A 72,089-nucleotide genomic window follows, 5' to 3' on the forward strand; every position below is an offset into this window, starting at 1 on the left:
AGTGACATGGAGGATCGACAGTGAGCAGTGACATGGAGGAGTGACATGGAAGACAGGGAGGAGTGACATGGAGGAGCGACATGGAGGTGTTAAATAGCGGATCGACATGGAGGAGTGACATGGAAGATCGACATGGAGGATCATCATGGAGGGGTAACATGGATGAGTGACAAGAGGAGCGTCATGGAGGAGCAACATGGAGGATCGACATGGAGGAGCAACGTGGAGGAACAACATTGAGGAGCCACATGGAGGACTGACATGGAGGATCGACATGGATGGCTGACATTGAGTATTGACATTGAGAGAGGACATGGAGGAGTGACATTATTGAATGACATGGAGGAGGGACATGGAGGAGTGACATTCTGGAGTTAAATTTTGGAGGGACATGGAGGAGTGACATGTAGGAGCGACATTCTGGAGTGAAATCTGGATTGACATTTTGGAGTGACATTTTTGAGTGACATGGAGGAGTGACATGGTGGAGTGATATGGATGAGCAAGCAGGAGCAATATGGAGGATCGAGATGTGTCAACATGGAAGACATGGAGAAGTGACATGGAAGAGTCACATTCTGGAGTTAAATTCTGGAGTGACATTCTGGAGTGACATGGAGGAGCAACATTTTGGAGTGACATGGAAGAACGACATGGAGGAGTGATATAGAGGAGCAAGGAGGAGCGACATGGAGGAGTGACTAGGAGGAGAAACATAGAAGAGTTACATGGAGGAGCTACATGAGGAGCATCATCACGGAGCGACTTGGTGGACTGAAATGGAGTAATGACATTCTGGAGGGACATGGAGTAGCGACATTCTGGAGTGACATGGAGGAGCAACATTCTGGAGTGACATGGATGAGTGACATGGAAGATCGACATGTAGGGTTGACATGGAGGAGTGATATTAAGGAGTGACACGGAGGAGAGACATGGAGGAGTGACATTAGGAGCTACATAGAGGATTGACATGGAGGAGCAACAAGGTGGATCGACATGGAAGATCGACATGGAGGAGTGACATTGTAGAGTTGGAGGAGTGACATGGAGGAGAGACATGGAAGATTGACATGGAGGATCGACATGGAGGAGTGACATGTTGGATAGACATTCTAGAGTGACATGGAGGAGCGACATGGAAGATCGACATGGAGGAGTACCATGTAGGATCTACATGGAGGAATGACATGGAGGATCGACATGGAGGATCGACATTGAGGAGCGACACGGAGGAGCGACAAGGAGGAGTGACTAGGAGGAGTGACATGGAGGAGAGACATGGAAGATCGACATGGAGGACTGACATGGAGGATCAACATGGAGGAGTCGACATGGAGTATAGACAAGGAGTACTGACATGGAGGAGTGACATTCTACCGTTAAATTCTGGAGTGACTTTTAGGTTCTACATGGAGGATCGACATGGAGGATCGATATGGAGGAGCGACATTGAGCAGTGACATTCCGGAGTAAAATTCTGGAGTGATATTCTGGAGTGATATGGAGGAATGACATGAAGGATTGACATGGAGGAGTTACATGGAGGAGTGACGTGGACGACAGGAAGGAGTGACATTGTGGAGCAACATGGAGGATTGAAATGGAGTAATTATATGGAGCACCGACATGGCGGAGTGACATGGAGGAGTGACATGTACGATTGACATGGAGGAGTTACATGGAGGAGTGATGTGGAAGACAGGGAGGAGTGACATGGAGGAGCGAAATATAGGATCGACATGGAGGAGTGACATTCTGGAGTGGCATTCTGGAGGGACATTCTGGTGTGACATGGAGGAGCGACATGGAGGGGTAACAATCTGGAATTAAATTCCGGATTGACATTCTGGAGTGACATGGAGGAGCGACACGGTGGAGTGACATGGAAGACATGGAGGAGTGACATGGTGGATCAACATTGAGTAGTGACATGGAGGAGTGACAAGGAGGAGCAGCATGGAGGATCGACATGGAAGATCGACATGGAGCAGTGACATGGAGGAGTGACAAGGTGGAGTGACAAGGAGGAGAAGCATGGTGGATCGAAATGGAGGATTGACATGGAGCAGTGACATGGAAGTGTGACATGAAGGAGCGACATGGAGGATCGACATGGAGGAGTGAGATGGAGGAACGACATGGAGGAGTGACATGGAGGAGTGACAAGAAAGACATGGAGGAATGACATGTAGGAGCGACATGGAGGTGTGAAATAGAGCATCGACTTGGAGGAGTGACATGGAGGAGGGACATGGAGGAATGACATTCTGGAGTGACATTCTGGAGGAACATTCTGGAGTGATATTCTGGAGGGAAATTCTGGACTGACATGGAGGAGTGACTTGGAGGATGGACAGAGAGGATTGACATGGAGGAGGGACATGGAAGAGCGACATGGAGGAGCTAAATGGAGGAGCGACATTGCAGAGCGACATGGAGGACTGACAACGAGGAGGTACATTCTGGAGGGACATGGTGGAGCGACATTCTGGAGTAACATGTTGGATCTACATGGAGGAATGACATGGAGGATCGACATTAAAGAGTGACATGGAGGATCGACATGGAGGAGTGCCATGGAGGATCTACATGGAGGAGCGACATGGAGGAGTGAGATGGGGGAGTTTACATGGAGGAGTCACATGGAAGACATGGAGGAGTAACATTGAGGATCGACATTGAGTAGTGACATGGAAGAACGACATGAAGGAGTGATATGGAGGAGCAAGGTGGAGCGACATGGACGATAAACATGGAGAAGTGACATGGAGGAGTAACTAGAAGGATTGACATAGAGGACTTACATGGAGGAGTGACATGGAGGATTGACATGGAGGATCAACATGGAGGAGTGACTTGGAAGAGCGACATTCTGGAGTGACATGGAGAAGTGAAATGGAGGAGAGAAATGGAGGATTGACATGGAGGCATGACATGGAGGAGCGACATGGAAGAGCAACATGGAGTAGTGATATGGAGGAGAGACCTGGAGGAGTGACAATCTGGAGTGACATTATGGAGGGACATTCTGGAGTGACATTCTGGAGTGAAATGGAGGAGTGACATGGAAGTTGGAAATAGAGGATTGACATGGAGGAGGGACATGGAGGAGTGACATTCTGGAGTTAAATTCTGGAGTGACATTCTGGAGTGACATTGAGGAGCGACATTCTAGAGTGACTTGGAGGAGGAACATGGAGGAGCAGCATGGAGGATCGACATGGAAGATCGACATGGAAGATCGACATGGAGCAGTGACATGGAGGAGTGACAAAGTGGAGTGACATGGAGGAGAACCATGGTGGATCGAAATGGTGGATTGACATGGAGCAGTGACATGGAGGAGAGACATGGAGGAGTGACATTCTGGAGTTAAATTCTGGAGGGACATGGAGGAGTGACATTCTGGAGTGACATGGAGGAGCGACATTCTAGAGTGAAATTTAGGAGTTACATGGGGGAGTGATTTGGAAGACATGGAGGAGTGACATGGAGGAGCTACATGGAGGATCGACGTGGAGGATAGCAGTGACATGAAGGAGTGACAAGGAAGAGTGACAAGGAGTTGAAACATGAAGGAGTAACACGGAGGAGCTACATGGAGGATTTACATGGAGGAGCAACATGGAAAAGTGACATGGAAATGTGACATGTAGGAGCGACATGGAGGATCGACATGGAGGAGTGACATGGAGGAATGACATGGTGGAGTGACATGGAGGATCGACATGGAGGAGTGACATGGAGGATTGACAAAGAAGACAGGGAGGAGTGACATGGAGGAGCTACATGGAGGTGTTAAATAGCGGATTGACATGGAGGAGCGACATGGAGGATGGATATGATGGAGAGATGTTTTGGAGTTACATTCTGGAGGGAAATTCTGGAGTGACATGGAGAAGCGTCATTCTGGAATGACATGGAGGAGCGACAGGGAGGAGTTATATGGATGATCAAGGAGGAGCGACATGGACGATCGACATGGAGTAGTCACATAAAGGAATGACAAGGAGGAGCGACATGGAGGATCGACATGGAGCATCGACATGGAGGAGTGACAAGGAGGAGTAACATACTGTAATTAAATTCTGGAGTGACATTCTGGAGTGACATGGAGGAGCGACATTCTGGGGTTACATGGAGGAGCAACAAGAAGGAGTGATATGGAGGAGCAGGGACGAGCGACATGGAGGATCAACATGGAATAGTCACATGGAGGAGCGACACGGAGGAGTGACATGGAAGACATGCAGGAGTGACATTGAAGATCGACATTGAGTAGTGACATTGAGGAGTGACAATGAGGAGTGACATGGAGGATTGACATAGAGGAGTAACATGAAGGATCTACATGGAGGAGTGACATGGAGGAGTTACATGGGGGAGTGACATGGAAGACATGGTGGAGTGACATGGTGGCGCAACATGGAGGATCGAAATGGACGATCGGCATGGAGCAGTGACATGAAGGAGTGACATGGAAGTGTGACATGGAGGAGTGACATGGAGGAGCGACATGGAGGAGTGACATGGAGGAGTGACATATAGCATTGACATGGATGAGTAAAATGGAGGAGTGACGTGGATGACAGGGAGGAGTGACATGGAGGAGTGAAATAGAGGATCGACATGGAGGAGTGACATGGGGGAGTTACATGGAAGACATAGAGGAGTGACATGGAGGAGCATCATGGAGTATCGACATGGAAGATCAACATGTAGGAGTGACTTGGAGGAGCGACATGTTGGAGCGACATTCTGGAGTGACATGGAGGAAGGACATTCTTGAGTGACATGGAGGAGCGACATGGAAGATCGACATGGAGGAGTAACATGTAGTATCTACATGGAGAAATGACATGTAGGATCGACATGGAGGAGTGACATTGAAGAACGACATGGAGTAGCGACAAGGAGGAGCTACACGGAGGAGCGACATCGCGGAGCAACATGGAGGACTGACAACGAGGAGGAACATTCTGGAGGGACATGGTGGAGCGACATTCTGGAGTAACATGTTGGATCGAAATGGAGGATCGACATGGAGCAGTGACATGGAGGAGTGACAAGGAGGAGCGATAAGGTGGAGCAACATGGTGGAGCAACATGGATGAGTGACCGGAAGGAGAAACATGGTGAAGTGACATGGAGTTGTGACATTGAGGAGCGACATGGAGGACTGACATGGACGAGTGACATGGAGGAGCTACATGGAGGAATGACATGGAGGATCGACATGGAGGAGTGACATGGAGGAGTGACATGGAAGACAGGGAGTAGTGACATGGAGGAGCGACATGGCGGAGTGACATGTAGGAGGTATATGGAGGATTAACATTCTGGAGTGACATTCTGGAGGGACATTCTGGAGTGACATGGAGGAGCGACATGGAGGAGGGACTTGGAGGAGTAACATTCTGGAGTTAAATTCTGGAGTTACATTCTGGAGTGACATGGAGGAGGGACATTCTGGAGTGACATGGAAGAACGACATGGAGGAGTGATATGGAGGAGCAAGGAGGAGCAACATGGAGGATCGACATGAAAAAGTGACATTGAGGAGCGACACGGTCGAGTGACATGGAAGACATGGAGGAGTGACATGGTGGATCGACATTGAGTAGTGACATGGAGGAGTGACAAGGAGGAGTGACATTTAGGAGTAACATGAAGGATCTACATGGAGGAGCGACATGGAGGAGTGAGATGGGGGATTGACATGGAGGAGTGACATGGAAGACAGGGAGGAGTGACATGGAGGAGCGACATGGAGGAGGGACATGGTGGACTGATATTCTGGAGGGAATTGGAGGTGTTAAATTGAGGATGGACATGGAGAAGTGATATGGAGGAGGGACATGGAGGAGTGACATTCTGGAGGGGCATTCTGGATTGACATGGAGGAGTGACATGGAGGATGGACATAGAGGATTGACATGGAGGAAGGACATGGAGGAGTGACATTCTGTAGTTAAATTCTAGATTGACATTCTGGATTGACATGGAGGAGCAACATTCCAGATTGACATGGAGGAGTTTTATGGATGAGCAATTAGGAGCGACATGGAGGATCGAACCGGAGGAGTGACATGGAAGACATGGAGGTGTGACATGGAGGATCGACATTGAGTAGTGACTTGGAGTAGTGACAAGGAGGGTTGACATGGAGGAGCGACATGTAGGATCGACACGGAGGGTTGACATGGAGGAATGACATGGAAGACAGGGAGGAGTGACATGGAGGGTAGATATGGAGGTGTGAAATAGATGATTGACATGGAGGAGTGACATGGAGGAGGTTTATGGAGGAGTGACATTCTGGAGTGACTTTCTGGAGGGACATTCTGTAGTGACATGGAGGTATCGACATGGAGGAGTGACGAGGAGTGATATGGAGGATCTACATAGAGGATTGACATGGAGGAGGGACGTGGAGGAGTGACATTCTGGAGTCAAATTCTGGAGTGACATTCTGGAGTGACATGGAGGAGCAACATTCAGTGGTGACATGGAGGAGTGACATGGAGGAGTGACATGAAGGAGTGATATGGACGAGCAGGGACGAGCAACATGGAGGATCGACATGGAATAGTCACATGGAGGACCGACACGGATGAGGTACATGGGGGAGTGATATTGGAAGACATGTAGGAGTGACATGGTGGAGCAACATGGAGGATCAAAATGGAGGATCGACATGGCGAAGTGACATGAGGAGTGACATGTAGGATAGACATGTAGGAGTTACATGGAGGTTTGACGTGGAAGACAGGGAGAAGTGACATGGAGTAGCGAAATAGAGGATCGATATGGAGGAGTGACATGGATGAGGGACATGGAGGAGTGACATTCTGGAGGGACATTCTGGAGTGACATGGAGGAGCAACATTCTGGAGTGACATTGATGAGACATATGGAGGATTGACATAGAGGAGTAACATGAAGGATCTACATGGAGGAGCTACATGGAGGAGGTATATGGGGGAGTGACATGGAAGACATGGAGGAGTGACATGAGTGACATTTCGAGGATCGAAATGGAGGATCGACGTGGAGGACTAACAAGGAGGAGCGACATGGAGGATCAACATGGAGGAGTGACAAGGAGGAGCAACATGAAGGAGTAAAAAGGAGGAGCGACATTGAGGATCGACATGGAGGATCGACATGGAGGAGCGACATGGAGCAGTGACATGGAAGTGTGACATGGAGGAGTGACATGGAAGACAGGTAGGAGTGACTTGGAGGAGCAACATTCTGGACTGACATTCTGGAGTGACATTGATGAGAGATATGGAGGCTTGACATAGAGGAGTAACATGGAAGACATGGATGAGTGAAATGGAGGTGCAACATGGAGGATCGACATGGAGGATCGACATGGAGCAGTTACATGGAGGATCGACATGGAGGGTTGACATGGAGGAGTGACATGGAAGACAGGGAGGAGTGACATGGAGGGGCGACATGGAGTATTGACAAGGTGGATCGACATGGAGAAGTGACATGGAGGAGTGACATGGTAGATATGGAGGAGTGACATGGAGGAGAGACATGGAAGATCAACATGGAGAATCGACATAGAGGAGTGACATGGTAGAGATGGAGGAGTGACATGGAGGAGAGACATGGAAGATCGACATTGAGGATCGACATGGAGGAGTGATTCTGGAGTTAAATCTGGATGACATTTTGGAGCGACATTTTGGAGTGACATGGAGGAGTGACATGGAGGAGTTACAGTTTGGAGGGACATTCTGGAGGGACATTCTGGAGTGACATGGAGGAGTGAAATTGATGAGAGATATGGAAGATTGACATAGAGGATCAACATGGAGGAGTGACATGGAGGAGCGACATGGAGGAGTGACATGGACGAGTGACATGTAGTATTGACATGGAGGAGTTACATAGAGGAGTGACGTGGAAGAAAGGGAGGAGTGACATGGAGGAGCGACACGGAGGAGCGAAATAGAGGATCGACATGTAGGATCGACATGGAGGAGTGACATTCTAGAGTGACATTCTGGAGGGACATTCAGGAGTGACATGGAGGAGCGACATGGAGGAGGGACATGGAGGAGTAACATTTTGGAGTTAAATTCTGGAGTGACATTCTGGAGTGTCATGGAGGAGCAACATTCTGGAGTGACATGGAAGAACGACATGGAGGAGTGATAAAGAGGAGCTAGGAGGAGTGACATGGAGGAGGGACATGGAGGAGTGACATTCTGGAGTGACATTCTGGAGGGACATTCAGGAGTGACATGGAGGAGCGACTTGGAAGAGGGACATGGAGGAGTAACATTCTGGAGTTAAATTCTGGAGTAACATTCTGGAGTGTCATGGAGGAGCAACATTCTGGAGTGACATAGAAGAACGACATGGAGGAGTGATATAGAGGCGCAAGGAGGAGCGACATGGAGGATGGAAGAGTGACTAGGAGGAGAAATATAGAAGAGTTACATGGAGGAGCTACATGAGGAGCAACATCTCGGAGCGACTTGGAGGACTGACATGGAGGAATGACATTCTGGAGGGACATGAAGTAGCGACATTCTGGAGTGACATGGAGGAGCAACATTCTGGAGTGACATGGAGGAGCGACATGGAAGATCGACATGTAGGAGTGACATGGAGGAGTGATATGGAGGAGTGACACGGAGGAGAGACATGGAGGAGTGACATGATAGAGTGATATGGATGAGCAAGGAGGAGCGACATGGAGGATCGAGATGTGTCGACATGGAAGACATGGAGGAGTGACATGGAAGAGTTACATTTTGGAAGGACATTCTGGAGGGACATTCTGGAGTGACATGGAGGAGCGACATTCTGGAGTGACATTTTGCAGTGACATTGATGAGAGATACGGAGGATTGACATAGAGGATCAACATGGAGGAGTGACATGGAGGAGCGACATGGAGGAGTGACATGGAGGAGTGACATGGAAGATCGACACGGAGGAGTGACATGTAAGACATGGAGGAGTGTCATGGAGGATTTGACATTGAGTAGTGACATGGAGGAGTGACAAAGAGGATCGACATGGAGGAGAGACATTGAGTATCGACATGGAGGAGTGACATGGAGGATCGACATGGAGGAGAAACAAGGTGGATCGACATGGAGGAGTGAAATGGAGGAGTGACATGGTAGAGATGGAGGAGTGACATGGAGGAGAGACATGGAAGATCGACATGGAGGATCAACATGGAGGAGTGACATGGTAGAGATGGAGGAGTGACATGGAGGAGAGACATGGAAGATCGACATGGAGGCGTGACATTCTGGAGTAAAATCTGGATTGACATTTTGGAATGACATTTTTAAGTGACATGGAAGAGTGACATGGTGGAATGATATGGATAAGCAAGGAGGAGCAATATGGAGGATTGAGATGTGTCGACATGGAAGACATGGAGGAGTGAAATGGAGGATCGACATTGAGCAGTGACATGGAGGAGTGACAAAGAGGAGCGACATTGAGGAGTGACATGGAGGAGTGACATTCTGGAGTGATATGGAAGAACGACATGGAGGAGTGATATGGAGGAGCAAGGAGGAGTGACATGGAGGAGTGACATGGAAGACAGGGAGGAGTGACATGGAGGAGCGATATGGAGGTGTTAAATAGCGAGAGAAAGGAAATGAAGGAGTGACATTATTGAATGACATGGAGGAGGGACATGGAGGAGTGTCATTCTGGAGTTAAATTTTGGAGGGACATGGAGGAGTGACATGTAGGAGCGACATGCTGGAGTGAAATCTGGATTAACATTTTTGAGTGACATGGAGGAGTGACATGGTGGAGTGATATGGATGAGCAAGGAGGATCAATATGGAGGATCGAGATGTGTCGACATGGAAGACATGGAGAAGTGACATGGAGGAGTAATATTCTGGAGTTAAATTCTGTAGTGACATTCTGGAGTGTCATGGAGGAGCAACATTTTGGAGTGACATGAAAGAACGACATGGAGGAGTGATATAGAGGAGCAAGGAGGAGCGACATGGAGGATAAACATGGAGGAGTGACTAGGAGGAGAAACATAGAAGACTTCATGAGGAGCAACATCACGGAGCGACTTGGAGGACTGACATGGAGGAAAGACATTCTGGAGGGACATGGAATAGCGACAATCTGGAGTGACATGGGGGAGCAACATTCTGGAGTGACATGGAAGATCGACATGGAGGAGTAACATGTAGGATCTACATGGAGGAGTGACATGGAGGATCGACATGGAGATATGGTGGAGTGATATTCTGGAGTTACATTCTGGAGGGAAATTCTGGAGTGACATGGAGAAGTGTCATTCTGGAATGACATGGAGGAGCAACAGGGATGAGTTATATGGATGATCAAGGAGGAGCGACATGGACGATCGACATGGAGCATCGACATGGAGGACTGACAATGAGGTGTAACATTCTGGAGTTAAATTCTGGAGTGACATTCTGGAGTGACATGGAGGAGCGACATTCTGGGGTGTGTTGGATTTATTATGTACAAAAGTGCTTACAATGACCTGCAATAACCTGACTGTTGGATTTGTTGTGAATGGAGTGATTGCGAGGAAAGGGAGGCAAGTGCTGTTCTTTTGCAAGGTCAAAGAGAGGAAGGAGCCAGAAGGAGATAACAAAGAAGACATGCAGCAGAAACATCACGTGCCATAAACTCATGAATATTAATATTGTGTAAACCATGAATAGACTGGATCAGGGATGGCTCGGGGTTCAGACTTCGCGAACTGACCCATGCATTGTATGTTGTCAGGGACACGTAGGTTGGATCCAGATATCTGTAAACTCTTTTATTTTTACTTATGCAACATTGATTGTTCGGAATAAATTGAATCATTATGCTTTAACTCATCTGTTTGGAAATTCTCTTTGTCACACAAGATTAACCAACACGTAACTGGGCCTTGACCTCTTGGATGTAGAAGGCCAGTTCCTTCAGGTGACAGGAGCAACAAGAAGGAGTGATATGGAGGAGAATGGACGAGCGACATGGAGGATCAACATGGAATAGTCACATGGAGGAGCGACACGGAGGAGTGACATGGAAGACATGCAGGAGTGACATTGAGGATTGACATTGAGTTGTGACATGGAGGAGTGAAAATGAGGAGCGACATGGAGGAGTGACATCGAGTAGCGACATGGAGGATTGACATAGAGGAGTAACATGAAGGATCAGCATGGAGGAGTGACATGGAGGAGATACATGGGGGAGTGATATGGAAGACATGGTGGAGTGACATGGTGGAGCAACATGGAGGATCGAAATGGACGATCGACATGGAGCAGTGACATGGAGGAGTGACATGGAAGTGTGACATGGAGGAGTGACATGGAGGATCGACATGGAGGAGTGACATGGAGGAGCGACATGTAGGAGTGACATGGAGGAGTGACATATAGGATTGACATGGAAGAGTAAAATGGAGGAGTGACGTGGATGACAGGGAGGAGTGAAATGGAGGAGCGAAATAGAGGATCGACATGGAGGAGTGACAAAGAGGAGCAACATGGAGTATTGACATGAACGATCAACATGGAGGAGTGACTTGGAGGAGCGACATGTTGGAGCGACATTCTGGAGTGACAAGGAGGAGCGACATTCGGGAGTGACATGGAGGAGCGACATGGCAGATCGACATGGAGGAGTAACATGGAGGAGTGACATGGAATACAGGGAGGGGTGACATGGAGGAGCGACATGGCGGAGTGACATGGAGGAGTGACATGAAGGATTGACATGGAGGAGTTACATGGAGGAGTGACGTGGTAGACAGGGAGGACTTACATGGAGGAGCGACATGGAGGAGCAAAATAGAGGATCGACATGGAGGAGTGACATGGAGGAGGTATATGGAGGAGTGCCATTCTGGAGTGACATTCTGGAGGGACATTCTGGAGTGACATGGAGGAGCGACATGGAGGAGGGACATGGAGGAGTAACATTCTGGAGTTAAATTCTGGAGTGACAATCTGGAGTGACATGGAGGAGCGACATTCTGGAGTGACATGGAAGAACGACATGAAGGAGTCATATGGAGGAGCAAGGAGGAGCGACATGGAGTATCGACATGGAGAAGTGACATGGAGGAGCGACACGGTCGAGTGACATGGAAGACATGGAGGAGTGACATGGAGGAGGTACATTCTGGAGTAACATGTTGGATCTACATGGAGGAATGACATGGAGGATCGACATGGAGGAGCGACATGGAAGAGGAACATTGGGGAGGATCAACAAGGATTAGTCACATGGAGCAGTGACATGGAGGAGAGACATGGACAATCGACATGGAGGAGTGACATGGAGGAGTTACATGTAGTATTGATATGGAGGAGTTACATAGAGGAGTGACATGGAAGGACGGGAGGGGTGACATGGAGGAGCGACATGGAGGAGCGAAATAGAGGATCGACATGGAGGAGTGACATGGAGGAGGGACAAGGTGGAGTTACATTCTGGAGTGACATTCTGGAGGGACATTCTGGAGTGACATTGAGGAGCGACATGGAGAATGGACATGGAGGCGTAACAGTCTGGAGTTAAATTCTGGAGTGACATTCTGGAGTGACATGGAAGAACGACATGGATGAGTGATATGGAGGAGCAAGGATGAGCGACATGGAGGATAAACATGGAGGAGTGACTAGGAGGAGCGAAATTCTGGAGTGACATGGAGGAGTGAAATAGAGGAGCGAAATGGATGATCGACATGGAGGAGTGAAAAGGAGGAGCGACATAGTAGAGTTAAATAGAGGATCTACAAGAGGAGCAACATCAGGAGTTACTTGGAGGACTGACATGGAGGAATTACAATCTGGAGGGACATGGAGGAGCAACATTCTGGAGTGACATGGAGGAGCAACATTCTGGAGTGACATGGAAGATCGACATGGAGGAGTAACATGTAGGATCTACATGGAGGAGTGACATGGAGGATCGACATGGAGGAGTGACATGTAGGGTTGACATGGAGGAGTGACATGTAGGGTTGACATGGAGGAGTTACATGGAGAAGTGACATGGAAGTTTGACATGGAGGAGTGACATGGAGGATTGACATGGAGGAGTTACATGGAGGAGCGACATGGCGGAGTGACATGGAGGAGTGACATGTAGGATTGACATGGAGGAGTTACATGGTGGAGTGACGTGGATGACAGGGAGGAGTGACATGGAGGAGAGAAATAGAGGATCGACATAGAGGAGTGACATGGAGGAGGGACCTGGAGGAGTGACATTCTGGAGTGGCATTCTGGAGGGACATTCTGGAGTGACATGGAGGAGCGACATTCTGGAGTGACATGGAGCAGCGACATGGAAGATCGACATGGAGGAGTAAAATGTAGGATCTAAATGGAGGAGTGACATGAAGGATCAACATGGAGGAGCAATATGGGGGATCGACAAGGAGGAGTGACATGGAGGAGCAACATGGAGTACTGACATGGAGGATCAACAAGGAGGAGTGACATGGAGGATTGACATGGAGGAGAGACATGGAAGATCGACATGGAGGACTGACATGTAAGAGTGACATGGTAGATATGGAGGCGTGACATAGAGGAGAGACATGGAAGATCGACATGGAGGATCGACATGTACATTCTGGAGTTAAATCTGGATTGACATTCTGGAGTGACATGGAGGAGTTACATGGTGGAGTGATAAGGATGAACAAGGAGTAGCGACATGGAGGATCGACATTGAGCAGTGACATGGAGGAGTGACAAAGAGGAGCGACATGGAGGAGTGACACTGAGGAGTGACATTTTGGAGGGACATTCTGGAGGGACATTGATGAGAGATATGGAGGATTGACATATAGGAGTAACATGAAGGATCTACATGGAGGACGTACATGGGGGAGTGACATGGAAGACATGGAGGAGTGACATGGTGGAGCAACATGGAGGATCGAAATGGAGGATCGACATGGAGAAGTGACATGGAGGAGCGACATTGTCGAGTGACATGGAAGACATGGAGGAGTGACATGGAGGATCAATATTTGAGTAGTGACATGGAAGAACGACATGAAAGAGTGATATGGAGGAGCAAGGAGGAGCAACATGGAGGATCGACATGGAGAATTGACATGGAGGAGCGACACGGTCAAGTGACATGGAAGACATGGAGGAGTGACATGGGGATCGACATTGAGTAGTTACATGGAGGAGTGACAAGGAGGAGCAACATGTAGGAGTGACAAGCAGGAGCAACATGGAGGAGTAACATGAAGGATCTACATGGAGGAGCGAAATGGAGGAGTGAGATGGGGGAGTGACATGGAAGACATGGGGGAGTGACATGGTGGTGCAACATGGAAGTGTGACATAGAGGAGTGACATGGAGGAGCGACATGGAGGAGTGACATATAGGATTGACATGGAAGAGTAAAATGGAGGAGTGAAATGGATGACAGGGAGGAGTGACATGGAGGAGCGAAATAGAGGATCGACGTGAAGGAGTGACAAGGAAGACATAGAGGAGTGACATGGAGGAGCAACATGGATGATCGACATGGAGGATCGACATGGAGCAGTGACATGGAGGAGTGACATGGAAGTGTGACATGGAGGAGTGACAAGAAGGATTGACATGGAGGAGCTATATGGAGGATCGACAAGGAGGAGCAAAATGTTGGAGTGACCGGAAGGAGATACATGGTGAAGTGACATGGAGTTGTGACATTGAGGAGCGACATGGCGGACTGACATGGAGGAGTGACATGGAGGAGCTACATGGAGGAGTGACATGGAGGATCGACATGGAGAAGTAACATGGAGGATTGACATGGAGGATTGACATGGAGGAGTTACTTGGAGGAGTGACGTGGAAGACAGGGAGGAGTTACATGGAGGAGCGGCATGGAGGAGCAAAATAGAGGATAGACATGGAGGAGTTACATGGAAGTGTGACATGGAGGAGTGACATGGAGGATCTTCATGGAGGAGTGACATGGAGGAGCGACATGGCAGAGTGAAATGGAGGAGTGAGATGAGGGAGTTACATGGAAGACATAGAGGAGTGACATGGAGGAGCCACATGGAGGAGCCACATCGAGGAGCGACATGGAGGATTGACATGGAGGATTGACATGGAGGAGTGACATGGAGGGGTGACATGGAGGTGTGAAATAGAGGATCGACAGAGTGGAGGAGTGACATGGAAGACATAGATGAGTGACATGGAGGAGCCACAAGGAGGAGCGACATCGCGAAGTGTCATGGAGGACTGACAACGAGGAGGTACGTTGTGGAGGGACATGGTGGAGCGACATTCTGGAGTGACATGGAGGAGCGACATTCTGGAGAGACATGGAGGAGCGATATGGAAGATTGACATGGAGGAGTGACATGGAGGAGCTACATGGAGGAGTGACATGGAGGATCGACATGGAGGATTGACATGGAGGAGTGACATGGAGTAGTGACATGGAGGGGTGACATGGAGGTGTGAAATAGAGGATCGACACGAGTGGAGGAGTTACATGGAGGAGCGACATGGAGGAGTAACATGGAGGATCGACATGGAGGAGTGACATGGAGGAGTGACATGGAAGACAGGGAGGAGTGACATGGAGGAGCAACACGGTCGAGTGACATGGAAGACATGGAGGAGTGACATTGAGGAGGTACATTCTGGAGTAACATGTTGGATCTACATGGAGGAATGACATGGAGGATCGACATGGAGGAGCGACATTGAAGATCGACATGGAGGTGTGACAAGGAGGAGCTACATGGAGGAGTGACATGGAGGATCGACATGGAGGAGTGACATGGAGGAGTGACATGGAGCAGTGACATGGAGGAGCGCCATGGTGGAGTGACATGGAGGAGTGACATGAAGGAATGACATGGAGGAATGAAATGGAGGAGGTATATGGAGTAGTGACATTCTGGAGTGACATTCTGGAGGGACATTTTGGAGTGACAAGGAGGAGCGACATGGAGGAGGTACATGGAGGAGTGACATTCTAGAGTTAAATTCTGGAGTGACATTCTGGAGTGACACGGAGGAGCGACATTCTGGAGTGACATGGAAGAACGACATGAAGGAGTGATATGGAGGAGCAAAGAGGAGCGACATGGAGGATCGAGATGGAGAAGTGACATGGAGGAGCGACACGGTCGAGTGACATGGAAGACATGGAGGAGTGACATGGACGAGGTACATTCTGGAGTAACATGTCGGATATACATGGAGGAGTGACATGGAGTAGTGACATGGAGGGGTGACATGGAGGTGTGAAATAGAGGATCGACACGAGTGGAGGAGTTACATGGAGGAGCGACATGGAGGAGTAACATGGAGGATCGACATGGAGGAGTGACATGGAGGAGTGACATGGAAGACAGGGAGGAGTGACATGGAGGAGCAACACGGTCGAGTGACATGGAAGACATGGAGGAGTGACATTGAGGAGGTACATTCTGGAGTAACATGTTGGATCTACATGGAGGAATGACATGGAGGAGCGACACTGAAGATCGACATGGAGGTGTGACAAGGAGGAGCTACATGGAGGAGTGACATGGAGGATCGACATGGAGGAGTGACATGGAGGAGTGACATGGAGCAGTGACATGGAGGAGCGCCATGGTGGAGTGACATGGAGGAGTGACATGAAGGAATGACATGGAGGAGTGAAATGGAGGAGGTATATGGAGTAGTGACATTCTGGAGGGACATTTTGGAGTGACAAGGAGGAGCGACATGGAGGAGGTACATGGAGGAGTGACATTCTAGAGTTAAATTCTGGAGTGACATTCTGCAGTGACACGGAGGAGCGACATTCTGGAGTGACATGGAAGAACGACATGAAGGAGTGATATGGAGGAGCAAAGAGGAGCGACATGGAGGATCGAGATGGAGAAGTGACATGGAGGAGCGACACGGTCGAGTGACATGGAAGACATGGAGGAGTGACATGGAGGAGGTACATTCTGGAGTAACATGTCGGATATACATGGAGGAATGACATGGAGGATCGACATGGAGGAGCGACATTGAGGATCGACATGGAGGAGCAACATTGAGTAGCGACATGGAAGACTGACATGTTGGATCAACAAGGATTAGTGACATGGAGCAGTGACATGGAGGAGAAACATGAACGATCGACATGGAGGACTGACATGTAGTATTGACATGGAGGAGTTACATAGAGGTGTGACATGGAAGGACGAGAGGAGTGACATGGAGGAGCGACATGGAGGAGCGAAATAGAGGATCAACATGGAGGAGTGACATTCTGGAGTGACATGGAGGAGCGACATTCTGGAGTGACATGGAGGAATGACATGGAAGATCGACATGGAGGAGTAACATGTAAGATCTACATGGAGAAGTGACATGGAGGATCGACATGGAGGAGAGACATGGAGGAGTTACATGGAGGAGTGACATGGAAGTGTGACATGGAGGAGTGACATGGATGATCGACATGGTGGAGTTACATGAAGGAGCGACATGGCGGAGTGACATGGAGGAGTGACATGTAGGATTGACATGGAGGAGTTACATAGAGGAGTGACGTGAAATACAGGGAGGAGTGACATGGAGGAGAGAAAAAGAGAATTGACATAAAGGAGTGACATGGAGGAGTTACATGGTGGAGTGATAAGGATGAGCAAGGAGGAGCGACATGGAGGATCGACATTGAGCAGTGACATGGAGGAGCGACAAAGAGGAGCGACATGGAGGATTGACATGGAGGAGTGACATTTTGGAGGGACATTTTGGAGGGACATTGATGAGAGATATGGAGGATTGACATATAGGAGTAACATGAAGGATCTACATGGAGGAAGTGCATGGGGGAGTGACATGGAAGACATGGAGGAGTGACATGGAGGATCAACATTGAGTAGTGACTTGGAAGAACGACATGAAGGAGTGATATGTAGGAGCAAAGAGGAGCGACATGGAGGATCGACATGGAGAAGTGACATGGAGGAGCGACACGGTCGAGTGACATGGAAGACATGGAGGAGTGACATGGAGTATCGACATTGAGTAGTTACATGGAGGAGTGACAAGGAGGAGCGACATGGAGGAGTAACATGAAGGATCTACATGGAGGAAGTAAAAGGAGGAGTGAGATGGGGGAGTGACATGGAAGACATGGTGGAGTGACATGGTGGAGCAACATGGAGGAGTGACATATAGGATTTACATGGAGTAGTAAAATGGAGGAGTGACGTGGATGACAGGGAGGAGTGACATTGAGGAGCGAAATAGGGGATCGACATGGAGGAGTGACATGGGGGAGTGACATGGAAGACATAGAGGAGTGACATGGAGGAGCAACATGGAGTATCGACATGGAAGATCAACATGGAGGAGTGACTTGGAGGAGCGACATCCCAGATCAAATGTGCGTTAAAGGGCCCTGAAAATTGTCTTCTGTGATTGTAATGTATAAATATTTGTATCCTTGTTTATTGTCTTTGTCCTTTCTGTGATGTTGCAAATGGAGCTGCTGTTATGCAAAAAAAATTTCAGACCTGTCTGACAATAAAGTATAAAGTATAAAGTACAAAGTTTGTTGGAGAGACATTCTGGAGTGACATGGAGGAGGGACATGAAGGATCGACATGGAGGAGTGACATGGAGGAGTGACATGGAGGGGTGACATGAAGGTGTGAAATAGGATCGACACGAGTGGAGGAGTTACATGGAGGAGCGACATGGAGGAGCAAAATAGAGGATCGACATGGAGGAGTGACATGAAGGAGGTATATAGAGGCGTGACATTCTGGAGTGACATGGAAGAACAACATGGAGGAGTGATATGGAGGAGCAAGGAGGAGCGACATGGAGGATCGACATGGAGAAGTGACATGGAGGAGCGACACGGTCGAGCGACATGTAGGAGTAACATGAAGGATCTACATGGAGGAGCGACATGGAGGAGTGAGATGGGGGAGTGACTTGGAGGAGTGAATTATAGGATTGACATGGAGGAGTAAAATGGAGGAGTGACGTGGATGACAGGGAAGAGTGAAATGGAGGAGAGAAATAGAGGATCGACATGGAGGAGTGACATGGAAGACATAGAGGAGTGACATGGAGGAGCAACATGGAGTATTGACATGGACAATCAACATGTAGGAGTGACTTGGAGGAGCGACATGTTGGAGCGACATTCTGTAGTGACAAGGAGGAGCGACATTCTGGAGTGACATGGAGGAGCGACATGGAAGATCGACATGGAGGAGTAACATGTAGGATCTACATGGAGGAATGACATGGAGGATCGACATGGAGGGGCGACATTGAGGAGCGACACGGAGAAGCGAAAAGGAGGAGTGACATGGAGGAGCTTCATGGAGGAGTGACATGGAGGATCGACATGGAGAAGTGACATGGAGGAGTGACATGGAAGACAGGGAGGGGTGACATGGAGGAGCGACATGGCGGAGTGACATGGAGGAATGACATGAAGGATTGACATGGAGGAGTTACATGGAGGAGTGACGTGGAAGACAGGGAAGAGTTACATGGAGGAGCGACATGGAGGAGCAAAATAGAGGATCGACATGGAGGAGTGACATGGAGGAGGTATATGGAGGAGTGACATTCTGGAGTCACACTCTGGAGGGACATTCTGGAGTGACATGGAGGAGCGACATGGAGGAGGGACATGGAGAAGTAACATTCTGGAGTTAAATTCTGGAGTGACATTCTGGAATGACATGGAGGAGCGACATTCTCGATTGACATGGAAGAACAACATGGAGGAGTGATATGGAGGAGCAAGCAGGAGCGATATGGAGGATCGACATGGAGAAGTGACATGGAGGAGCAACACGGTCGAGTGACATAGAAGACATGGAGGAGTGACATGGAGGATCGACATTGAGTAGTTACATGGAGGAGTGACTAGGAGGAGCGACATGTAGGAGTAACATGAAGGATCTACATGGAGGAGCGACATGGAGGAGTGAGATGGGGGAGTGACATGGAGGAGTGACATATAGGATTGACATGGAGGAGTAAAATGGAGGAGTTGTTGGATTTATTATGTACAAATGTGCCTACAATTACCTGAAATAACCTGACTGTTGGATTTGTTGTGCATGGAGTGTTTGCGAGGACAGGGAGGAGGCACGTTCTGTTCTTTTTACAAGGTCAAGGGAGGATGGAGTCAGAAGGAGAAACAAAGAAGAAGATATGCAGCAAAAACATCACATACCATAAGCTCTTGAATATTACTATTGTGTAAACCATGAATACGCTGGATCAGGGATAGCTCAGGGTTCAGACTTCGCGAACTGACACATGCATTGTATGTTGTCAGGGACACGTTGATTGGATCCAGATATCTGTAAACTCTTTTATTTTACTTATGCAACATTGATTGTTCGGAATAAATTGAATCATTATGCTTTAACTCATCTGTTTGGAAATTCTCTTTGTCACACAAGATTAACCAACACGTAACTGGGCCTTGACCTCTTGGAGGTAGAAGGCCAGTTCCTTCAGAGTGACGTGGATGACAGGGAGGAGTTAAATGGAGGAGCGAAATAGAGGATCGACATGGAGGAGTGACATGGGGGAGTGACATGGAAGACATAGAGTGACATGGAGGAGCAACATTCAGTATTGACATGGACAATCAACATGGAGGAGTGACATGGAGGAGCAACATGTTGGAGCGACATTCTGGAGTGACAAGGAGGAGCGACATTCTGGAGTGACATGGAGGAGCAACAAGGAGGATCGACATGGAGGAGCAACATTGAGGAGTGACATGGAGGACTGACATGGAGGATCAACATGGAGGAGTCGACATTGAGTATTGACAAGGAGGAGCGACAAGGAGCAGTGACATTCCGGAGTAAAATTCTGGAGTGATATTCTGGAGTGACATGGAGGATCAACATGGAGCAGTGACATGGAGGAGCAACATGGAGTATGGACATGGAGGATCAACATGGAGGAGTGACTTGGAGGAGCGACATTCTGGAGTGACATGGAGGAGTGAAATGGAGGAGCGACATGGAGGAGCAACATGGAGGATCGACATGGAAGAGTGACATGGAGGATCATCATGGAGGAGTTCCATGGAGGAGCGACATGGAGGAGGTATATGGAGGAATGAGATTCTGCAGTGTCTTTCTGGAGGGACATTCTGGAATGACATGGATGTATCGACATGGAGGAGTGACATGGAGGATCAACATGGAGTGACTTGGAGGAGCGACATTCTGGAGTGACATGGAGGAGTGAAATGGAGGAGCGACATGGAGGAGCAACATGGAGGAACATCATGGAGGAGTTCCATGGAGGAGAGACATGGAGGAGGTATATGGAGGAATGACATTCAGGAGTGTCTTTCTGGAGGGACATTCTGGAGTGACATGGATGTATCGACATGGAGGAGTGACAAGGAGGAGTAACATTCTGTAGTTATATTCTGGAGTGACATCGAGGAGCGACATACTGGGGTGACATGGAGGAGTGACATGGAAGATAGGGAGGAGTGACATGGAGGGGTGACATGGAGGTGTGAAATAGAGGATCGACATGGACGAGTGACATGGAGGAGGTATATGGACGAATGACATTCTGGAGTGTCTTTCTGGAGAGACATTCTGGAGTGACATGGAGGTATCAACATGGAGGAGTGACAAGGTGGAGTAACCTTCTGGAGTTCAATTCTGGAGTGACATTCTGGAGTGACATGGAGGAGCGACAAGAAGGAGTGATATGGAGGAGCAGGGACGAGCGACATGGAGGAACAACATGGAGTAGTCAAATGGAAGAGCGACACGGAGGAGTGACATGGAAGACATGCAGGAGTGACATTGAGGATCGACATTGAGTAGTGACATGGAGGAGTGACAATGAGGAGCGACATGGAGGAGTGACATGGAGGAGCGACATGGAGAATTGACATAGAGGAGTAACATGAAGGATCTACATGGAGGAGTGACATGGAGGAGTGACATGGGGGAGTGACATGGTGGAGCAACATAGAGGATCGAAATGGACGATCGACATGGAGCAGTGACATGGAGGAGTGACATGGAGGATCGACATGGAGGAGTGACATAGAGGAGCGACATGGCGGAGTGACATGGAGGAGTGACATGTACGATTGACATGGAGGAGTAAAATGGAGGAGTGACGTGGATGACAGGGAGGAGTAACATGGAGGAGCGAAATAGAGGATCGACATGGAGGAGTGACATGGGGGAGTGACATGGAAGACATAGAGGAGTGACATGGAGGAGCAACATGGAGTATCGACATGGAAGATCAACATGGAGCAGTGACTTGGAGGAGCGACATTCTGGAGTGACATGGACGAGTGAAATGGAGGAGCGACCTGGAGGAGCGACATGGAGGATCGACATGTGTCGACATGGAAAACCGACATTGAGTAGTTACTTGGAGGAGTGCGAAAGTGGAGCGACATTTAGGAGTTACATGGAGGAGTGACATTTTGGAAGGACATTTTGGAGGGACATGGAGGAGCGACATTCTGGACTCACATTCTGGATTGACATTCTGGAGTGACATTGATAAGAGATTTGGAGGATTGACTTAGAGGAGTAACATGAAGGATCCACATGGAGGAGCTACATGGAGGAACGACATGGAGGAGGTATATGGAGGAATGACATTCTGGAGTGTCTTTCTGGAGGGACATTCTGGAATGACATGGAGGTATCGACATGGAGGAGTGACAAGGAGGAGTAACTTCTGGAGTTAAATTCTGGAGTGACATTCTGGAGTGACATGGAGGAGCGACATTCTGGGGTGACATGGAGGAGTGACATGGAAGATAGGGAGGAGTGACATGGAGGGGTGACAAGGAGGTGTGAAATAGAGGATCGACATAGACGAGTGACATGGAGGAGGTATATGGAGGAATGACATTCTGGAGTGTCTTTCTGGAGGGACATTCTGGAGTGACATGGAGGTATCGACATGGAGGAGTGACAAGGAGGAGTAACATTCTGGAGTTAAATTCTGGAGTGACATTCTGGAGTGACATGGAGGAGCGACAAGAAGGATTGATATGGAGGAGCAAGGATGAGCGACATGGAGGAGTGACATGGAGGAGCGCCATGGATGATTGACATAGAGGAGTAACATGAAGGATCTATATGGAGGAGTGACATGGAGGAGTTACATGGGGGAGTGACATGGAAGACATGGTGGAGCAACATGGAGGATCGAAATGGACGATCGACATGTAGCAGTGACAAGGAGGAGTGACATGGAAGTTTGACATGGAGGAGTGACATGGAGGAGCGACATGGCGGACTGACATGGAGGAGTGACATGTAGGATTGACATGGAGGAGTAAAATGGAGGAGTGACGTGGATGACAGGGAGGAGTGACATGGAGGAGCGATATAGAGGATCGACATGGAGGAGTGAAATGGGGGAGTGACATGGAAGACATAGAGGAGTGACATGGAGGAGCAACATGGATGATCGACATGGAGGATCGACATGGAGCAGTGACATGGAGGAGTGACATGGAGGAGCGACATGGAGGATCGACATGGAGGAGTGACATGGAAAACAAGGAGGAGTGATATGGAGGGGTGACATGGAGGTGTGAAATAGAGGATCAACATGGAGGAGAGACATGGAGGAGGTATATGGAGGAATGACATTCTGGAATGTCTTTCTGGAGGGACATTCTGGAGTGACATGGAGGTATCGACATGGAGGAGTGACAAGTAGGAGTAACATTCTGGAGTTAAATTCTGGAGTTACATTCTGGAGTGACATTGTGGAGCGACATTCAGGGGTGACATAGAGGAGCAACAAGAAGGAGTGATATGGAGGAGCATGGACGAGCGACATGGAGGATCAACATGGAATAGTCACATGGAGGAACGACACGGAGGAGTGACATGGAAGACATGCAGGAGTGACATTGAGGATCGACATTGAGTAGTGACATGGAGGAGTGACATGGAGGAGCGACATGGAGGATTGACATAGAGGAGTAACATGAAGGATCTACATGGAGGAGTGACATGGAGGACTTACATGGGGGAATGACATGATGGAGCAACATGGAGGATTGAAATGGACGATCGACATGGAGCAGTGACATGGAGGAATGACATGGAAGTGTGACATGGAGGAGTGACATGGAGGATTGACATGGAGGAGTGACATTGAGGAGCGACATGGCGGAGCAAAATGGAGGAGTGACATGGAAGACATAGAGGAGTGACATGGAGGAGCCACATGGAGGAGCGACATTGCGGAGCGACATGGAGGACTGACAACGAGGAGGTACATTCTGGAGGGACATGGTGGAGCGACATTCTGGAGTGACATGGAGGAGCGACATTCTGGAGAGACATGGAGGAGCGATATGGAAGATCGACATGGAGGAGTGACATGGAGGAGCTACATGTGGGAGTGACATGGAGGATGGACATGTAGGAGTGACATGGAGGTGCTACATGGAGGAGTGACATGGAGGATAGACATATAGGATTGACATGGAGGAGTAAAATGGAGGATTGACGTGGATGAGAGGGAGGAGTGACATGGAGGAGCGAAATAGAGGATCGACATGGAGGAGTGACATGGGGGAGTGACATGGAAGACATAGAGGAGTGACATGGTGGAACAACATGGAGTATCGACATGGAAGATCAACATGGAGGAGTGACTTGGAGGAGCGACATGCTGGAGCGACATTCTGGAGTGACATGTAGGAGCGACATGAAAGATCGACATGGAGGAGTAACATGTAGGATCTACATGGACGAATGACATGGAGGATCGACATGGAGGATCGACATTGAGGAGTGACACGGAGGAGCGACAAGGAGGATTGACATGGAGGAGTGACATGGAGGAGAGACATGGAAGATCGACATGGAGGACTGACATGGAGGATCAACATGGAGGAGTCGACATGGAGTATTGACAAGGAGTACTGAAAATTGAGGAGTGACATTCTACAGTTACATTCGGGAGGGACTTTCTGGAGTGACATGGAGGAGCGACATGGAGGAGGGACATGGAGGAGTAACAATCTGGAATTAAATTCTGGATTGACATTCTGGAGTGACATGGAGGAGCGACACGGTGGAGTGACATGGAGGAGCGACATGGAAGATCGACATGTAGGAGTGACATGGAGGAGTGATATAAAGGAATGACACGGAGGAGAGACATGGAGGAGTGACATGGTGGAGTGATATGGATGAGCAAGGAGAAGCGACATGGAGGATCGAGATGTGTCGACATGGAAGACATGGAGGATTGACATAGAGGAGTTACATTTTGGAGGGACATTCTGGAGGGACATTCTGGAGTGACATGGAGGAGCGACATTCTGGAGTGACATTTTGCAGTGATATTGATGAGAGATATGGAGGATTGACATAGAGGATCAACATGGAGGAGTGACATGGAGGAGTTACATGGAGGAGTGAAATGGAAGATCGACACGGAGTGACATGTAAGACATGGAGGATTGACATGGAGGATGTGACATTGAGCAGTGACATGGAGGAGTGACAAAGAGGATAGACATGGAGGAGAGACATAGAGGATCGACATGGAGGAGTGACATGGAGGATCGACATGGAGGATCAACAAGGTGGATCGACATGGAGGAGTGACATGGAGGAGTGACATGGTAGAGATGGAGGAGTGAAATGGAGGAGAGACATGGAAGATCGACATGGAGGATCAACATGGAGGAGTGACATGGTAGAGATGGAGGAATGACATGGAGGAGAGACATGGAAGATCGACATGGAGGATCGAAATGGAGGAGTGACATTCTGGAGTAAAATCTGGATTGACATTTTGGAATGACATTTTTAAGTGACATGGAGGAGTGACATGGTGGAGTGATATGGATGAGCAAGGAGGAGCAATATGGAGGATTGAGATGTGTCGACATGGAAGACATGGAGGAGTGACATGGATGATCGACAGTGAGCAGTGACATGGAGGAGTGACATGGAAGACAGGGAGGAGTGACATGGAGGAGCGACATGGAGGTGTTAAATAGCGGATCGACATGGAGTAGTGACATGGAAGATCGACATGGAGGATCATCATGGAGGGGTAACATGGATGAGTGACAAGAGGAGCGTCATGGAGGAGCAACATGGAGGATCGACATGGAGGAGCAACGTGGAGGAGCAACATTGAGGAGCCACATGGAGGACTGACATGGAGGATCGACATGGATGGCTGACATTGAGTATTGACATGGAGAAAGGACATGGAGGAGTGACATTATTGAATGACATGGAGGAGGGACATGGAGGAGTGACATTCTGTAGTTAAAGTTTGGAGGGACATGGAGGAGTGACATGTAGGAGCGACATTCTGGAGTGAAATCTGGATTGACATTTTGGAGTGACATTTTTGAGTGACATGGAGGAGTGACATGGTGGAGTGAAATGGATGAGCAAGGAGGAGCAATATGGAGGATCGAGATGTGTCAACATGGAAGACATGGAGAAGTGACATGGAGGAGTCACATTCTGGAGTTAAATTCTGGAGTGACATTCTGGAGTGTCATGGAGGAGCAACATTTTGGAGTGACATGGAAGAACGACATGGAGGAGTGATATAGAGGCGCAAGGAGGAGCGACATGGAGGAGTGACTAGGAGGAGAAACAGAAGAGTTACATGGAGGAGCTACATGAGGAGCATCATCACGGAGCGACTTGGAGGACTGAAATGGAGGAATGACTTTCTGGAGGGACATGGAGTAGCGACATTCTGGAGTGACATGGAGGAGCAACATTCTGGAGTTACATGGATGAGCGATATGGAAGATCGACATGTAGGGTTGACATGGAGGAGTGATATGGAGGAGTGACACGGAGGAGAGACATGGAGGAGTGACATTAGGAGCTACATAGAGGATCGACATGGAGGAGCAACAAGGTGGATCGACATGAAGGAGTGACATGGAGGAGACACCTGGAAGATCGACATGGAAGATTGACATGGAGGAGTGACATTGTAGAGTTGGAGGAGTGACATGGAGGAGAGACATGGAAGATCGACATGGAGGATCGACATGGAGGAGTTACATGTTGGAGAGACATTCTGGAGTGACATGGAGGAGCGACATTCTGGAGTGACATGGAGGAGCGACATGGAAGATCGACATGGAGGAGTAACATGTAGGATCTACATGGAGGAATGATATGGAGGATCGACATGGAGGATCGACATTGAGGAGCGACACGGTGGAGCGAAAAGGAGGAGTGACTAGGAGGAGTGACATGGAGGAGAGACATGGAAGATCGACATGGAGGACTGACATGCAGGATCAACATGGAGGAGTCGACATGGAGTATTGACAAGGAGTACTGACATGGAGGAGTGAAATTCTACCGTTAAAATCTGGAGTGACTTTTAGGTTCTACATGGGGGATCGACATGGAGGATCGACATGGAGGAGCGACATGGAGCAGTGACATTCCGGAGTAAAATTCTGGAGTGATATTCTGGAGTGATATGGAGGAATGACATGAAGGATTGACATGGAGGAGTTACATGGAGGAGTGACGTGGACGACAGGAAGGAGTTACATTGTGGAGCAACATGGAGGATCAAAATGGAGTAATTATATGGAGCACCGATATGGCGGAGTGACATGGAGGAGTGACATGTAGGATTGACATGGAGGAGTTACATGGAGGAGTGACGTGGAAGACAGGGAGGAGTGACATGGAGGAGCGAAATATAGGATCGACATGGAGGAGTGACATGGAGGAGTGACCTGGAGAAGTGACATTCTGGAGTGGCATTCTGGAGTGACATTCTGGTGTGACATGGAGGAGCGACATGGAGGAGTAACAATCTGGAATTAAATTCTGGATTGACATTCTGGAGTGACATGGAGGAGCGACACGGTGGAGTGACATGGAAGATATGGAGGAGTGACATGGTGGATCAACATTGAGTATTGACATAGAGGAGTGACAAGGAGGAGCAGCATGGAGGATCGACATGGAAGATCGACATGGAGCAGTGACATGTAGGAGTGACAAGGTGGAGTGACAAGGAGGAGAAACATGGTGGATCGAAATGGAGGATTGACATGGAGCAGTGACATGGAAGTGTGACATGAAGGAGCGACATGGAGGATCGACATGGAGGAGTGAGATGGAGGAACGACATGGAGGAGTGACATGGAGGAGTGACATGAAAGACATGGAGGAATGACACGTAGGAGCGACATGGAGGTGTGAAATAGAGCATCGACATGGAGGAGTGACATGGAGGTGGGACATGGAGGAATGACATTCTGGAGTGACATTCTGGAGGAACATTCTGGAGTGATATTCTGGAGGGAAATTCTGGACCGACATGGAGGAGTGACTTGGAGGATGGACAGAGAGGTTTGACATGGAGGAGGGACATGGAAGAGCGACATGGAGGAGCTAAATGGAGGAGCGACTTCGCAGAGCGACATGGAGGACTGACAATGAGGAGGTACATTCTGGAGGGACATGGTGGAGCGACATTCTGGATTAACATGTTGGATCTACATGGAGGAATGACATGGAGGATCGACATTGAAGAGTGACATGGAGGATCGACATGGAGGAGTGCCATGGATGATCTACATGGAGGAGCAACATGGAGGAGTGAGATGGGGGAGTTTTCATGGAGGAGTCACATGGAAGACATGGAGGAGTAACATTGAGGATCGACATTGAGTAGTGACATGGAAGAACGACATGAAGGAGTGATATGGAGGAGCAAGGAGGAGCGACATGGACGATAAACATGGAGAAGTGACATGGAGGAGTAACTAGAAGGATTGACATAGAGGACTTACATGGAGGAGTGACATGGAGGATTGACATTGAGGATCAACATGGAAGAGTGACTTGGAAGAGCGACATTCTGGAGTAACATGGAGAAGTGAAATGGAGGAGAGAAATGGAGGATCGACATGGAGGCGTGACATGGAGGAGCGACATGGAAGAGCAACATGGAGTAGTGATATGGAGGAGAGACCTGGAGGAGTGACATGGAGAATCGACATTGAGTAGTGATATGGAGGAGAGACCTGGAGGAGTGACATTCTGGAGTGACAGTCTGGAGGGACATTCTGGAGTGACATTCTGGAGTGAAATGGAGGAGTGACATGGAGGTTGGAAAAAGAGGATTGACATGGAGGAGGGACATGGAGGAGTGACATTCTGGAGTTAAATTCTGGAGTGACATTCTGGAGTGACATTGAGGAGCGACATTCTAGAGTGACTTGGAGGAGGAACATGGAGGAGCAGCATGGAGGATCGACATGGAAGATCGACATGGAAGATCGACATGTAGCAGTGACATGGAGGAGTGACAAAGTGGAGTGACATGGAGGAGAACCATGGTGGATCGAAATGGTGGATTGACATGGAGCAGTGACATGGAGGAGAGACATGGAGGTGTGACATTCTGGAGTTAAATTCTGGAGGGACATGGAGGAGTGACATTCTGGAGTGACATGGAGGAGCGACATTCTAGAGTGAAATTTAGGAGTTACATGGGGGAGTGATTTGGAAGACATGGAGGAGTGACATGGAGGAGCTACATGGAGGATCGACATGGAGGATAGACATGGAGCAGTGACATGAAGGAGTGACAAGGAAGAGTGACAAGGAGTAGAAACATGAAGGAGTAACACGGAGGAGCTACATGGAGGATTTACATGGAGGAGCGACATGGAAAAGTGACATGGAAATGTGACATGTAGGAGCGACATGGAGGATCGACATGGAGGAGTGACATGGAGGAATGACATGGAGGAGTGACATGGAGGATTGACATGGAGGAGTGACATGGAGGAGTGACAAAGAAGACAGGGAGGAGTGACATGGAGGAGCGACATGGAGGTGTTAAATAGCGGATTGACATGGAGGAGCGACATAGAGGATGGATATGGTGGAGAGATGTTTTGGAGTTACATTCTGGAGGGAAATTCTGGAGTGACATGGAGAAGCGTCATTCTGGAATGACATGGAGGAGCGACAGGGAGGAGTTATATGGATGATCAAGGAGGAGCGACATGGACGATCGACATGGAGTAGTCACATAAAGGAATGACAAGGAGGAGCGACATGGAGAATCGACATGGAGCATCGACATGGAGGAGTGACAAGGAGGAGTAACATACTTTAATTAAATTCTGGAGTGACATTCTGGAGTGACATGGAGGAGCGACATTCTGGGGTTACATGGAGGAGCAACAAGAAGGAGTGATATGGAGGAGCAGGGACGAGAGACATGGAGGATCAACATGGAATAGTCACATGGAGGAGCGACACGGAGGAGTGACATGGAAGACATGCAGGAGTGACATTGAAGATCGACATTGAGTAGTGACATTGAGGAGTGACAATGAGGAGTGACATGGAGGAGTGACATGGAGGAGCGACATGGAGGATTGACATAGAGGAGTAACATGAAGGATCTACATGGAGGAGTGACATGGAGGAGTGACATGGGGGAGTGACATGGAAGACATGGTGGAGTGACATGGTGGCGCAACATGGAGGATCAAAATGGACGATGGACATGGAGCAGTGACATGAAGGAGTGACATGGAAGTGTGACATGGAGGAGTGACATGGAGGAGCGACATGGAGGAGTGACATGGAGGAGTGACATATAGCATTGACATGGAGGAGTAAAATGAAGGAGTGACGTGGATGACAGGGAGGAGTGACATGGAGGAGTGAAATAGAGGATCGACATGGAGGAGTGACATGGGGGAGTTATATGTAAGACATAGAGGAGTGACATGGAGGAGCATCATGGAGTATCGATATGGAAGATCAACATGGAGGAGTGACTTGGAGGAGCGACATGTTGGAGCTTCATTCTGGAGTGAAATGGAGGAGGGACATTCTTGAGTGACATGGAGGAGCGACATGGAAGATCGACATGGAGGAGTAACATGTAGTATCTACATGGAGAAATGACATGGAGGATCGACATGGAGGAGTGACATTGAAGATCGACATGGAGTAGCGACAAGGAGGAGCTACACGGAGGAGCGACATCGCGGAGCAACATGGAGGACTGACAACGAGGAGGAACATTCTGGAGGGACCTGGTGGAGCGACATTATGGAGTAACATGTTGGATCGAAATGGAGGATCGACATGGAGCAGTGACATGGAGGAGTGACAAGGAGGAACGACATGGAGGACTGACATGGACGAGTGACATGGAGGAGCTACATGGAGGAATGACATGGAGGATCGACATGGAGGAGTTAAATGGAGGAGTGACGTGGAAGACAGGGAGGAGTTACATGGAGGAGCGACATGGAGGAGCAAAATAGAGGATCGACATGGAGCAGTGACATGGAGGAGGTATATGGAGGATTAACATTCTGGAGTGACATTCTGGAGGGACATTCTGGAGTGACATGGAGGAGCGACATGGAGGAGGGACATGGAGGAGTAACATTCTGGAGTTAAATTCTGGAGTCACATTCTGGAGTGACATGGAGGAGGGACATTCTGGAGTGACATGGAAGAACGACATGGAGGAGTGATATGGAGGAGCAAGGAGGAGCAACATGGAGGATCGACATGAAAAAGTCACATTGAGGAGCGACACGGTCGAGTGACATGGAAGACATGGAGGAGTGACATGGTGGATCGACATTGAGTAGTTACATGGAGGTGTGACAAGGAGGAGTGACATGGAAGACAGGGAGGAGTGACATGGAGGAGCGACATGGAGGAGGGACATGGTGGACTGATATTCTGGAGGGAATTGGAGGTGTTAAATTGAGGATGGAAATGGAGAAGTGATATGGAGGAGGGACATGGAGGAGTGACATTCTGGAGGGGCATTCTGGATTGACATGGAGGAGTGACATGGAGGATGGACATAGAGGATTGACATGGAGGAAGGACATGGAGGAGTGACATTCTGTAGTTAAATTCTGGATTGACATTATGGATTGACATGGAGGAGCAACATTCCAGAGTGACATGGAGGAGTTTTATGGATGAGCAATTAGGAGCGACATGGAGGATCGAACCGGAGGAGTGACATGGAAGACATGGAGGTGTGACATGGAGGATCGACATTGAGTAGTGACTTGGAGTAGTGACAAGGAGGGTTGACATGGAGGAGCGACATGGAGGATCGACACGGAGGGTTGACATGGAGGAATGACATGGAAGACAGGGAGGAGTGACATGGAGGGTAGATATGGAGGTGTGAAATAGAGGATTGACATGGAGGAGTGACATGGAGGAGGTTTATGGAGGAGTGACATTCTGGAGTGACTTTCTGGAGGGACATTCTGTAGTGACATGGAGGTATCGACATGGAGGAGTGACAAGGAGGAGTGATATGGAGGATCTACATAGAGGATTGACATGGAGGAGGGACGTGGAGGAGTGACATTCTGGAGTCAAATTCTGGAGTGACATTCTGGAGTGACATGGAGGAGCAACATTCAGGGGTGACATGGAGGAGTGACATGGAGGAGTGACATGAAGGAGTGATATGGACGAGCAGTGACGAGCAACATGGAGGATCGACATGGAATAGTCACATGGAGGACCGACACGGATGAGGTACATGGGGGAGTGATATTGGAAGACATGGAGGAGTGACATGGTGGAGCAACATGGAGGATCAAAATGGAGGATCGACATGGAGCAGTGACATGGAGGATCGATATGGAAGAGCGACATCGAGCAGTGATATGGAAGTGTGACATGGAGGAGTGACATGGAGGATCGACATGGAGGAGTGACACGGAGGAGCGACATGGCGAAGTGACATGAGGTGTGACATGTAGGATTGACATGGAGGAGTTACATGGAGGTTTGACGTGGAAGACAGGGAGAAGTGACATGGAGTAGCGAAATAGAGGATCGATATGGAGGAGTGACATGGATGAGGGACATGGAGGAGTGACATTCTGGAGGGACATTCTGGAGTGACATGGAGGAGCAAAATTCTGGAGTGACATTGATGAGACATATGGAGGATTGACATAGAGGAGTAACATGAAGGATCTACATGAAGGAGCTACATAGAGGAGGTACATGGGGGAGTGAAAAGGAAGACATGGAGGAGTGACATGAGTTACATTTCGAGGATCGAAATGGAGGATCGACGTGGAGGACTAACAAGGAGGAGCGACATGGAAGATCGACATAGATGAGTAACATGTAGGATCTACATGGAGGAATGACATGGAGGATCGACATGGAGGAGCGACATTGAAGATCGACATGGAGGAGTGACAAGGAGGAGCTACATGGAGGAACGACATCGTGGAGCGACATGGAGGACTGACAACGAGGAGGTACATACTGGAGGGACATGGTGGAGCGACATTCTGGAGTAACATGTTGGATCTACATGGAGGAATGACATGGAGGATCGACATGGAGGAGAGACATTGAGGATCGACATGGAGGAGCGACATTGAGTAGCGACATGGAGAACTGTCATGGAGGATCAACAAGAATTAGTCACATGGAGGAGAGACATGGACGATCGACATGGAAGAGTCACATGGAAGATCGACATCGAGGAGTGACATGGAGGAATGACATGTAGTATTGACATAGAGGAGTTACATAGCAGAGTGACATGGAAGACAGGGAGGAGTGACATGGAGGAGCGACATGGAGGTGTTAAATAGCGGATCGACATGGAGGAGTGACATGGAAGAGGGACATAGTGGAGTGATATTCTGGAGTTACATTCTGGAGGGATATTCTGGAGTGACATGTAGAAACGTCATTCTGGAATGACATGGAGGAGCAACAGGGAGGAGTTATATGGATGATCAAGGAGGAGCAACATGGACGATCGACATGGAGTAGTCACATGGAGCATCGACATGAAGGAACAATATGGAGCAGTGACATGGTAAAATTGGAGGAGTTACATGGAGTAGAGACATGGAAGATCGACATGGAGGATCATCATGGAAAAGTAACATGAATGAGTGACAAGAGGAGCGTCATGGAGGAGCAACATGGAGGATCGACATGGAGGAGCGACATGGAGGAGTGACATGTAGGATTGACATGTAGTATTGACATGGAGGAGTTACATAGAGGAGTGACACGGAAGAAAGGCAGGAGTGACATGGAGGAGCGACATGGAGGAACGAAATAGAGGATCGACATGGAGGAGTGTCATGGAGAATTGACATTCTGGAGGGACATTCTGGAATGACATTGGAGGAGCGACATGTATGAGGGACATGGAGGAGTAACATTCTGGAGATAAATTCTGGATTGACATTCTGGAGTATCATGGAGGAGCGACATTCTGGAGTGACATGGAAGAACGACATGGAGGAGTGATATGGAGGAGCAAGGAGGAGTGACATGGAGTGACATGGAAGACAGGGAGGAGTGACATGGAGGAGCGACATGGAGGTGTTAAATAGCGGATCGACATGGAGGAGTGACATGGAAGAGGGACATGGTGGAGTGATATTCTGGAGTTACATTCTGGAGGGATATTCTGGAGTGACATGTAGAAACGTCATTCTGGAATGACATGGAGGAGCAACAGGGAGGAGTTATATGGATGATCAAGGAGGAGCGACATGGACGATCGACATGGAGTAGTGACATGGAGCATCGACATGAAGGAACAATATGGAGCAGTGACATGGTAAAATTGGAGGAGTTACATGGAGTAGAGACATGGAAGATCGACATGGAGGATCATCATGGAAAAGTAACATGGATGAGTGACAAGAGGAGCGTCATGGAGGAGCAACATAGAGGATTGACATGGAGGAGCGACGTGGAGGAGCAACATTGAGGAGCGACATGGAGGCCTGACATGGAGGATCGACATGGATGGCTGACATTGAGTATTGACATGGAGATAGGACATGGAGGACTGACATTATTGAATTACATGTAGGAGAGACATGGAGGAGTGACATTCTGGAGTTAAATTTTGGAGTGACATTCCGGAGTGACATGTAGGAGCGACATTCTGGAATGACATGGAGGAGATATATGGAGGAGCAAGGAGGAGCGACATGGAGGATCAACATGGAGTAGTGACATGGAGGAGCGACAATGAGTCGACATGGAAGACATGGAGGAGTGACATGGAGGAACAACATGGAGAATCGACATGGAGGATCGACATGGAGGATGGACATGGAGGAGTGACTTTCTGGAGTAAAATTCCGGCGTGACATACTGGAGTGACAATGAGGAGCGACATTCTGGAGTGACATGGAGGAGCAACATGGAGGAGTGACATGGAAGACATGGAGTAGTGACATGGAGGATCGAAATAGAGGATTGACATGTAGGAGGTACATGGAGGAGTTACATTGAGGAGCGACATGGAGGAGTGACCGGGAGGAGGTACATGAGGGAGTGACGTGGAAGACATGGAGGAGTGACATGGAGGTGCAACATGGAAGATCGACATGGAGGATCGACATTGAGCAGTTACATGGAGGAGTGACATGGAGGATCGACATGGAGGATCGACATGAAGGAGGGACATTGAAGACAGGGAGGAGTGACATGGAGGGGAGACATGGAGGTGTGAAATAGATGATCAACATGGAGGAGTGACATGGAGGAGGTTTATGGAGGAGTGACATAATGGAATGACTTTCTGGAGGGACATTCTGTAGTGACATGGAGGTATCGACATAGAGGAGTGTCATGGAGGAGCGACATTGAGGAGTGACAAGAAGAAGTGACATGGAGGAGTGACATGGAGGAGTGACATGGAGGAGTGACATTGAGGAGTGACAAGAAAAAGTGACATGGAGGAGTGACATGGAGGATTGACATGGAGTGACATGGAGGAGTGACATGTAGGATCGACATGCAGGAGTGACATGGAGGAGTGACATGGAGGAGTGTCATGGAAGACATGGAGTAGTGACATGGAGGAGTTACATTGAGGAGTCACAGGAAGGAGGTACATAGAAGAGCGACATTCTTGAGTGATATGGAGGAGTGACATGGAGGAGCAAGGATGAGGGACATGGTGGATCGACATGGAGGAGTGACATGGAGTATTAACTTGGAGGAGTGACATGGAGAATCGACATGGAGGAGTGACATGGAGGAGTGACTATGAGGAGTGACAAGAAGAAGTGACATGGAGTAGTGTCGTATCTTTCCTGCAACAGTGCTGTTGAAGTGATGAGGAAGGATGCTCCGCGGACACTGTTCTTGCTGGTATAACAGAGTTTATTACAAACAAGCAACAAATGTCATAACGGACGTCTAGAGCGTCCGGAGGTCTCAAGTAAAATCTGAAAGTCCTCCACTTCGGGGCTCTCGCGCCTCCTTATATCGGGTTCATGTCATGCAACATCTGAGCTGAGCGTATGACCATGTATGTCTCCGTTATCCTACATGTTTATCTTTCAGCCCCTGGTCTTAGCGTATGACCATGTCTGTCTCCACGTATGCTTCTTACACATATGTTTACCATTAGGGGCCTCGCTGTCTTGTGCAAGACTTGAAAATATACCACAGTAGTGACATGGAGGATTGACAAGGAGGAGCGACATGGAGGAGTGACATGGAGGAGTGTTATGGAAGACATGGAGTAGTGACATGGAGGAGTTGTATTGAGGAGTCACAGGAAGGAGGGACATAGAGGAGCAACATTCTGGAGTGACATGGAGGAGTCACATGGAGGAGCAAGGATGAGGGACATGGTGGATCGACATGGAGGAGTTACATGGAGTAGCAAGTTGGAGGAGCAACATCTAGGATCTACATGGAGGATAGACATGGAGAAGTGACATGGAGGAGCGACATCTAGGATCTACATGGAGGAGCAACATGGAGGAGTAAAATGGAGGAGTGACATGGAGCATCGACATGGAGGAGTGACATTGAGGAGTGACATTAAGGAGTGACATGGAGGAGTGACTTGGAGGAGGTCAAAGGAGGAGGGACATTTTGGAGTGACAAGGAGGAGCGACATGGAGGAGTGACATGGAGGAGCAAGGATGAGCGACATGGAGGATCGACATGGAGTAGAGACATGGAGGAGCAGCATGAAGCAGTGATATGGAGGAGTGACATGGAGGAGCGACATGCAGGATCGACATGGAGGAGTGACATGGAGCAGTGACATGCAGGATCGACATGGAGGAGGGAGATTCTGGATTGACATGGAGTAGCGACATTGAGGAGTGACATGGAGGAGCAAGGATGAGCGACATGGAGGATCGACATGGAGGAGCGACATGTAGGTTCTACATGGAAGAGCAACATAGAGGAGTGAAATGGAGGAGTGACATGGAGGATCGACATGGAAGACTGACATGGAGGAGCGACATGGAGAAGCGACATGGAGGTGTCACATTCTGGAGTGACATTCTGGTGTGACATGGAGAAGCGATATGGAAAAATAACATGGAGGAGTAAGAATGAGCGACATGGACGATCGACATGGAGGAGTGACATGGAGGAGCGACATGGAGGAGTGACATGTAGGATCGACATGCAGGAGTGACATGGAGGAGTGTCATGGAAGACATGGAGTAGTGACATGGAGGAGTTACATTGAGGAGTCACAGGAAGGAGGGACATGGAGGAGCGACATTCTGGGTTGACATTCTGAAGTGTCATGCAGGAGTGACATGGAGGATTGACATGGAGGATCGACATGGAGGAGTGACATGGTGGAGTGACATTGAGGAGTGACAAGAAGAAGTGACATGGAGGAGTGACATGGAGGATTGACATGGAAGAGCGACATGGAGGAGTTACATGTAGGATCGACAAACAGAAGTGACATGGACGAGTGACATGGACGAGTGACGTTGTTGATCAACATGAAGGACTGAAATGGAAAACCTACATGGAGAAGCGACATAGAGGAGTGACATGGAGAATCGACATGGAGGAGTGACATTGAGGAGTGACATTAAGGAGTGACATGGAGAAGTGACATGGAGGTGGGACATGGAGGAGGGAGATTCTGGATTGACATGGAGTAGCGACATGGAGGAGTGACATGGAGGAGCAAGGATGAGCGACATGGAGGATCGACTTGGAGGAGCGTGTTGGAAATATATCATGATAAAACTGTTGTTGTGTAACAAACTTAATTATGTTGTGAGTTTAGCGAGTTTGGTGTTAAATACTAGGCTTAGACTGTCTACAGATAATTGACTGATGTAAGACGGGGCAAGAATGATCACATGGATTATCTCGTGATGGAATGTTGAGTGGGCCTGTAAAAGGAATAGCTACAAGGATGAAAGGGCCTTGGGGGTAAAAGCGGATGGGGGAAGGGACAGGATGACCATGCAAATAATGTTGTGTATTGGGTCTGCAGAAAGCCTGACCCCTTCCCCAGGGTTCGCCTGCTAATGTGTATAAAGGTAAACGTATAGCAGAGCTCGGGGTTCATTCTCTGCGAACTGACAGCCGTGCGTGGTGTCGGGGACACACTGATGAATCCAGAACTTCTGTAATAACTCTGTGCAACTTTGATGAATATATCTGCGGAATAAATTGATACTGATTATACTTTAAACTTACTTTGCATTTGTTTGTGATATACTCTGAGCTTGCAGCTGCTTAGAAGATAAACCAACACGCATGAAGGTGACGACTCTATGAGGGGAATTCCTTCAATTTGGTGACCCCGATGTGATCTTCAGAAAGAGTGACGCGAGCCAGAGACTGGACGACTCAGTGAGAGAGAGAATAAGGGATCCCTGACTACAAGGCAAAAGGTAAGCAGAACCTGTTAAATCAAATCTGCATATTGGCATAGGCTCTAAATTTAATCTTTCTTGCTGAGTAAGACACATCTCTGTTTATTTAAAAAGATCAAGTTGCATAGTTGAAAGGATCTGGGATCCTAAAGGATCTGGGATCCGCTAATGATCTGGGATCTTAGTTAAAAAGGATCTGGGATCCGTACTGTGGTATTTGGAACACTAATAAACTGTATTGATAGTGTACATCAGAGGAAATTTAAAACTGCCTCAGATACCGGGCCAGCACCGCTGACGGGAGACCGTTAGTAGAAGCTTGTGTTGGTGGGATCTGTGGTGGGGGCATAACGACCCAATTACTCTGATATCACTACTGTTTGAAAACTAAAAGGAGGAAAGTTGCCCTTTTAGTAACGTCTGGGACGTTAGAAAAGCGTTTGGAACGCTGCGCTTGGAGCGCTAGAGTAGTGCGCTTGGAGCGCTAGTTTAGTAACGTCTGGGACGTTAGAGTTTAGTAAAAATAGCGCTTGGAGCGCCTGTATGAGTGTACATTAATAACTAGTATTCAGAGGAAAATTAAAACTGCCTCAGATACCGGGCCAGCACCGCTGACGGGAGACCGTTAGTAGAAGCTTGTGTTGGTGGGATCTGTGGTGGGGGCATAACGACCCATTTACTCTGAATCTAGTTACTGTCATAAACTGAATAAACCTGTGTGAAATAGTACTGGACAGAATGGACGGAGAATTTGACAAAGATTGGGAGGAGAAAGGCGGTTCTAACAAAAATGGGTTAACCTTCGGCCAACAGTGGGCGAAAGTAAGGACAAATGTGATATGCACCTTTGACCCAAGGAAAAGGGCAGAACGAACTAGGGATTTGGATGACTGGTTCAAAGGAATGATAGAAAAAGAGGAGTTTCCCAAAGAGGACTCTAAGGCAGCTGTTACCCTGGCAGTTCGAAAGACCATATTAAAGCAGCAAGACGATTTGGCTGAAAGTAGAAAACAATTGAAAAACAGCAACATGTTCACACGAGTAAAAGCAAAAAAACACGTGGAACAACAAGCCAGCTTATTGGCCCAAGCTAATTGTGTGTATCTAGCCTCAGTGACTGAATTAGGCCATCAATGGCCTTCAAAAAAAGGAAAAACAACAGCCTAAGACAGAGAGTACTCTGTACCCTAAACTAGGTGATTATCATGGCCCATTCCCCGTTCCTCCCCCCATGCCACAACATCAAATGATAATGAGAGAAACACCAACTACACCTCCCCCATATGATGACAAAGACTTCCCTCCCACACCCCCTCCCCCAGCGGCTGATGTGCCCGACCCTCCTAAACCTCTCGTGACTGTCCAAATGCCTCAGTTTCAAGTAAAGGGGGGCAGACTATGGCTAGAAGATCCTGAGGGAAAAAGGAACAGAGAAGATTTAGAAAGAAGGACCCGGCTCCTAGAAATGGGCCTGCTAGGGTTAACCAGAGTGGGAAATCAGCCTGGGGTTGTGGATCTAATGGGGGAGACAATCTCAGAACAGAACTTAACATCTCCCATATCACCACTGATGGTCGACTCCCCAAGTAAACCCTCTGACCCTAAGGGTAGGCGGGTAGATGAAGAAGAAACTGAGCAGGGGAAAAGAAGAAGAAAGGAAGAGGAGGATAGAATGTGGGAGGAACTAAGAAGAAGAAGGATAGCGGAAGAAAGGGAAGAGCAAGACATAGAGGGAGCATGTGGAAGGGACAACCGGAGTGAGGATGGTGGTACATCCACCACATCTAGTTTGTGCCATAGGTCGGGACCTATGTATACATCTAGTAGAGAAAGAGAGAGGTCAAGGAGGGAAGATGACAGAGAAAAGGAAGATGGTAGGGAACAGTTTCATTGGCAAAAATCTGAGGAGGAACCTCAATCGGATGAGAGGGGGACAAGTCCCGACCGTGGGCCTGGTATACTGTCTGGACGATTTACTGCCCAATTAGACACCGATGGTGGGCCACTACATGGGTATGATTTGAGAAGACGAGGAAAAGATAATAAAGTAATGAAAACAGGTAAAGAGTATATGCTCCCAATAATCCAGAGTACCAATGGCCCACGATATCAGCCATTTGGGGCTGGAGATAAAGGGGTTATTTTGGCTTTAATGCCCGAGCTAACAGAAGGAGGAGGAGCATGGTTAAGAGCATTGGACGCGCAGACTCGGGGTGTGGAACTCTCTATGGGAGATGTGAGAGCACTTATGGGCGGGGGAGGAGTGTCAGCATGGGTTCAAAGAGAATTAGAGGAAGAAGCAAACACCACTCGAGTGAATGATGACAGACCCTGGGCAAGCTATGCCACTCCTTTAGGGGACAGTATAAGGGCAAAATATCCCATACCTGCAGGAAAATTACATAGCTTGGTCTTCAAAATAAAGCCAGACGAATCCGGAAGACAATACCTAAATAGGTGTAGAAAAGAATGGGCAGATGCATCTGGACATAATCCAGATAAAGTAAATCACCAACACCCATTCAGGGCTGCAGTCCTAAAGTATGCACCCCACGGAGTGAAAGACGCTATGGATAATAATCCCGATATGCATGGGGCTGATGTGGGGAAATGGGAAACACACTTCCTACATCATTGGAGCAAACATGAGGATAAGAAAGATAGTGAGATGGGGGAAATGAGGGAAATAGTGGCACAATTAGCGAAACTACAGTTAGCCTCAGCTAGGGACAGTGCTACAGAGGATAAGAAGAACAAAAAACAGAAACAAATGGTGCAAACACCTGCACCTATCCCACCTCCTGCACCTGCCCCACTTCCAGTTTCACCATATCCGCAATATTACGCACCCCAGCAGTATGGCCCCCCACCACCTGCCCCGTTTCAATATGCACCTTATCAGAACAGACAGGGACAGAATAGAGGAAGAGGAAGGGGTGGAGGACGAGGAAGAGGAAGAGGAGGACCCCCTGGAGGAGGAGGTTGCTTCCTATGTGGAAGCCTGGATCATTGGGCAAGAGAATGTCCCAGCAACAACCAGCAGCAGAGTCAGGGTGGGCCACCCCCACCCCCACAGGCTCCCAACCAGCAGTACGCACCAGTTCAGGCTTCCCTCTATCAACAGCCCCCTCCCTGGGGACTATAGGGAAGCCTAGAAAGCAGAAAAGAGCAGGGATTGGCCGAACCTTGCTTACAATTAACAGTGAACGGAAAAAGAAGATGGTTCATGGTGGATACCGGAGCCCGGTATTCAACAATGGCAGAACCACAGTGCCAACTATCCTCTCACTATGTGTCTGTTTTAGGGTTTTCCGGCCAGGAACAACAGTTACCTTTTACGGTACCCATCACTGTTAAAAATGGAACTCAGAGTTTGATGCATTCTTTTTTATATACACCAGAATGTCCTAGAGATCTTTTGGGAAGAGATGTGCTGGCTGCACTGGGAGCGTCAGTACATTGTTCCAAGGAAGGAATATCAGTGGAATTCCCGAATGGACAGATAGTACACTGTTCCGGGTCAGCAGGGAAAACACATCAAATGATGTTAAAAGAACTATCAGACCCACAGGACATAGAACCCATGGCTGAGATATATTGGGTTCTCTTTGGATGACCCAAACCCTCTACTGGTTTTTTATCTACAGTGGCAACCATGGATTCGAGCCCTTCATCCCTATCTCCCCGTTCCTGATCCTCTCCACTGCACACTAAATTATGACAGGGAAAGTGACTTACAATATCAAGATGAGTTTCAACAGCAGTTAGCTGATAAAGGATGGTGTTTACAGGTGACAGACATTATAATAGGACCACAAGGGGTGGCCGCTGTAGTGTCCCTAACCCCAGAGCAAACGGAATGGTACCGTCTTTCAGATTATGCTGTTTCCCATATCTCGTTAGCATTAGCTCCAAAACATCAAGCAAAAGACTTAGGAACTATGTGTAAAGAAGCAGGGCACCTCACCGGATGGGAGGAAACCACATTAAAGGGAGTATGGGTGGCTGACCAAGGGAGACATTACAAAATATCATATTTTGGGACCGTAAGGGGAAGATGTGAGAATGTCTCGTTGCAGCGTCATCACGGATGTGAAATGACCGATGGGGAAGGAGCTACTTCCATGTTGGCTACTCTCCCTTCCTCTTTGTGGTCTACAGGACCATTTGATGTGGGGAGATGCAATATGGAACCAGTGACCTTTGAAATGAACTCATACTGTCCCATTTGGAAACCACAATACAAACATAAAGTAGAAGCAGCACAAGGGATCTCTCCTACCATTGAGGGCCTAATAAAAGCAGGGGTGTTAAGAAAATCGTATTCACAGTGGAATACGCCCATCCTGCCGGTAATAAAGTCCTCTGGATCGTATCGAATGGCTCATGACCTTAGAGCCATAAACAAGGAGGTGTTGACTCAAGTCACACCAGTGCCCAACCCCCACTCTGCTCTCTCAATGCTCACTCCTGCTCACACCTTCTTTACGTGTATAGACCTGGCTAATGCTTTTTTCTGTCTACCATTAGCAGAACATTTACAGGATATTTTTTCATTTACATATGAGGGACAAAGATTAACCTATAATGTCTTACCACAGGGGTTTATCCTCTCACCCTCTATTTTTAATGAAACATTGAGACAACACTTAAAAGGGTTGGAACTCCCAGAAGGATGTTTTATTGTACAGTATGTTGATGACTTGCTTGTGGCAGCACCCTCGGCCGAGGTGTGTCTATCCTTAACGCATGCGTTGTTGTTAAGACTACATAGTCGTGGCTATAAGGTCTCTAAAGAAAAACTCCAGTGTTGCAGAGCGCAGGTATCATTCTTGGGAAGAATGATTACAGCTAAAGGCACTGCTATGTCACCTGCACACAGAGAGTCGATTTGGCATCACCCAAAACCACGAACGGTGAAGGAAATGTTATCATTTCTAGGTCTAACTGGTTATTCCAGACAGTACATTCCTAACTATGCAGGAGATACACAGTTGCTAAGACAGATGGTAACTATGGCAGGTAGGAGGAATCTTACTGCAGAACTGGAATGGTCGCAAGAAGGGGAGGAGGGGTTCATCAGACTGAAACAAGAGATGGCTGAGGCGGCTGCTTTAGCCCTCCCTGATTACTCCCAGCCCTTTCATCTTGACGTTTCGGAACAGCTCTCCACAGCACATGGAGTTCTATATCAGAAGCAAAGAGGGGACAGGAATGTACTCTATTACTGCAGTATTTTACTGGACACACCAGAGCAGAGAGCTAGTCCCTGTGTAAGATATGCAGCTGCACTGGCTAAAATAGTGGAGAAAGTGGGTCATATCGTCATGCACCACCCACTCCAAATTCTCACTTCCCATAGTACTGTAGCCTACGTTACATCAGCGTGTTTCACTCTCACTCCATTGCGACAAACCAAGATCTTACAGATACTATCAAAACCACATGTTTCCTTTGTACACGAAGGCTGTAACATGGCAGATAATATGGGTGAAGGGGGGGGGAGAAAAACATTCATGTGCTGAAAAATCCGAACCTTTTGTGAAATTGAGACCAGGACTCTACGCTTTACCGCTAAACAATCCTGATCTTAGCCTATTCACTGACGGCTGCTGTTTCAGGCACCCTATAGAGGGACTTAAAGCTGGATATGCTGTTGTATCCTGTACTGACGACGGTGCAAATCCCGTAACCATGTCATCTGCCCCACTTGAGGGCAAACAATCAGCTCAAGCTGCTGAGCTAACTGCCATGATATGTGCTCTTAGATTGGCCGAGGGTAAAACTGTCAATATTTTTACAGATTCAGCTTATGTATGTAACGCAATACACAGGGATATGTCAGGCTGGGTCCAGGCAGGATTCAAAACAAGCGGAAATAAATCTATGGCTCATGAAGGACTCATGAAAGATTTATTGGCTGCTGTCCACCTTCCGGAGAAGGTGGCTGTGGTAAAGGTAAAAGGACACTCACAGGGTAGTGATCCAGAGAGCATTGGGAATAACGCTGCCGATGAAGCAGCAAAGGCTGCTGCAGGGTATGTCGCTGAATGCATAATGTTATTAGCTGAAAACATAGGAAGTTTTATAGATGATGTACAAAAAGCTCAGGAGGACGCTCCCGAGCATGAGAAAAAATCCTGGGAAGACGCAGGTGCCACTGATTGTTTCACTGGCTTATGGCAGAAGAATGGGAAAACTGTCATGCCCGAGGGATGGATCCCGTCAATGTTGAAACAGACTCATGGTTTATGCCACGCAGGAGTAGCAATAATGATGTTCGCATTGGATGCATGGTGGTTCCCTCAAAAGAGGAAAGTTGTGGTGGATTTTGTACAACAGTGTGCTGTTTGTCAGGCGTGTAACATAAGACCCACGGACAAGCCTCCAGTGGGCACATATCCGAAACCACAGGGTCCGGGGGAACAAGTGATTATGGATTTCACTGACATGGGTGTCCGGGCTGGGAGGAAAAGGTTTCTCTTGGTAATTGTGGATGCCTTTTCCAGGTGGATTGAGGCCTATCCCACTGGAAAAGAGGACGCGAAATCAGTCATAAAATGCCTGGTTAACGATTATATACCAAAACATGGTTTTCCAAAACTAATCAGATCCGACAATGGTTCTCATTTCAAAAACAAAGACCTAAGGACGGCGGAAACGGTCTTAGGTCTTCAACATAAGTTTGGCTCAGTTTACCATCCCCAATCACAGGGCAAAGTTGAACGGGCTAATCGGACTATAAAGGGTAAACTATTGAAAGTCTGTAAAACCACGGGGATGTCCTGGCCAGATGCTTTGCCTATTGTGCTCATGGCCATCAGATCCTCTGTAAACACCTCTACAGGTTTGACTCCCTTTGAACTAACCTGTGGCAGACCATTTCCCGGTCCTTCGCATCCTTTTTGTGTACTTCCTGCTGTTGGTTACCGCCCGTATTATCAGTCGGTTAATGCCATTGTATCAGCTTTTTCTTGTCCAGGTGCCCCCCATCCTGATCCTCCCGTGTTGAAAACCACCCCAGCGGGTCCACCGGAACACCTTTGGTTGAAGGTGTTAAAGAGGAAGTGGTCGGAGCCACGGTGGACGGGTCCACACCAAGTGACCGCACGAACAACAACAGCAGTCCAACTCAAAGGGAAAGGTGGCGTATGGTGGCACTTAACCCAGTGCAGCTCAACAAAAAATCCACCGCCAAAGGCAGATCTGATCAGCGGAGGAGTGGACGAGCCAACTACACCACCAGATGAACCGGACAAAGGATCAGCACCAGGGGTAGATGCAAGCATCTCTGCAGGGACACCAGAGAAGAACACAGAAGAAGACACGTGAACAGTAAAAGCGTGACTATAAAACTCTCTTTTCAGATTTTAAATCTCGATGTCGCCAGACGGGCAAGTCGACTGTATTTTCTTTTTCTATTTTGGTAATAACGTTGGTGATGATTCATCTTATGTTATACATTCTATATCTGTATGCTTAAAAAGAGATGTATGAGACACAAATCTGGGAAAGAAGGTTTCAAGGTCTTGCCGGTTTTACAGTTAAAACACGGCTTACAAGTAAAGAAAAGGTGACTCAATAGAAGATTTATATGCTTTATGTTATTTTACTTCTTGCCTTATACATTGCTTTAACGATATTTTACTTTTTGTGCATGCATCCAGAGGAAGAGGGAGAAATATTAGGGATAACATGGGATGGATAAATAAGGCGCTAGTGGTACTGGGATCAGTGCTACTGGTGAGCCTTACCCTTCTCTTTTTAGATTTCTTACCACGACAAAAAACTAAACATGCTCCAGGTCCAACCAGTCCACCGACTAACTGCCATAGAGAAAAGGCGTCCTGATCAACTACCTGCCTATCAAATGAATATGTGTTCACCAACAGAAGCACAGGGGTTACTCAACATAGAGTTCCATGATCATGACTCAGAGGACGAGGTGGTAGATGATAACTCTGTGTAAAAAACTGTAACATTGTATATAGTATAATAATGATGAATGCCTCATGAGAATATATTTCTAGGACAGAAGTGAACTTGGACAAGTTCAAAAGAGGAATTGTTGGAAATATATCATGATAAAACTGTTGTTGTGTAACAAACTTAATTATGTTGTGAGTTTAGCGAGTTTGGTGTTAAATACTAGGCTTAGACTGTCTACAGATAATTGACTGATGTAAGACGGGGCAAGAATGATCACATGGATTATCTCGTGATGGAATGTTGAGTGGGCCTGTAAAAGGAATAGCTACAAGGATGAAAGGGCCTTGGGGGTAAAAGCGGATGGGGGAAGGGACAGGATGACCATGCAAATAATGTTGTGTATTGGGTCTGCAGAAAGCCTGACCCCTTCCCCAGGGTTCGCCTGCTAATGTGTATAAAGGTAAACGTATAGCAGAGCTCGGGGTTCATTCTCTGCGAACTGACAGCCGTGCGTGGTGTCGGGGACACACTGATGAATCCAGAACTTCTGTAATAACTCTGTGCAACTTTGATGAATATATCTGCGGAATAAATTGATACTGATTATACTTTAAACTTACTTTGCATTTGTTTGTGATATACTCTGAGCTTGCAGCTGCTTAGAAGATAAACCAACACGCATGAAGGTGACGACTCTATGAGGGGAATTCCTTCAAGCGACATGTAGGTTCTTCATGGAAGAGCAAAATGGAGGAGTGAAATGGAGGAGTGACATGGAGTATCGACATGGAGGACTGACATGGAGGAGCGACATGGAGAAGCGACATGGAGGAATTACTTGGAGGAGGGACATTTTGGAGTGACAAGGAGGAGCGACATGAAGGAGTGACATGGAGGAGTGACATGGCGAAGTTAGAGGGACGAGTGACATTCCTGAGTGACATTCTGGAATGACATGGAGGAGCATCACTCTGGATTGACATTTAGAAGCAACATGGAGGAGTGCCATGGAGGAGCAAAGCGGAGCAACATGGAAGATCGACATTGAGGACTGTCATGAAGGAGTGACATGGAGGATCGAAATAGAGCAGTGATATGAAGGAGTGACATGGAGGAGTGACATAGAGGAACGACATTGAGGATAGACATGGAGGATTGATATGTACGAGCGACATGGAGGAGTGACATGTGGGATCGACATGCAGGAGTGACATGGATGGGTGACATGGAGGATTGTCATGGAAGACATGGAGGAGTGACATGGAGGAGTTACATGGAGGAGTTACATGGAGGAGTCACAGGAAGGAGGGACATGGAGGAGCGACATTCTGGGTTGACATTCTGGAGTGAAATTCTGGAGTGACATGGAGGAGTGACATGGAGGAGCAAGGATGAGCAAGGATGAGTGTCATGGTGGATCGACATGGAGGAGAGACATGGAGTAACAACTTGGAGACATGGAGGAGTGACATGGAGGAGTTACATGGAGGAGTTACATGGAGGAGTCACAGGAAGGAGGGACATGGAGGAGCGACATTCTGGGTTGACATTCTGGAGTGAAATTCTGGAGTGACATGGAGGAGTGACATGGAGGAGCAAGGATGAGCAAGGATGAGTGTCATGGTGGATCGACATGGAGGAGAGACATGGAGTAACAACTTGGAGGAGTGAAATGTAGGATCGACATGGAGAAGCGACATGGAGGAGCGACATAGAGGATCGACATGGAGGAGTATCAAGGTTGATATACATGGAGAAGTGACATGGAGGAGTGACATGGTAGAGATGGAGGAGTGACATGGAGGAGAGACATGGAAGATCGACATGGAGGATCGACATGGAGGAGTGACATTCTGGAGTAAAATCTTGATTGACATGGAGGAGCGACATTCTGGAGTGACATGGAGGAGCGATTTGGATGAGCAAGGAGGAGCGACATGGAGGATCAACATGTATCGACATGGAAGACATGGAGGAGTGACATGGAGGATCGATGTGGAGGAGTAACAAGGAGGAGCGACATGGAGGATCGACATGGAGGAGCTACATCAAGCAGTGACATGGAGGAGTGACATTCTGGAGTTAAATCTGGAGCGATATTCTGGAGTGACATGGAGGAGCAACATGGAGGAGGTACATTCTGGTGGAACATGGTGGAGCGACATTTTGGAGTGACATGGAGGAGCGACATTCTGGAGTGACATGGAGGAGCGATGTGGAAGATCGACATGGAGGATCGAAATGGAGGATCAATGTGGAGGAGTAACAAGGAGGAGTGACATGGAGGATTGACATGGAGGAGCGACATCAAGCAGTGACATGGAGGAGTGACATTCTGGAGTTTAATCTGGAGTGATATTCTGGAGTGACATGGAGGAGCTACATTCTGGAGTGACATGGAGTAGCAACATGGTGGAGTGATATGGAGGACCAAGGAGGAGCCACATGGAGGATCGACATGTGTCGACATGGAAGACATGGAGGAGTGACATGGAGGATCGACATGGAGGATCGACATGGAGCAGCGACATGGAGGAGTGACAAGGAGAAGCGACATGGAGGATCGACATGACGGAGTTACATGCAGGACTGACATGGAAGACAGGGAGGAGTGACATGTAGGGGTGACATGGAGGTGTGAAATAGAGGATCGACATGAAGGAGGTCTATGGTAGAGTAACATTCTGGAGTCACTTTCTGGAGGGACATTCTGGAGTGACATGGAGGTATCGACATGGAGGAGTGACAAGGAGGAGTGATATGGAGGATCAACATAGAGGATTGACATGGAGGAGGGACATGGAGGAGTGACGTTCTGGAGTTAAATTCTGGAGAGACATTCTGGAGTGACATGGAGGAGCGGCATTCTGGGGTGACATGGAGGAGATACATGGAGGAGTTATATGGAGGAGCAGGGACGAGAGACATAGAGGATCGACATGGAATAGTCACATGGAGGAGCAACACGGAGGAGTGACATGGAACACTTGGTGGAGTGACTATGAGGATCGACATTGAGGATCGAAATGGAGGATCGACATGAAACAGTGACATGGAGGAGTGACATGGAAGTGTGACATGGAGGAGTGACATGGAGGATCGACATGTAGGAGTGACATGGAGGAGCGTCATGGCAGAGTGACATGGAGGAGCGACATGGCGGAGTGACATGGCGGAGTAACATGGAGGATTGACGTGGAAGACAGGGAGGAGTGACATGGAGGAGAGAAATAGAGGATCAACATGGTGGAGTGACATGGAAGAGGGACATGGAGGAGTGACATTCTGGAGTGACATTCTTGAGGGACATTCTGGAGTGACATTCTTGAGGGACATTCTGGAGTGACATAGAGGAGCGACATGGAGGAGGGAAATGGAGGAGGGAAATGGAGGAGTAACATTCTGCAGTTAAATTCTGCATTGACACTCTGGAGTGACATGGAGGAGCAACATTCTGTAGTGACATGGAGTAGCGACATTGAATATCGACATGGAGGAGTAACATGTTGGATCCACATGGAGGAATGACATGGAGGATCGACATGGAGAAGCGATATTGAGGAGCGACATTGAGGAGCTACATGGAGGAGCTACATGGAGGAGCGACATGGATATCTGACAACGAGGAGGTACATTCTGGAGGTACAGTGTGAAGTGACATTCTGGAGTGACACGGAGGAGCGACATTCTGGATTGACATGGAAGATCGACATGGAGGAGTAACATGTAGGATCTAAATGGAGGAGTGATATGGAGGATTGACATGGAGGAGCGATATAGAGGATCGACAAGGAGGAGCAACATTGAGGAGCAACATGGTGGACTGACATGGAGGAGTGATATGGAAGACAGGGAGGAGTGACATGGAGGTTCGACATGGAGGAGTGACTTTCAGGAGGGACATTCTGGAGTGACATGGAGGTATCGACATTGAGTAGTTACATGGAGGAGTGACGTGGAAGACATGGAGTAATGACATGGAGGAGCGCAATAGACGATCGACATGGAGCAGTCGACATGGAGCAGTGATTAACAATCTGGAGTTAAATTCTGGAGTGAAATTCTGGAGTGACATGGAGGAGCGACATTCTGGAGTGACATGGAGGAATGACATGGAGGAGTGATATGGAGGAGCAAGGAGGAGCGACATGGAGGATCGATATGAATAAGTGACATGGAGAAGCGACACGGTGGAGTGACATGTAAGATATGGAGGAGTGACATGGAGGAGCAACATGGAGTATCGACATGGAGGATCAACATGGAGGAGTGACATGTAGGAGCGATGTGGCGGAGTGACATGGAGGAGTAACATGGAGGATTGACGTGGAAGACAGGGAGGAGTGACATGGAGGAGCGAAATAGAGGATCAACATGGTGGAGTGACAAGAAGGAGGGACATGGTGGAGTGACATTCTGGAGTGACATTCTTGAGGGACATTCTGGAGTGACATGGAGGAGCGACATGGAGGAGGTGAATGGAGGAGTAACATTCTGGAGTTAAATTTTGGAGTGACATTCTGAAGTGACATGGAGGAGCGACATTGAAGATCAACATGGAGGAGTAACATGTTGGATCCACATGGAGGAATGACATGGATGATCGACATGAAGGAGCGACATTGAGGATCGACAATGAGGAGCGACATTGAGGAGCTACATGGAGGAGCTACATGGATGTCTGACAACGAGGAGGTACATTCTGGATGGACAGGGTGGAGAGACATTCTGGAGTGACACGGAGGAGCGACATTCTGGATTGACATGGAGTAGCGATATGGAGGATCGACAAGGAGGAGAAACATTGAGGAGCAACATGGAGGACTGACATGGAGGAGTGATATGGAAGACATGGAGGAGTGACATGGAGGGTCAACATGGAGGAGTGACTTTCAGGAGGGACATTCTGGAATGACATGGAGGTATCGATATTGAGTAGTTACATGGAGGAGTGACGTGGAAGACAGGGAGTAATGACATGGAGGAGCGCAATAGAGGATCGACATGGAGCAGTCGACATGGAGCAGTGGAGGATTAACAATCTGGAGTTAAATTCTGGAGTGACATTATGGAGTGACATGGAGGAGCGACATTCTGGAGTGACATAGAGGAGCGACATGGAAGAGTGACATTGAGCAGTGACATGTCGGTGTGACATGGAGGAGTGACATGGAAGATTGACATGGAGCACTTTCTTTGATCAAAGAAACAACACAGGAAATCTAGTTTTAAAGCAGCTTCCAAGGAATCAAAGACAGAAGATTTTTTTTGTGACAAGGAAGACATGGATGAGTGACATGGAGGAGCAACAAGGAGGAGTGACATGGATGATCGACATGGAGGAGCAACATGGAGGATTGATATGGAGGAGTGAAATGGAGGAGCGACATGGAGGAGTGACATCGAGGAGAAACTTGGAGGAGCGACATGGAGGAGTTACATTGAGGAGTCACAGGAAGGAGTGACATGGAGGAGCGACATTCTGGAGTGACATGGAGGAGTGACATGGAGGAGCAAGGATGAGCGACATGGTGGATCGACATGGAGTGACATGTAGTAGCAACTTGGAAGAGTGACATGGAGGATCGATATGGAGAAGCGACATGGAGGAGCGTCATGGAGGAGCAACATTGAGGAGCAAACATGAAGGACTGACATGGAGATTAGACATGGATGACTGACATTGAGGATCGACATGGAGAAAGGACATGGAGGAATTACATTCTGGAGTTAAATTCTGGAGTGACATTCTGGAGTGTAATGGAGGAGCGACATTCTGGAGTGACATGGATGAACGACATGGAGGAGTGATATGGAGGAGCAAGGAGGAGTGACATGGAGTGACATGGAAGACAGGGAGGAGTGACATGGAGGAGCGACATGGAGGTGTTAAATAGCGGATCGACATTGAGGAGTGACATGGAAGAGGGACATGGTGGAGTGATATTCTGGAGTTACATTCTGGAGGGATATTCTGGAGTGACATGTAGAAACGTCATCCTGGAATGACATGGAGGAGCAACAGGGAGGAGTTATATGGATGATCAAGGAGGAGCGACATGGACGATCGACATGGAGTAGTCACATGGAGCATCGACATGAAGGGACAATATGGAGCAGTGACATGGTAAAATTGGAGGAGTTACATGGAGTAGAAACATGGAAGATCGACATGGAGGATCATCATGGAAAAGTAACATGGATGAGTGACAAGAGGAGCGTCATGGAGGAGCAACATGGAGGATCGACATGGAGGAGCGACGTGGAGGAGCAACATTGAGGAGCGACATGGAGGCCTGACATGGAGGATCGACATGGATGGCTGACATTGAGTATTGACATGGAGAAAGGACATGGAGGAGTGACATTATTGAATGACATGGAGGAGAGACATGAAGGAGTGACATTCTGGAGTTAAATTTTGGAGTGACATTCCGGAGTGACATATAGGAGCAACATTCTGGAGTGACATGGAGGAGATATATGGAGGAGCAAGGAGGAGCGACATGGAGGATCAACATGGAGTAGTGACATGGAGGAGCGACAATGAGGAGTGACATGGAAGACATGGAGGAGTGACATGGAGGAACAACATGGAGAATCGACATGCAGGATCGACATGGAGGATGGACAAGGAGGAGTGACTTTCTGGAGTTAAATTCCGGCGTGACATACTGGAGTGACATTGAGGAGTGACATTCTGGAGTGACAGGGAGGAGCAACATGGAGGAGTGACATGGAAGACATGGAGTAGTGACATGGAGGATCGAAATAGAGGATTGACATGTAGGAGGGACATGGAGGAGTTACATTGAGGAGCGACATGGAGGAGTGACCGGGAGGAGTGACATTCTGGAGTGACATTCTGGAGGGACATTCTGGAGCGACATAGAGGAGCGACATGGAGGAGGTACATGAGGGAGTGACGTGGAAGACATGGAGGACTGACATGGAGTAGCAACATGGAGGAGTGACATGGAGGAGTGACAAGGAGGAGCGACATGAAGGAGTAACAAGTAGGAACAACTTGGTGGAGTGTCATGTAGGATCAACATGGAGGAGTGACATGGAGGAGTGACATGGTAGAAATGGAGGAGTGACATGGAGGAGAGACGTGGAAGATAGACATGGAGGATCGACATGGAGGAATAACATGGAGTGACAAGGAGGAGTAACAAGGAGGAGTGACATGGGATAGCGACATGGAAGAGCTACATGGAGGAGCGACATCGCGGAGTGACATGGGGGACTGACATGGAAGATCGACATGGAGGATAAATATAAAGGATCTACATGGAGGAGCGACATGGAGGAGGTGTATGAGGGAGTTACATGGAAGACATGGATGAGTGACATGGAGTAGCAATATGGAGGATCAACAAGGACGATCGACATGGAGCAATGCCATGGAGGAGTGACAAGGAGAAGTGACATGGAGGAGTGACATGGAGGATCAACATGGAGGAATGACAAGAGGAGCGTCATGGAGGAGCAACATTGAGGAGCAAACAAGAAGGACTGACATGGAGATTAGACATGGATGACTGACTTTGAAGATCGACATGGAGAAAGGACATGGAGGAATTACATTCTGGAGTTAAATTCTGGAGTGACATTCTGGAGTGACATGGATGAGGGTCATGGAGGAGTGACATTCTGGATTTAAATTTTGGAGGGACATTCTGGAGTGACATACAGGAGTGATATGGAGGAGCAAGGAGTAGCGACATGGAGGATAAACATGGGGGACTGACTAGGAGGAGCGACATTCTGTAATGACATGGAGGAGCGAAATGGAGGATTGAGATGGAGGAGTGAAATGGAGGAGAAACATAGTAGAGTTACATGGAGGAGCTACATGAGGAGCAACATCACGTAGCGATTTGGAGGACAGACATGGGAGGAATGACATTCTGGAGGGACATGGAGGAGCGATATTTTGAAGTGACATGGAGGAGCGACATTCTGGAGTGACATGGAAGAAATGGAGCAGTGATATGGTGCATCAGCATGGAGGATCGAAATGGAGGATCGACATGGAGGTGCGACATCGAGCAGTGACATGGAAGTGTGACATGGAGGAGAGACATTGAGGATCAACATGGAAGAGTGACATGTAGGAGCGATATGGCGGAATGACATGGAGGAGTGACATGGAGGATTGACATGGAGGAGTTACATAGAGGTGTCACGTGGAAGAAAGGGAGCAGTGACATGGAGGAGCGACATGGAGGAGCGAAATAGAGGATTGACATAGATGAGTGACATAGAGGAGGGACATGGAGGAGTGAAATAAATTCTGGAGTGACATGGAGGAGGGACATGGAGGAGTAACTTGGAGGATCTAAATGGAGGAGTGACATGGAGGATTGACATGGAGGAATGACACGGAGGATCGAAATAGAGGAGTGACAGTAAAATGGAGATAGGTAGGAGTGACGTGTAGGAGCGACATGGAGGACTGACATGGAAGATCAACATGGAGGAGTGACATGGAGGAGTAACATGGAGGATTGACATGGAGGAGTGATAGTGACATTGAAGACAGGGAGGAGTGGTATGGAGGATCGACATGGAGGAGCGACATTGAGATGGACATTGAGATGACATGAAATATCAACATGGAGGAGTGACATGGAGGAGTGACATTGTAGACTCGGAGGAGTTACATGAAGAGAGACATGGAAGATTGACATTGTGGACAGACATGTGGGAGTGGCATGGTAGACATAGAGGAGTGACATGGAGGAGAGACATGGAGGATCGACATGGAGGATCGACATGGAGTGACATGGAGGAGTGAAATTCTGGAGTGACATGGAGAAGCGATATGGTGGAGGGACATGGAGGAGTAACTTGGAGGATCTAAATGGAGAAGTGACATAGAGGAACGACATGGAGGATCAACATTGAGTAGAGACATGGAGTAGTGACATTCTGGAGTGACATGGAGGAGCGACATGAATGAGTTATATTGAGGAGCACAGAGGAGCAACATGGAGGATCGACATTGAGGAGTGACATGGAGGAGCGACACGGAGGAGTGACATGGAAGACATGGAGGACTGACATGGATGATTTACATTGACTTGTTACATGGAGGACTGACTAGTAGGAGCGACATGGAGTAGTGACAGGGAGGAGTGACATTCTGGAGAGACATTCTGGAGGTAAATTCTGGAGTGACATCGAGGAGCAACATGAAGGACCTAAATGGAGGAACGACATGGAGGAGGTAATTGGGGGAGTGACATGGAAGACATGGAGGAGTGAAATGGAGGACCAACATGGAGGATCGACATGGAGGATCGACACGGTGGAGTGATATGGAAGACATGGAGGAGTGACATGGAGGATCGAAATTGATTAGTGACATGGAGGAGTGACAAGGAGGAGCGACATGGAGGAATAACATGAAGGATCTACATGGAGGAGCGACATGGAGGTGTGAGATGGGGGAGTGACATGGAAGACAGAGGAGTGACATGGAGGAGCAACATGGAGTATCGACATGGAGGATCAACATGAAGGAGTGACTTGGAAGAGCGACATTCTGGAGTGACATGGAGGAATGAAATGGAGGAGTGACATGGAGGACTGACATGGAGGATCGACATGGAGGAGTGACATGTAGTATCGACATCGAGGAGTGACATGGAGGAGTAACATGGAAGAGTGACATGGAGGAGCTACATGGAGGAGTAACATTGCGGAGCGACATGGAGGACTTACAACAAGGAGGTACATGCTGGAGGGACATGGTGGAGTGACATTCTGGAGTGACATGGAGGAGTGACATTCTAGAGTAACATTGAGGACATTCTGGAGTTAAATCGGGATTGATATGGAGGAGCGACATTCTGGAGTAACATGGATGAGCGACATGGTGGAGTGATATGGATTAGCAAGGAGGAGCGACATGGAGGATCGACATGTGTCGACATGGAAGACATGGAGGAGTGACATGGAGGATCGACATTGAGCAGTGACATGGAGGAGTGACAAAGAGGAGCGACATGGAGGAGTCATATGGAGGAGTGACATTTTGGGGGGACATTCTGGAGGGACATTCTGGAGTGACATTGATGACAGATATGGAGGATTGAAATAGAGGAGTAACATGAATCATCTACATGGAGGAGCTACATAGGGGAGTGACATGGAAGACATGGAGAAGTGAAATGGAGGAGCAACATCAAGGATCGACATGGAGGATCGACATGAAGCAGTGATATGGAGGAGTGACATGGAGGAGCAACATGGAGGATCGACATGGAGGAGCAACAAGGTGGATCGACCTGGAGGAGTGACATGGAGGAATGACATGGTGAAGATGGAGGAGTGACATGGAGGAGAGACATGGAAGATGGACATGGAGGACGGACATGGAGGAGTGACATGCTTGACATGGAAGATCGACATGGAAGATCGACATGGAGGAGCGACGTGGAGGAGCAACATTGAGGAGCGACATGGAGGACTGACATGGAGGATCGACAATTAGGACTGACATGGAGGATTGACATGGAGAAAGGACATGGAGGAGTGACATTCTGGAGTTAAATTCTGGAGTGACATTCTGGAATAGAATGGAGGAGCGACATGGAGGAGTGACATTCTGGAGTTAAATTTTGGAATGACATTCTGGAGTGACATGGAGGAGCGACATGGAGGAGTGAAATGGATGAATAACATGGAGGATCAACATGGAAGATTGACACGGAGGATCAACATGGAGGAGTGACATGGAGCACTGACATGGAGGATTGACATGGAGGAGTGACAAGGAGGAGCAACATGAAGGAGTAATAAGGAGGAGCGACATGGAGGATCGACATGGAGGATCGACATGGAGGAGCGACATGGAGGAATGACGTGGAAGACAGGTAGGAGTGACATGGAGGAGCGACATTCTGGACTGACATTCTTGAGTGACATTGATGAGACATATGGAGGATTGACATAGAGGAGTAACATGAAGGATCTACACGGAGGAGCTACATGGAGGAGGTACATAGGGGAGTGACATGGAAGACATGGAGGAGTGAAATGGAGGAGCAACATGGAAGATCGACATGGAGGATCGACATGGAGCAGTTACATGGAGGATCGACATGGAGGATCGACATGGAGCAGTTACATGGAGGATCGACATGGAGGATCGACATGGAGGAGGGACATTGAAGACAGGGAGGAGTGACATGGAGGGGCGACATGGAGGTGTGAAATAGAGGATCAACATGGAGGAGTTACATGGAGGAGGTTTATGGAGGAGTGACATTATGGAGTGACTTTCTGGAGGGACATTCTGGAGTGACATGGAGGTATCGACATTGAGGAGTGACAAGGAGGAGTTATATGGAGGATTTACATAGAGGACTGACTAGGAGGAGCGACATTCTGTAGTGACATTCTGGAGTGACATGGAGGTCTGACAAAGAATGGGTACATTCTGGAGGTACAGGGTGGAGCGACATTTTGGAGTGACATGGAGGAGCGACATTCTGGATTGACATGGAAGATCGACATGGAGGAGTAACATGTAGGATCTAAATGGAGGAGTGACATGGAGGGTTGACATGGAGGAGCGATATGGAGGAGCTATATGGAGGAGCAACATGGAGGACTGACATGGACGAGTGATATGGAAGACAGGGAGGAGTGACATGGAGGGTCAACATGGAGGAGTGTAAGGGATTTACAAATGGAACAGGTTTGGTTATTAGCTAATTTAATAAATAATATTCATAGAATTATTATTATTAATAAGAATTATTAATCAACATTAATAATGAACGGGGCACCACCCTGGAATCAGGGACCAATAACCAAACGTTAATCCAGTCTCATAAGGGGATATATTCCCTCCAAAGGCCAGTATTTTAACACTACTTTACACTTAGGAGGTGAATAGCGAAGGGTGAATCCGAGCACTAACTCTCATAACCAGCTGTTATTACAATATGAATGCACAATAAACACAGACAACTGCTATTTAAAATAAGACCATTTATTTACATACAGTGACCTTAATCAACAATAAACACTCTAACAACATTAATCTAAATCAATATTTATCACAGCAGTAATTACTAATTAACAACACTTTTAATAAACAAATGGATGTCCTACAATGCAGCTCTAAGCACTAAACTAGAATTAAACAAAACACAAAAGCAAAAGAAAATGTGTGTGCGGGAGAGAGAGAGATGTGTGTGTAAGAGAGAGAGATGTGTGTGTGAATGCAAATGTGTATGTGTTGAGGTGTGAAGGAAGAGTGTCTATGTGTGTGTGTGGTGTGGGAGGAGCAAAGGACGCCCTAAGTGGACGTCACCACGTAAGTGGCTACGTCACGTGAGGGAGGAGTTGCTCGAACGTTACAGATCACGCACGAACGGGGGTGTGACCCCCACGTGTCCTGTAAGGTAATGGCGTGAGCCTATGTGAGGAGGCGTGTCTATGTGTGTGTGTGAGTGTAGGAGGAGCAAGAGGGGACGCTCACGGTGGCGTCACCACGTAAGCGGTTACATCACGCGAGGGAGGGGGTTGCTCGAACGTTACAGACCACGCCCAAACGGGATGTGAAAGTCCCGCGTGATCAGTAAGGTGAGAACGTGAGGAGGCGTATCTACGTGTGTGCGTGTGTGGGAGGAGCAAGGGAAACCCCGAGGCGGCGTCACCACGGAAGTGGTTACGTCACGAGGGAGGAGGTGCTCTGGTGGCGGAAGCGCCACGGAAATTACCGACTGCGTACGAACGGGACGGGGATTCCGCGTGTCGGCAAAGTGTTTGTTTGTGTGTGGTAGAAGTGGAGGAAAGAAAGGCGGGGAGCGCCTGAAAACAGTATCACAGTCAAAACAGTAAACACCGCAGCAGCAGGAATCCTAACTGCCGCGCGAGAGATGTACTAGCTGGGTTATTATTACTCAGATGCTCGGCGGGCAAACTCACGTTAGTCAGCCATGCACTGGTCTTTTAATAATAAACTACAGCTACAGATCTTCATGTTTGGCAGGAGCTAACACAAGGAGCACACAGTAATCAGACAGTCAGCAACAGTAAACAAAGCAACATAAACAAGCAAAGCAGAGCAAAGCAAGTTAAATAAACAAAACCAACAGACGGACTCGGCGGTCCGTACGTTCAGTATAAATCAACAATAGTTATTAACTTATTGGAATATACAATCTCACTAGTCTCTGCCCAGACACAAGCCTCTTACTTGAATCGCTTCTTCGGAGCGATAGTGGAGTATATCGTCGTTAATTGGTCCGGCGGCGTCACGCTGGCTCGGACAATAACGGGCCGTTATGATGCTCGTCAGTGGGGGAAGAACGGCAGGCTGGACCTCCGTGTGGCAGCGGATGGAAGCAGCTGATGTGAAGACGGCGGGGCGATCGTCTCTTCCTTGGTGAAGGACGCGGATCCGGGTCTTCCTTCTATAGGTATGGTGGTCTGGACGTCTGATGAATGGCGGGCTGGACCTCCGTGTGGCAGCGGACCGGCAGGCTGGACCTCCGTGTGGCAGCGGAGGGGAAAGCAGCCAGAAAAGAAGGAAAAGGCGGTGCGCTCGTTTCCTTTGATGAAGAACGGTTGTCCTCGGCTTCCTTGGTGAAGCCGAGCTGTAGTCTTCCTTCTGCAGGGATGTGGATCAAAGTCTGATGGACACAACATTATCTTAACTCGTCCAGCGAGGTCAGAAAATGTGGCTCGGTCTTTAGGTGAACGCCGCAGCGTTGGGTACCTCCTATAGCAATGTGAGTCGCAGTGGAAAGGGGCGAGATTCAGGTGAGCGTGCCTATATCTCCTGTGGGAATAGTGGGCGTTTCACCGGAAAGACCCCACATTTCCTGTTAGCCTCATCCAATGGGGCTGCTTGTTTGGGTTCAAAATGAAATTTCACATGTAGATGCGAAATTTTAAGAGCTGGGCAGTTAGGTCCCCTGCTGTGATCAGCAGGTTTCCCATGTAGGCCAAGGCTCTTTGTCTCGTGAGGTCCCTACAGGAGTGACATGGAGTAGGAATATGGAAGAGTGACATTCTGGAGTGACTTTCAGGAGGGACATTCTGGAGTGACATGGAGGTATCAACATTGAGTAGTGACATGGAGGAGTGACAAAAAGGAGCGACACGGAGGAGTGACATGGACGAGGAGGATCGAAATGGAGGATCGACATGGAGCAGTGACTTGGAGGATTGACTTGGAAGTGTGACATGGAGGAGTGACATGGAGGATCGACATGGAGGAGTGACATGGAGGAGCGACATGGTGGAGTGACATGGAGGAGTGACATGTAGGATTTATATGGAGGAGTGACGTGGAAGACAGGGAGGAATGACATGGAGGAGCGCAATAGAGGATCGACATGGAGCAGTGACATTCTGGAGTGACATGGAGGAGCGACATTCTGGAGTGACATGGTGGAATGACATGGAGGAGTGATATGGAGGAGCAAGGAGGAGTGACATGGAGGATCGATATGAATAAGTGACATGGAGGAGCGACACGGTGCATTGATATGGAAGATATGGAGGAGTGACAAGGAGGAGCAACATGGAGTATCGACCTGGAGGATCAACATGGAGGAGTGACTTGGAGGAACAACATGGAGGAGTGAAATGGAGGAACGACATGGAGGATTGACATGGAGGAGTGACTAGGAGGAGCGACATGGAAGAGCGACATGGAGGATCTACATGGAGGAGCGACATCGCGGAGCGACATGGAAGACTGACAATGAGGAGGTTCATTCTGGATGAACTTGGTGGAGCGACATTCTGTAGTGACATGGTGGAGCAACATTCTGGAGTGACATGGAGGAGCGATATGGAAGATCGACATGGAGGAGTAACATGTAGGATCTAAATGGAGGAGTGACATGGAGGATCGACATGGAGGAGCGACATAGAGGATCGACATGGAGGAGTGTCAAGGTTGATCGACATGGAGAAGTGACATGGAGGAGTGACATGGTAGAGATGGAGGAGTGACATGGAGGAGAGACATGGAATATCGACATGGAGGAGTGACATTCTGGAGTTAAATCTGGATTGACATGGAGGAGTGACATGGAGGCACAAGGATGTGTGACATGGTGGATCGACATGGAGCAGTGACATGGAGGAGGGACATGGAGGAGCTACATTCTGGGTTGACATTCTGGAGTGACATTCTGGAGTGACATGTAGGAGTGACATGGAGGAGTGACATTCTGGAGTGACATGGAGGAGTGACATGGAGGAAAAAGGATGAGCGACATGGTGGGTCAACATGGAGGTGTGACATGGAGTAGCAACTTGTAGGAGTGACATGGAGGATCGACATGGAGGAGTGACATTGAGGCACTCCTCAATGTCGATATTAAGGAGACTTGTAGGAGGAACATGGAGGAGGGAAATTTTGGAGTGACGAGGAGGAGCGACATGGAGGAGTGACATGGAGGAGCAAGGATGAGCGACATGGAGGATCGACATGGAGTAGAGACATGGAGGAGCGGCATAAAGCAGTGACATGGAGGAGTGACATGGAGGAGCGACATGCAGGATCGACATGGAGGAGTGACATGGAGCAGTGACTTGCAGGATAAACATGAAGGAGTGACATGGAGGATCAACATGGAGGAGCGACATGGAGGAGCGAAATGGAGGAGTGACATGGAGGATCAAAATGGAGGAGCAACATGGAGGAGTGACATGGATGATCGATATGGAGGAGCGACAGGGAGGATTGATATGGAGGAGCGTCATGGAGGAGTGACATGGAGGAGCGAAATGGAGGAGTGATATTGAAGAGTGACAAGAAGAAGTGACATGGAGGAGTGACATGGAGGATTGACATGGAGGAGCGACATGGAGGACTGACATGTAGGATTGACATGCAGGAGTTACATGGAGGAGTGACATGGAGGAGTGTCATGGAAGACATGGAGTAGTGACATAGAGGAGTTACATTGAGGTGTCACAGGAAGGAGGGACATAGAGGAGCAACATTCTGGAGTGACATGGAGGAGCAAGGATGAGGGACATGGTGGATCGACATGGAGGAGTGACATGGAGTGGCAAGTTGGAGGAGTGACATGGAGGATCGACATGGAGAAGCGACATGGAGGAGCGACATCTAGGATCTACATGAAGGAGCAACATGGAGGAGTGACATGGAGGAGTGTCATTGTTGATCGACATGAAGGACTGAAATGGAAAAGCTACATGGAGAAGCGACATAGAGGAGCGAAATGGAGATTCGACATGGAGGAGCAACATGGAGGAGTGACATTTAGGAGTGACATTAAGGAGTGACATGGAGGAGTAACTTGGAGGAGGTCAAAGGAGGAGGGACATTTTGGAGTGACAAGGAAGAGCGACATGGAGGATCGACATGTAGTAGAGACATGGAGGAGCGGCATGAAGCAGTGATATGGAGGAGTTACATGGAGGATCGACATGGAGGAGGGAGATTCTGGATTGACAAGGAGTAGCGGCATCGAGGAGTGACATGGAGGAGCAAGGATGAGAAACATGGAGGAGTGACATGGAGGATCAACATGGAGGAGCAACATGGATTATCGACATGGAGGAGTTACAGGAAGGAGGGACATGGAGGAGCGACATTCTGGGTTGAAATTCTGGAGTGACATTCTGGAGTGACATGTAGGAGTGACATGGAGGATCGAACCGGAGGAGTGACATGGAAGACATGGAGGTGTGACATGGAGGATCGACATTGAGTAGTGACTTGGAGGAGTGATATGGATGAGCAGGGACGAGCAACATGGAGGATCGACATGGAATAGTCACATGGAAGACCGACACGGATGAGGTACATGGGAGAGTGATATGTTACATGGTGGAGCAACATGGAGGATCAAAATGGAGGATCGACATGGAGCAGTGACATGGAGGAGTGACAAGGAGGAGCGACAAGGAGGAGTAACATGGAGGAGGGACATGGAGGATCGATATGGAAGAGCGACATCGAGCAGTGACATGGAAGTGTGACATGGAGGAGCAAAATAGAGGATTGACATGTGTCAACATGGAAGACATGGAGGAGTTTCATGGAGGATCGACATTGAGCAGTGACATGGAGGAGTGACAAATTGGAGCGACATGGAGGAGTGACATGGAAGATCGACATGGATGAGTAAAATGTAGGATCTAAATGGATGAGTGACCTGGAGGATCGACATGGTGGAGCGATATGGAGGATCGATAAGGAGGAGCGACATCGAGGAGAAACATGGAGGACTGACATGGAGGATCAACAAGGGGGAGTGACATGGAGGAGTGACACAGAGGAGAGACATGGAGGATCAACATGGAGGAGTGACATGGAGGAGCGACATGGAGGATCGACATGGAGTATTGACAAGTTGGATCGACATGGAGGAGTGACATGGAGGAGTGACATGGTAGAGATGGAGGAGTGACATGGAGGAGAGACATGGAAGATCGACATGGAAGATCGACATGTAGGAGAGACATGGAATATCGACATGAAGGATCGACATGGAGGAGTGACATGGTAGAGATGGAGGAGTGACATGGAGGAGAGACATGGAAGTTCGACATTGATGATTGACATGGAGGAGTGACATTCTGGAGTAAAATCTGGATTGACATTTTGGAGTGACATTTTTAAGTGACATTGAGGAGTGACATGGTGGAGTGATGTGGATGAGCGAGGAGGAGCAATATGGAGGATCGAGATGTGTCGACATGGATGAAATGGAGGAGTGACATGGAGGATCGACATTGAGCAGTGACATGGAGGAGTGACAAAGAGGAGCGACATGGAGGAGTGACATGGAGGAGTTACATTTTGGAGTGACATTCTGGAGTGACATAGAGGAGCGACATTCTGGAGTGACATTCTGGAGTGACATTGATGAGAGATATGGAGGATTGACATAGAGGAGTTACATAGAGGAGTGACACGGAAGAAAGGCAGGAGTGACATGGAGGAGCGACATGGAGGAGCGAAATAGAGGATCGACATGGAGGAGTGACTTGGAGGAGTGACATTCTGGAGTGACATTCGGGAGGGATATTCTGGAATGACATTGTGGAGCGACATGTATGAGGGACATGGAGGAGTAACATTCTGGAGGTAAATTCTGGATTGACATTCTGGAGTGTCATGGAGGTGCGACATTCTGGAGTGACATGGAAGAACGACATGAAGGAGTGATATGGAGGAGCAAGGAGGAGTGACATGGAGGAGTGACATGGAAGACAGGGAGGAGTGACATGGAGGAGCGACATGGAGGTGTTAAATAGCGGATCGACATGGAGGAGTGAAATGGAAGAGGGACATGGTGGAGTGATATTCTGGAGTTACATTCTGAAGGGATATTCTGGAGTGACATGTAGAAACGTCATTCTGGAATGACATGGAGGAGCAACAGGGAGGAGTTATATGTATGACATGAACGATTGACATGGAGTATTCACATTGATCATCGACATGAAGGAACAATATGGAGCAGTTACATGTTAGAAATGGAGGAGTTACATGGAGTAGAGACATGGAAGATCGACATGGAGGATCATCATGGAAAAGTAACATGGATGAGTGACAAGAGGAGCGTCATGGAGGAGCAACATGGAGGATCGACATGGAGGAGCGACGTGGAGGAGCAACATTGAGGAGCGACATGGAGGACTGACATGGAGGATCGACATGGATGGCTGACATTGAGTATTGACATGGAGAAAGGACATGGAGGAGTGACATTATTGAATGACATGGAGGAGGGACATGGAGGAGTGACATTCTGGAGTGAAATTTTGGAGTGACTTTCCGGAGTGACATGTAGGAGCGACATTCTGGAGTGACATGGAGGAGATATATGGAGGAGCAAGGAGGAGCGACATGGAGGATCAACATGGAGTAGTGACATGGAGGAGCGACAATGAGGAGTGACATGGAAGACATGGAGGAGTGACATGGAGGAACAACATGGAGAATCGACATGGAGGATCGACATGGAGGATGGACATGGAGGTGTGACTTTCTGGAGTTAAATTCCGGCGTGACATACTGGAGTGACATTGAGGAGCGACATTCTGGAGTGACATGGAGGAGCAACATGGAGGAGTGACATGGAAGACATGGAGTAGTGACATGGAGGATCGAAATAGAGGATTGACATGTAGGAGGGACATGGAGGAGTGACATTGAGGAGCGACATGGAGGAGTAACCGGGAGGAGTGACATTCTGGAGGGACATTCTGGAGCGACATGGAAGATCTACATGGAGGATTAACATGAAGGATCTACATGGAGGGGCGACATGGAGGAGGTACATGAGGGAGTGACGTGGAAGACATGGAGGAGTGAAATGGAGTAGCAATTTGGAGGAGTGACATGGAGGAGTGACAAGGAGGAGCGACATGAAGGAGTAACAAGTAGGAGCAACATGGTGGAGTGTCATGTAGGATCAACATGAAGGCACTCCATGGAGGAGTGACATGGTAGAATTGGATGAGTGACATGGAGGAGAGACGTGGAAGATAGACATGGAGGATCGACATGGAGGAATAACATGGAGTGACAAGGAGGAGTAACAAGGAGGAGTGACATGGGAGAGCGACATGGAAGAGCTACATGGAGGAGCGAAATCGCGGAGTGACATGGGGGACTGACATGGAGGAGTGACATTCTAGGGTGACATTCTGGAGGGATGTTCTGGAGTGACATGGAGGAGCGACATGGAAGATCGACATGGAGGATAAACATAAAGGATATACATGGAGGAGCGACATGGAGGAGGTGTATGAGGGAGTGACATGGAAGACATGGATGAGTGACATGGAGTAGCAATATGGAGGATCAACAAGGACGATCGACATGGAGCAATGCCATGGAGGAGTGACAATGAGGAGCGACATGGAGGAGTGACATGGAGGAATGACAAGAGGAGCGTCATGGAGGAGCAACATTGAGGAGCAAACATGAAGGACTGACATGGAGATTAGACATGGATGACTGACATTGAGGATCGACATGGAGAAAGGACATGGAGGAGTTACATTCAGGAGTTAAATTCCTGAGTGACATTCTGGAGTGACATGGATGAGGGTCATGGAGGAGTGACATTCTGGAGTTAAATTTTGGAGGGACATTCTGGAGTGACACGGAGGAGCGACATGGAGGAGGTACATGGGGGAGTGACATGGAAGACATGGAGGAGTGATATGGAGGAACAACATGGAGTATCGACATGGAAGATTGACATGGATCAGTTTCATGGAGGAGTGACAAGGAGGAGTGTAATGGTGGGGTAACATTGAGGAGCGACATTGAGGACTGACATGCAGGATCGACATAGAGACGTGACAAGGAGGATTGACACTGAGGAAGGATATGGAGGAGTGACATTCTGGAGTTAAATTCTTTCGTGTCTTTCTGGAGTGACATTGAGGAGCAACATTCTGGAGTGACATGGAGGAGCAACATGGAGGAGAGATATGGAGAAGCAAGGAGGAGCGACATGGAGGAATGACATGGAAGTGAGACATGGAGGAGTGAAATGGTGGAGAGACATGGAAGATCGACATGGAGGATCGTCATGGAGGAGTAACATGGAGTAACAAGAGGAGTGTCATGGAGGAGCAACATGGAGTACCGACATGGAGGAGCAACGTGGAGGATTGACATGGAGAAAAGATATGGGGGAGTGACATTCTGGAGTTAAATTTTGGAGTGACATTCTGGAGTGACATGGCGGAGTGACATGGAGGAGTGACATGTAGCATTGACATGGAGGAGTTACATATAGGAGTGATATGGAGGAGCAAGGAGGAGCGACATGGAGGATAAACATGGGGGACTGACTAGGAGGAGCGACATTCTGGAGTGACATGGAGGAGCGAAATGGAGGATCGAGATGGAGGAGTGACATGGAGGAGAAACATAGTAGAGTTACATGGAGGAGCTACATGAGGAGCAACATCACGTAGCGATTTGGAGGACAGACATGGAGGAATGACATTCTGGAGGGACATGGAGGAGCGACATTTTGGAGTGACATGGAGGAGCGACATTCTGGAGTGACATGGAAGACATGGAGCAGTGACATGGTGCATCAGCATGGAGGATCGAAATGGAGGATCGACATCCAGATTTTCTAAAGCCTGAAAACAGAGCCATGAGGAGGTGCAGAAGTCTAGTTTTCACTTCTCATCATATCATATCAACAGCAATTCACATTTGAATTACAATATGCTGAAAGATTATTATGGAATTTTTGCCCATTGATGCCCAAAACACTCTGCCCACTGCCGCTTCATTGTTATCGCTCTCTTTAATCACTACAAGTTTTCATTAGTTGGCATAGTTGCACATTGACAATAATAACAGCAAGACTTATCATAAGAGACAGCATACTGTAGATGATGTTTGTCTCATTTGCAACACTGAAGTGTACCATAAATGTGTGTTATGTTCCTATGTAGTTCAAAATGTTTGTTGTCACTCCTGACTTGTTTCCAGATGAAATGGCATTAAAATCATGGATTTTAAAGGGGATAGTTTGGGCTTTGTGAAGTGAGGTTTTAGACAGGACTACCGACATCGGAGCAAAGCAATATATTGCTGTGGACGGGGGCCGCAGCAAAACATATATTAGCCATCTAAAACAAAGACATGGAGTGACATGGAAGTGTGACATGGAGATGAGACATTGAGGATCAACATGGAGGAGTGACATGTAGGAGCGACATGGCGGAATGACATGGAAGAGTGACTTGGAGGATTGACATGGAGGAGTTACATAGAGGTGTGACGTGGAAGAAAGGGAGGAGTGACATGGAGGAGCGACATGGAGGAGCGAAATAGAGGATTGACATGGAGGAGTGACATAGAGGAGGGACATGGAGGAGTGAAATTCTGGAGTGACATGGAGGAGGGACATGGAGGAGTAACTTTGAGGCTCTAAATGGAGGAGTGACATGGAGGATTGACATGGAGGAGTGACAGAAAGGAGTGACATTGAAGACAGGGAGGAGTGACATGTAGGAGCGACATGGAGGACTGACATGGAAGATCAACATGGAGGAGTGACATGGAGGAGTAACATGGAGGATTGACATGGAGGAGTGACAGTGACATTGAAGACAGGGAGGAGTGGTATGGAGGATCGACATGGAGGAGCGACATTGAGAATAGACATGGAGGACTGACATGAAAGATCAACATGGAGGAGTGACATGGAGGAGACATTGTAGACTCGGAGGAGTGACATGGAAGAGAGACATGGAAGATTGACATTGTGGACAGACATGTAGGAGTGGCATGGTAGACATAGAGGAGTAACATGGAGGAGAGACATGGAGTATTGACATTGAGGATCAACATGGAGTGACATGGAGGAGTGACATGGAAGTGTGACGTGGAAGAAAGGGAGGAGTGACATGGAGGAGTGACATGGAGGAGCGAAATAGAGGATCGACATGGAGGAGTGAAATTCTGGAGTGATATGGAGATGCGATATGGAGGAGGGACATGGAGGAGTAACTTGGAGGATCTAAATGGAGGAGTGACATAGAGGAACGACATGGAGGATCAACATGGAGGAGCAACATGGATTATCGACATGGAGGAGTTACAGGAAGGAGGGACATGGAGGAGCGACATTCTGGGTTGAAATTCTGGAGTGACATTCTGGAGTGACATGTAGGAGTGACATGGAGGATCGAACCGGAGGAGTGACATGGAAGACATGGAGGTGTGACATGGAGGATCGACATTGAGTAGTGACTTGGAGGAGTGATATGGATGAGCAGGGACGAGCAACATGGAGGATCGACATGGAATAGTCACATGGAAGACCGACACGGATGAGGTACATGGGAGAGTGATATGTTACATGGTGGAGCAACATGGAGGATCAAAATGGAGGATCGACATGGAGCAGTGACATGGAGGAGTGACAAGGAGGAGCGACAAGGAGGAGTAACATGGAGGAGCGACATGGAGGATCGATATGGAAGAGCGACATCGAGCAGTGACATGGAAGTGTGACATGGAGGAGCAAAATAGAGGATCGACATGTGTCAACATGGAAGACATGGAGGAGTTTCATGGAGGATCGACATTGAGCAGTGACATGGAGGAGTGACAAATTGGAGCGACATGGAGGAGTGACATGGAAGATCGACATGGATGAGTAAAATGTAGGATCTAAATGGATGAGTGACCTGGAGGATCGACATGGTGGAGCGATATGGAGGATCGATAAGGAGGAGCGACATCGAGGAGAAACATGGAGGACTGACATGGAGGATCAACAAGGGGGAGTGACATGGAGGAGTGACACAGAGGAGAGACATGGAGGATCAACATGGAGGAGTGACATGGAGGAGCGACATGGAGGATCGACATGGAGTATTGACAAGTTGGATCGACATGGAGGAGTGACATGGAGGAGTGACATGGTAGAGATGGAGGAGTGACATGGAGGAGAGACATGGAAGATCGACATGGAAGATCGACATGTAGGAGAGACATGGAATATCGACATGAAGGATCGACATGGAGGAGTGACATGGTAGAGATGGAGGAGTGACATGGAGGAGAGACATGGAAGTTCGACATTGATGATTGACATGGAGGAGTGACATTCTGGAGTAAAATCTGGATTGACATTTTGGAGTGACATTTTTAAGTGACATGGAGGAGTGACATGGTGGAGTGATATGGATGAGCGAGGAGGAGCAATATGGAGGATCGAGATGTGTCGACATAGATGAAATGGAGGAGTGACATGGAGGATCGACATTGAGCAGTGACATGGAGGAGTGACAAAGAGGAGCGACATGGAGGAGTGACATGGAGGAGTTACATTTTGGAGTGACATTCTGGAGTGACATAGAGGAGCGACATTCTGGAGTGACATTCTGGAGTGACATTGATGAGAGATATGGAGGATTGACATAGAGGAGTTACATAGAGGAGTGACACGGAAGAAAGGCAGGAGTGACATGGAGGAGCGACATGGAGGAGCGAAATAGAGGATCGACATGGAGGAGTGACTTGGAGGAGTGACATTCTGGAGTGACATTCTGGAGGGATATTCTGGAATGACATTGTGGAGCGACATGTATGAGGGACATGGAGGAGTAACATTCTGGAGGTAAATTCTGGATTGACATTCTGGAGTGTCATGGAGGAGCGACATTCTGGAGTGACATGGAAGAACGACATGAAGGATATGGAGGAGCAAGGAGGAATGACATGGAGGAGTGACATGGAAGACAGGAAGGAGTGACATGGAGGAGCGACATGGAGGTGTTAAATAGCGGATCGACATGGAGGAGTGAAATGGAAGAGGGACATGGTGGAGTGATATTCTGGAGTTACATTCTGAAGGGATATTCTGGAGTGACATTTAGAAACGTCATTCTGGAATGACATGGAGGAGCAACAGGGAGGAGTTATATGTATGACATGAACGATTGACATGGAGTATTCACATTGATCATCGACATGAAGGAACAATATGGAGCAGTTACATGTTAGAAATGGAGGAGTTACATTGAGTAGAGACATGGAAGATCGACATGGAGGATCATCATGGAAAAGTAACATGGATGAGTGACAAGAGGAGCGTCATGGAGGAGCAACATGGAGGATCGACATGGAGGAGCGACGTGGAGGAGCAACATTGAGGAGCGACATGGAGGACTGACATGGAGGATCGACATGGATGGCTGACATTGAGTATTGACATGGAGAAAGGACATGGAGGAGTGACATTATTGAATGACATGGAGGAGGGACATGGAGGAGTGACATTCTGGAGTGAAATTTTGGAGTGACTTTCCGGAGTGACATGTAGGAGCGACATTCTGGAGTGACATGGAGGAGATATATGGAGGAGCAAGGAGGAGCGACATGGAGGATCAACATGGAGTAGTGACATGGAGGAGCGACAATGAGGAGTGACATGGAAGACATGGAGGAGTGACATGGAGGAACAACATGGAGAATCGACATGGAGGATCGACATGGAGGATGGACATGGAGGTGTGACTTTCTGGAGTTAAATTCCGGCGTGACATACTGGAGTGACATTGAGGAGCGACATTCTGGAGTGACATGGAGGAGCAACATGGAGGAGTGACATGGAAGACATGGAGTAGTGACATGGAGGATCGAAATAGAGGATTGACATGTAGGAGGGACATGGAGGAGTGACATTGAGGAGCGACATGGAGGAGTAACCGGGAGGAGTGACATTCTGGAGGGACATTCTGGAGCGACATGGAAGATCTACATGGAGGATTAACATGAAGGATCTACATGGAGGGGCGACATGGAGGAGGTACATGAGGGAGTGACGTGGAAGACATGGAGGAGTGAAATGGAGTAGCAATTTGGAGGAGTGACATGGAGGAGTGACAAGGAGGAGCG

The 72,089-nt window shown here is 48.3% G+C and overlaps 1 long non-coding RNA gene across 1 annotated transcript; it reads right to left on the bottom strand.

The window, feature by feature from the left end:
• Window positions 1–24,706: 24,706 nt before the first annotated feature.
• On the bottom strand, window positions 24,707–44,242 carry LOC119481175. Its single transcript, XR_005205122.1, has 3 exons — window positions 43,975–44,242; window positions 38,493–38,503; window positions 24,707–24,717 (listed from the first exon to the last, which is right to left on the bottom strand). It is a non-coding gene; the product is annotated as an uncharacterized LOC119481175 (long non-coding RNA).
• Window positions 44,243–72,089: the final 27,847 nt, after the last annotated feature.

This window comes from Sebastes umbrosus, chromosome 22 (assembly GCF_015220745.1).
Source record: "Sebastes umbrosus isolate fSebUmb1 chromosome 22, fSebUmb1.pri, whole genome shotgun sequence".
NCBI classification, from domain to species: domain Eukaryota; kingdom Metazoa; phylum Chordata; class Actinopteri; order Perciformes; family Sebastidae; genus Sebastes; species Sebastes umbrosus.